At 45.7% G+C, this 72089-nt stretch overlaps 1 pseudogene; it reads right to left on the bottom strand.

Moving 5' to 3' along the window:
• Positions 1-40815: 40815 nt before the first annotated feature.
• On the bottom strand, positions 40816-56051 carry LOC148524955 (uncharacterized; annotated as a pseudogene).
• Between the last annotated feature and the right edge of the window lie 16038 nt (positions 56052-72089).

Genomic DNA, 72089 nt, shown 5'->3' with positions numbered 1-72089 from the left:
CTGTTATTTATTTAGCTTATTCCTGCACTTGCTCTGTACCATAAGATTAATAATAATAATAATGTGTTTGTTCTCACCCTTCCATCCTTGGTGCAAACCATCCAGTTATTACTATTTTACACAAAGCAGAATCCCTGGGATTTGTGTCACCAGTGATCTAAATCTAACCCTAAATATCCAGGTTTGTGCATATATCCGTTTTTGTACCTTGTCAGACCTCTAAAATATTTAACTTTGAGATTAATTTCATTCATTTTGCATGCCTTACTATTAATATACTTCTCATCACCGCTACACAGGCCAGAAAGCAGTGTATGATTGCTAATATAATTATTTTTTTTCATAAGCGGGTAACAGTGGAGCTAGTGCTAAAAAGAAATAATCTCGCTCTCTCTCGCTAATTCACAGAATTGTGTGCTCATTGGAATACACACATGCAGTCTATGCAACTGAGGTCTGAGCAGAAGATAGAGCTGCACAGATGGGATAAGAGTGGAGTGGATGAGGGAAGAGACAGAGCGGTGTGGATCGGCACATATAGGCGTGGAGGGGGGGGGGATTAGGCAGCACTGATGGGAAGGAGCCAAAGTAATGCGGATGGTGGGGGGGACAAAGTGATGCAGATGCATGGAAAACAGTGGTGCGGATGCAGGGGAGACAGAGTGGCAAGGTTTGGGAGAACAGAGCAACATGGAGGGAGATACACAATGGCATGGATGCGGAAAGAGCAGCGCAAATGGGTAAAGACAGATTGGTATGGATGAGGGAATACAGACTAGCACAATGGGGAAATACACATCAGTGCAGATTGGGAAAGACAGATTGGTGTGGATGGGGGGGGGGGGAAGGCAGATTGCCACTGTTGGGGGGGGCAGAGTGGTGCAGATGGAGGAATAAAGAGTGGCACAGATGAGGGGAAGACAAAGTGGGGTGACTACGGGGAAGGTGGTGGTGCAGACGGAAGGAAACAGAGTGGCACGGATGCAGAAAGACGGGGCGGCACGGATGCAGAAAGACAGATTGGTACGGATGAGGAAATAAAGAACTAGCACAGTTAGGAGACCACACAGCTGTAGGGATTGGGGAAGTTATAACAACATGGAAGCGAAGATAGAGTACATGTATAGACAGAGTATGATAGTTTTAGAAATTAGGGAGCTGAATGTGTATTCTGAATGAGATGGATGTATGGAGTAAGAAGGATGTTGGAACCCAGTGGGATTGTACTGGTGAACGAATGGGAAGATGGGCACTGAGTGGGATGTGTGCGCCACATAACTGCTCAGACCAAACTAGGCTAGTCAGAGCCAGTCCCATAGAGAATTCCTGAGGGGGGGCATGGTGTTAAGGGGCTACACCTCAAAAGCTATTGGAGATACCGAGCTGAAGTTTGGCACAGGCGGATAAATTTGTCACTTGGTGCTGCAGGGCAAAAACATAACAAATGAGGACATAGGAGTAATCTAAAGTTCCAACTGTCAGTTTTTTCTGACATTCTCAATTAGAAACCCCAAGCTAAATTCGCCCCCTACCCTGAGTTATGCCTTCCCAAAACTCCCCCATAGAGAACAGCAGAAAAGTGGTCCTAACTCAGAGAGGGGTATTCAATATGAAACATAAACTTCGCTGTCGAAGTTTACGTTTCATATCGGAGCTTTTACCGGGATAACGTATCGGGCGCGCGCCAGCTTATCCCTGTATTCAATATGAAACCTACGAAAACGGGAGCCTGCGAAGTGGGATTTGCGTTAAATTCTGAAATTTTCCTTAAAAAAATTGTAGGACCCCCCTAAAAACATGGGGGATCACTATGGGTACCCCCGTTTTAGCCTGCAAATGGAAGTCGGGGATTTAAATAGCCGCAGCAGGTATTTTTTTCCCGACATTGAAGAAGTGTTGCAGAAGAGTACTTAGTTTATTTTTTTCGTTTTTTTTAAGTGGTCCCATCAAATTTGGGGTACATGAAAATGGGTACTAGCATATTTTTATGTCCCTAAAGTAAGTTTTTAAAAATTCTGCATCTATGCACCTGCTGCTAATAGCCTATTCTAGAATACACCTGCCGCATACTTGCAGAATAGCCCTGAACCTATTTCCCTATTTTTAAACACTTTTTTCCCATTTTTTTTTTTCACCCCAATTTTTAAATTAATTTTTTGGGGTGTTCCTATTTTTATTTTTTTTACACAGTTCTTTTTAAAATGTCATTCCCAGGGGTGCAGGCTATTTTTTTTAAGCCGCACCCCTAAACCCCAATTCTGCACTTTTTTCGCCACCTATTCAGTGGTGAAAAGATATCCCCGTTTTTTTTCAAAGACTTTTCGAACCTGCGAAAAGTCTTTGAAATTGAATACAGTGTAAAACTAAAACCTGCGATAATGACGTCATAGGAGTTTTCGCTCCATATTGAATTCCCCTAAGAGTGTCAGAAAAAAGTGACAGTTGGAACTTTGGATTACTCCCGAATCCTCATTTTTTTATGTTTTTTGCCCTGAAATTTGGCATGCAGCACCAAGCGACAGTTCTACCCGCCATGGGAGAATTCAGGTTATTTAGATTCAGCCTTAATATAAGGGTACAACTGTGCCCTTATAATATATATAAAATAAAGGCTAATCTCTTTGGAACCACTGGATGGATTTTGATGGTTTTTTTTCACTATTCTATACAGGATTGGTCGAGGAAGCTTTAGGTATATGAACCATTCATTCGTGACAAAAGGGAGCCAAGCAGTGATGATTTTATCGAAGCAAGTGATAGAAAAAAATCTTGCACCAAGCTACTGTATAGGAGTTGGCCAGGGTGCTGAAACAGCAAGAGAGCATCTGAAACTGAGGCTTGGAATGAAGCAAGTCACAGAAAAAACTTGTGCTATGTGAGTGACTTAATGCTGGAGGACCCAGGGCTGTGTTCTGGTTTGCTCTCTGAGACAGTGAGAGCCAATCAGAGATAGCAATGTACCCTGTTGCTTAACAGAAGCCTAGAGAGGGGAGGGAGTCAGGGACTGAGCAGGGTTACGTCTGAGGCAGACAGAGAGTGAGAAACAGTCTCCAACAAACCCATGAAGTAGCCCTGATGCAGACACAGTAGCCAAGAAGGAGCAAGGGGAAGTATAGCTTTCAGGAATTTAAAAAATCCAAACACCATCTTAATAATTTCAATTTGATGGTGGCAAACATTGAACCACCTCTATCAAATGGTAAAAACACTACCATCAGAACAAAAACATTGATGGTTAATAACCATCGGATTCCGATGTCCATCCCTAGGCTGAACCTGCAGACGGACTCCAGCCACCACTCCCTCACCATGCTCCCTCTCCAGTGTGAAGTGAACACAATTAAAATATGGTTAATTAACAGCTGTAATGTAGCTCCCACTTAAAATGCTGGGAACACTTACTGTACATAGCTATACAAAACTAGTAAAGTACAGAACAAGGGAGCGCATATAGAATAAAACAAATTTTGTTTAAAATAACATGAAAAAATTACTATTAGATAATAAAACAATAAAAGAAATAGAAACAGTGGGCCTGATTCAGACCCGTTCGCGAGCGCTATGCGCTCGCAAGCGGGTTGATGGCGCATTCGCACGACTGAGTCGGATAGCGATGGGCAAACCGTCGCTCCAGGTCTCGTACCAAAGGGGGCGTGCTGTTGATGTTGAGTGACAGCACGCCCCCTTTGGTGGGCGGGCTGGGGGAGTGGCTGCCCAAACGGATGAGAACGCTTCCGTTTGGGGGCAGCCCCTCTGACATCACGAGTGATGTCAGTGGGCGAGATTTCGGCTCTGTGAGAGCCGAAATCTCTCTGGGGCTTGCGGCAACGAGACCCTACCACAAGGGTCTCGCCGCAAGCCCGATGGTGGGCGGGCCGGGGGAGTGACTGCCCAAACGGATGGGAACGCTTCCGTTTGGGGGCAGCCCTCTGACATCACGAGTGATGTCAGTGGGAGAGATTTCAGCTCTGTGAGAGCCGAAATCTCTCTGGGGCTTGCTGCAACGAGACCCTACCACAAGGGTCTCATCACAAGCCCGATGGTCACGATGGTCTTGACCATCGCGACCATCTTCCTTGCTGCTCGCTATAGCTGTGGGTGGTCACCCACAGCTTTGCGAACGGCCTGGAGGCCGCTCTAAAAAACAAGAAGGCTGGCCCTGATTCAGAGCGAGTGCTCTGTCAGAGCGTCCGGCTCTGAATCAGGGCCTGTGTCTATAGACAATAAATGCCACTGATTGGTCTCAAGTTTCCGGCATAGAATTGACACTTAGATAGTGAGATGTTCCAATTAGTATTATATTGTGGCAAACATGCCAAATAGTTCACGTACTCACTCTCCAAGGACTTAAGCTCACCACCAATGTTGATGCCCTGCAATGTTTATCACAAAATAGCTGCGGTGGGAGAATGGGCTCTGTGTACAGGGCCGGCTCTAGGGGTGGTCGACCAGTGCGGTCGCACAGGGGCGTCACCTGTAGAGGGGCGGCACCATTCCCCAGCATCCCGATTTCAGCGGGACAGTACTGTCCCACAGGTGGTCAAATCGGGAGGCTGGGGACCCCCCCCGCCGCAGCTGTGCGGCGGTGCCAGACCCCCAGAGAGTGAATGGATGCCGCGCTGACGGGAGAGGCTTGGGGAAGCCCAGCCAGTGACGGAGGGCTGGGCTTTACCCCCAGCCTAACGTTATTTGGAGGCGTGCCGTGCGGGCACGCCTCCAAATAATGTCACATAGGGGAGTGGCCTATGGTAATTAGGCCACGCCCCCAAATTCGGTTAGGGCGCCATCTCGAGGGCTGGCACAGGGTGCTCCAAATCCTGGAGCCGGCCCTGTCTTTGTATTACGCTCCCCGGATATTGACAAATTGTCCCAGCCTGTAGCAGCGGCCCTTGATTTATTTTTCATACTAACAGCTGTATATAGCTATTAAGCATTTAAATCATCTGCCATTACTGATTACTAATAATTGATAGGCTAATACCATTTGATAATGCCAGTTTAAATATCTGACCTGGTCAAGATGTACCACACCTTCTGATGAAACCGTTGAATATACATAACGGAGAAATGCATTAAGATCTGTTTTGGACATTAATACCGGCTGCTGGACATGTAACTTGTGATTGGTGAGATACCTTGGATGCTGAACTGTGCCTGTCTGCTCACAGCATGAGCTGAGTCTCCCTCCACATTACATTAGGCCGTGGATGTGTTTCTTCCAGGACCGCTGCTACAGGTGGGGACAATTTGTCAACATCCGGGGAGTGTAATACACAGAGCCCATTCTCCCACATTAGCTATTTTGTGATAAACATTGCTGGGCATCACCATTGGTGGTGAGATTAAGTCATTGGAGAGTGAGCACGTGAACTATTTGGCTAAGTGTCAATTCTATGCCGGAAACTTGAGACCAATCAGTGGCATTTATTGTCTATAGACAATGTTTCTGTTAATTTTTATAGTTTTATTAACTAATAGTGATTTTTTCATGTTATATTAAACAAAATGTGTTTTATTCTATATGCGCTCACTTGTTCTGTATTATACCTCACATGGAAGTCAGCGCAGTTTCTGACAGGGACTCCATGTAGAGGAAGCTCAACAGGAAGCCCAGGAAATACAGGGTACATTGTGCAAAGAGGACATTGCTCATCGCCATGTTTGGCAGCAAGGGAGGGGTGCGCATAGAAGCTGTGGAAATATGCACTGGTGCCCCAACCACAGGGTCATACTGCTGATAATGCTTATGGTAGCTGCAGTACAAATCTCTGATCCATGATCCTCCTGCCCTTCTCAGCACATCTCAGTGGCCGGGCCCCAGCTAGCTACAGGGTAACAGCAGTGGGGGTTGTGGTGACACTGGTGAGATGCAGGGGGCAGGAGTGAGAAGCAGGGGGTTGTGTGAGATGCAGAGGCCTGTGGTGTGATGCAGGGGATGTTGTAAGCAGCAGGGGCCTGTGGTGAGATATAGTATGCCGTGGTGAAATGCAGGGGGCAGTAGTGAGAAGCAGGAGGCTGTTGTGAAATGCAGGGGGCCGTAGTGAGAAGCAGGAGGCTGTTGTGAAATGCAGGGGGCAGTAGTGAGAAGCAGGAGGCTGTTTTGAAATGCAGGGGGCAGTAGTGAGAAGCAGGAGGCTGTTGTGAAATGCAAGGCGCTGTGGTAAGAAGCAGGAGGCTGTTGTCAGATGCAGTGGGCTGCTTGAGATGCAGGGGACTGTGGTGTAATGGCGTAGGCTGTGGCAAGATGAAATTGCTCCCATGTGAAGCCGGGGCAGGTCGCTAGCATATATATTAGTACTTGTAATAAATAAATAATAGAGAACTACTGCCCAGTGCGATATGATCTGTGGTCAGCACTATTTATGTGTATGATCCCTTACGTAAAGGTCCTCCGTTTCTCTTCATTATTATGATGTCATCATTGCCACCAATTTTGAGTACATTGGTTTCACTGCTCAATAATGATTGTCTTGGCTTAACAAAGGAGGCACCTCCTGCTAAACATTGTACTGATGATACTGTATTGCACTTTCTGCTTACAGTATATGTGTATTTCACAATCTAATCATGACTTCACTAAACCCATCAGTATTTTCAGGGAATAGTCAGGTGTGATGCTTTCCCTTTGAAGACGTATGGTACATCCATTTCCATATGTCAGTTCCTTTTTGAAAATTTTTTTTAATGCGGAAACAGCTTACTTCTTTTATTCATCTGTAAGATCTGCAGCGCCTCTATATAATACTGATGGTTACTAAATAAATCGGAAGCATACCTGACTATTCAATTATTCATCTTCCTGTGCTCTGTGACTAGACATAAATTCCGCTCTCACTCATGCCGAATTCTTGCACACTGCAGCCAGTACCAAGACGTATATGAGAAAGGAGATGGAGATTGAAACTGCTGCTAAATTTAATATTAAAAGGTAACGCAATCATTATGAATTATAGACTTGTTAATATACTCTTTATTTAAGGCATTTTTCATGCTACAATTCCAGTGGAGATGTCAGTGTCGCACAATATTGAATAAAATATAAAATAGTTGTAATGACAAAAGGAAAATTATATTATAGCAGGGAGACGGTACTGTTCCTTAGTCCTTGGGATAAAACTGGATAGAAATATATTAGGTTTTATTGTAAAATACTTCCTGTTAAAAACAATCAGTTGTAAGAGGTTAGGACAAGTTTTATAATATAATTTACAATGAGTGGATCGGAGATTTAGAGGGGTATTCAATATGGGAGCGAAAAGTCCGTGCTGGACTTTTCGCTCCACATCGGAGATTTTCCTGGGATAAAGTATCGGGCGCGCGCCCGCTTTATCCCCGTATTCAATATGAAACCTACGAAAACGGGAAGCTGCGAAGTGGGATCTGCGTAAAACAATGATTTTTTCCTGGAATAAATTGCAGGACCCCCCTAAAGTTGTAAAAACATGGGGGATCACTATGGGTACCCCCGTTTTAGCCTGTAAATGAAAGTCGGGGATTTAAATAGCCGCAGCAGGTGTTTTTTCCCGACATTGAAGAAGTGTTGCAGAAGAGCACTTAGGTTCTTTTTTTTAGTTTTTTGAAGTGGTCCCATCAAATTTGGGGTACGTGAAAATGGGTACTAGCATATTTTCATGTCCCTAAAGTAAGTTTTTAAAAATTGTGTAACTGTGCACCTGCCGCTAATAGCCTATTCTAGAATACACCTGCCGCATACTTGCAGAATAGTCCTGAACCTATTTCCCTATTTTTAAACACTTTTTTCAAATTGTTTTTTTTCCCCAATTTTTAAATTAATATTTTGGGGTTTCCCTATTTTTTTTTTCAACTTTTTTTGAAACAGTTGTTTTTAAAATGTCATTCCCAGGGGTGCAGGCAAATTTTTTAAACCTGCACCCCTAAACCCCAATTCTGCACTTTTCAGTGGCGAAAAGTTATCCCTGTTTTTTTCCAAAGACTTTTCGAACCTGCGAAAAGTCTTTGAAATTGAATACGGTGTAAAACCAAAACCTCCGAAAATTACGTAATTGGTGCGAAAACATTGCAAAAACTGAGTTTTCGCTCCATATTGAATACCCCTATTAATTACAAGATTTGCATAAATGGAAACATTTGAAATAAAAATGTTACCATCCACAAGCTTGTAGGCCATGCGTAGATAGGAATGATTCAGTCGGCACAATAATTGGAGCCTTATACTTGCTTGATATAACGTACTTTTTTGCACCTACAATTCCACTTATGCTTGAATTTTTACCCAGTTCAGTGGGATTGCATGCTCTCTGGATCACTGCAATTAGGGTTCGGTTAGCAGGAAAGTTGGTCACAGACAAAGTTTTGCATCTAGTAGCAAGCACAGCTTGGTTTACCAGCTAACTGCAGTCTCTTCAGATATGTGCATGTCTGTGCCAGCTCGCCAGGGCCGGATTAAGGTCTGTGGGGGCCCCTGGGCAACAAAGTTGTGGGGGCCTCTATCAATAAATATATACATGCTCACACTATATATATGTATATATATATATAATATATTTGAAATTTTGGTTCAATGTATTTGCATAAATAAATGTGTGTATAAATATATATACACATATATGTGTGTGTGTATATATATATATATATATATATATATATATATATACACACATCTCTACCCCTGTACAAAAAGTTTGTAGGTATATATAGTTATATACATATCTATCTATATATATAGATCTATATAGAAATATCTTAGATATATATATATATATCTATATAGATCTACAGTATATATATATATATATATAGATATAGATATATATCTACATAGATATATATAAATAAAATCGGGTGACACGACTACCTGCCTCTCTAGCTCTTTGTCACAGGGCAGGCAGGGCCGCAGGGAACAAACACAGTGAAAAATCGATGTCACTTGCAGCAGGCTGGAAGCGGCTGCCTAAACATCCGCTGAGGAACGCGAACGACAATGAGTGAAAGAGCGCCTTCTCACTCACGTCGTCGCAGCAGCATCACAGACTCACAGTCATTGTCTCGCGGGATGATGACATAATTTCGCGAGACCCCGGCTGTGGAGAAGTTCCTCGGTGGCGCTGTAAGAAACAGCTGAGCCGCCGAATATACAGTAGGGGATCTAGCTGCTTCCATAGGTAATGCAGTGAAGGGAATCAGCAGCGATTTGAATGTAAATGTAGTGGCGGAAGTGTGCCAGTGTGTGGGGGCCCTCTAAGTGTGGGGGCCCCGGGACGACCGCCCCTTTCGCCCTGCCTATAATCAGGCCCTGCAGCTCGCGTATGTGCAGTGAAACTGTAACCATGGGCGTAACTACCATAGCCGCAAGGGGTGCAGCTGCTATGGGGCCAGGGGCGTTTCTAGAGAGGTGGGGGCCCATGTGCAGTCTTAGACACGGGCCCCCTCCTCTCCGCCCGGTCGTTCGGCTGCACACTGAGAGGCACTAGAATGTGTCCAGAGTCTATAGCGCATGCACATGCACAGGTCACTGGGAAAATGGCCGCAGCGGCCATTTTCCCTGTACTGCGCATGCACAAACGATGGGAAAATGGCTGAGGCGGCTATTTTCCAGCCGGTTTTACAGGCGCAGACACCGAAGCTGACGTGGGACTCCGGAGAGGTAAGTTTTATGGGTGCGGGGGGTGCAGTGCGGACCCCCCTGGACTCAGGGGCCCGTGTGCCCCGCACACCCTGCACCCATTATAAATATGGTATGCAGTCAGGAAGCCGGCAGACCTAATCCCGACAGCCGGCTTCCCGACTGCTTAATCCCGGCGAGGGTTAAATGACCGGCGTCTACATCTAGACGCCTGTCATTTTACCAACGCCGGGAGACTGGCACCCGGCATCCCGATCGAAGTGATGCCGGGCGCCACTGCGGACAGCCACGAAGGGGGGAGGGTTAGGTTTTGGGCTCCTGGGGGGGACTTAGGGTTAGGCACCCCCCCGGGAGGTTAGGGTTAGGCTAGGGGAAGGGGGTGTTAGGGTTAGGCACCCCCGGGGGGACTTAGGGTTAGGCACCCTCTCGGGGGACTTAGGTTTAGGCGGCGGGGAAGGGGGGATTAGGTTTAGGCACTTGGAGGGGGGATTAGGGTTAGGCCCTGGGGGGGAAGGTTAGGGTTAAGTACCCTAAAGGAGGGTTAGGGTTAGGGTGGGGGAATAGGTTAGTGAATACTTACCTGGGGACGATTGGGATTTTCATCCTGTTCGGGCTACTGCTGTCGGGATTTGAACCGCCGGCCAGAGGTCCGGTGGTAAATCATACCGATTCCATAAATACACCCCTGTATGGGGCCCAGAGCTTAGGGGAGCCCTTCTTCCTTGTTAAAGTTACATGTGTTATATACATTTTTCACCAGTGGGTGGTACATAGGTGCCCTTACAAACTTTTGCTATGGGGCCTTCAAATACCTAGTTACACCCATGACTGTAACCACAGATTTAGGAGCCTATTTATCAAGCTTTCTTTAAATAAAATTATGTAGAAACTGCAGATCTCAGTCCCCATTATTATCAATGGGGAATACAAGCTAAGCCCTATGTACCCAACTCCGAAAAGCAGCTACCTCCAGGAGAAGTCTTTCACAAACTTCTACAAAATTCCAGGGATATAAGTCGCAGGGACATCGGTTACCGCAACTGCTGTCCCTGCAACTTTCCCTTATTACATAGCGGGGATATATTCATTACAAATTGAAATATCCACCACAAAACGGATATGTAATAATCGCAGTAATTCTGCTATTATTAGTACATAGGCCCCTTAAAGTTATACAAATATTTAAAAATGCATTTTTTTATGTGAAATTTGTTTTACTTTATTCAAAAATTAAAGCATTTTGTTTTGTATTTAGGTTTTATCCTGTTATCTCCATCCTGTTAGTTGTTATTGCCCACGATAACACTGGAAATACTACCAATAACCGCTGCCTATTTAACAAGTACAGTATCACCTGTTAATGCCATCTCAGGATAACCATTTCATGTATTGGACAAAGCATAAAAAACCCTGTCCCTGGTGAAAATTCTTGTTTTTCCTGGCAATAGAGCTTTTTGCTCTGTCAAAAATGAGCCCCTTAGATGTTTGTATCGTAAATTCTGACTTAATGAATGGATCATAATTCATTTGTATTACAATACAATAGACTGCTATTGCTAAAGCATAAGAATAGATACCTATCTTTTGGGCAATTATGATATTTAATAAATGTATCACCTTTTATTTTATTTCTAGTTATTACCACAGGAACCAGATGGCTATTTTAACACAGGAGCCACAAAAGCAGTATTACATCTCCATGCGAATTACAGCAGTTCTGCAGAACAAATTTTCATATGGTTTCTGCAGTAAAATGACCATCTGGCCCCATATATAATGACAATATCTCTTAGTTTAACTGCTGCATATGTCTAAATAGCTAAACTCAACAAAACACTGTTATTTTATCAATTCATGTAAACCATATATAATTTATAATTGTTTTATTATTATAGCGATAAGATATATATATAGTAATTTATCTTGTGTAAATGAACAAAAATTATATTCTCAATTTCTTTCTCCTGTCTCAGCATATACCCCAGTTTTAACATTGCTGAAAACAACAGGTATCTGTGTTATCGCTAGGTAGGCAATAGTGTTGTATATGGTCTAGGGGCCAAGACATGCTATTTGAATGAATAGGGCACAACATTTCTATTAAGGACCCATAAGACTGTTACAACCGGATGCAGTCAGGAAGCCGATGGTTGAAATGCCGACCGCTGGCTTCCTGACTGTCTAATCCCAGCAGGGGTCTACTGACAGGCGTTGAAATCCCACATAGATTGTTTCCCACAGCAGCCTGACTGGTCTGCCTTCTCATCAGCCCACACCTAAGCTCTATCCACAAGGCAGCAATTAGGCATCTTCCCACAATGCTTTTCTAGTCTGTGTGGGCGGATCTCCCCTGCCCCACACAGAATCTGCTGCTCACCAGTGCCACCTCTGGTGACACTGCCACATATCCCCCTCCCCAGCTTGAAACCCCTGGGTTCAGCGACATGGGATGAGGCATTCCAATGTCCCTCTTCAGTCTCCTCATGAGGGAAATAAACTGTTTCCACGGTATACAGACTCTTGCGATCTCTGGGGGTCTCATCCTCAAGATTCCAAAATGTGTTTTCCTGCAAACTTTTTTCCACACTTTATGGTAGCAATGGTACTTCTTGCTTTCTTTATGCAGTACTTGAGGGTCATACTTCATCTTTACTCTTGCCACTTAAACCTATTAAAGGCACATCTTTTGGCCAACTTCTACTTGTCACATCTTTAATCTTGAGCCTTAAAGCCCTGTATTGACTACTGGCATACTTCACTGATGGCCCTTTGAAAGAAGAGGAGCTATCAGTATCTTGAGTGTCATCAGCATCACAAATTCTGGACCTTGGCTTTATGTCAACAGACAACGTACAGGCACAGTCACCCTCAGATTCCGGACTCCCGTGTCCACATAAGATACTTGAATATTTACTCCATTGATCCACATAATTTATCTCACGGCTTTGATGGCTATCTGCTACTTCATTAAGGCATAGATCTCTTGGACTTTCTTGTGCTCCCGATTTTTGAGCCTTGAAAATCTGATGAACAACTTCAACTTGTTCCACCAGCACAGGTTGAAGTTCACTCTCCACAGAGGTCTTTATTTTCCAATTCACTTTAGCTGGACCTTTTGCTTCAAGCTTTGTAATTTGAGACCACTTCACTTCCTCACAGATAAATCCAGTAGTACTGCAAATTCCATCCTGCTTGCATGAAGGCATCGTTTTACATACATGAGTATTATTTTTCACAAGACTCTCACAATTAACTTTCTCCAAGGTTCTGCTATGCAGTGCAAAACAGTGTGATTGAGTCACATTCTCATCCCTCTGAACACCCGGCAACAAGAGAGTCTCATCCTTTGAAGCCATTACTATCTTCGTAGAATTTTGTACATTTATTTCAGACTCTGCCACATTTAATTCACTTTGCAACTCCAGTTCTTTGGTATTCCTCTACACTTGGAATCTTTGCAACTGGTTCTGTGTACTTAGCAGACAGTTCTCCAGGAATACATTTCTTTCTGTGAGACATTCTGAAACTGCTCTAGCTGCAGCTAAATTAGATTGGAGAGTTTGTACTTGCTCCTTACAGCTGACTTTAAGACGGACCATCTCCATCTCTTTTCCTTCACGGTCAGTTTCCCACTGAGCACGAGTCTGCAGCATCTGGAGATACTTCTCTTTCACTTCACAAAACTTTTTAGCCAGAGAACTTTTCTCCAGTTCACAATCTTTAAGCTTTACTTGAGTGGACACAATTAAAGAGTCTTTTCTGTTTAACCCCAGAGTCAGATCCGCCACTTCCACTTGCGTGCACTCTGCATCACTCTGATGTCTCTGGACACATTCTTTCAACTCTTCTACTTCCTGCTGAAGTACCACACACTTTTGCTGCACTTCAACAATATCTTGCTCCAAAACATCATTCTTTGCTAAGTGCACATAATTCTCATACTTTGTAACACAATGGAACATTTTAGCCTCCTCAAGGCGTTCAGACAGAACAGCTAATTTGAGGTCTGTCTCTTTAAGAACTTCAAGTCTTTTTTGTTCTTCTTGCACCAATGCTATTTTCAAAGATGACAATTCACTCTATAACGTCTTTTCAATTTGCGCATGCAAAAGCTTCTCTTTTGTAGACTTGTCCTCCAAGTTGCTTATCTGGTCGCAATAGCGCATAAGTGTTTCACGCCAAACTTCACACAGAGAGTCAACTTTTCCAATGCTGACATAGTCCTCTCCTAGTGAACCTTGCATCATACAGTGACCATACACACTGACAACTTTACATTCAGACTGTAAACTCCAGCCCGGGCTTTCCATCTCTCTAGACTGAGAATGAAACTTTGTAGCAAGAATTCTGCCTTTAGAAATTTCCTTTTTATTTCCCATGATTCTTGGCACAAAATACACAGGAACAACTTGTTTTTGTTTTCACTGTATCACACTTTGTCTTCAAAAGTATTTTCAACACAACAAAACATTTTTCTTCATGTAGCACTACAATTACCAGCATGTATCAAAACAGTCTCAATAGCTTTTCAATAGGAGCCTCTGCTCCTTCAGTACCACACCTTGACTTAATGAGCATGAGCAATTCACCAGGATAAACCACACAATTACTTTTACCCCTTCCAATGCTGTGGAAGTGCACATTTCTCTTCACAGACAATATACTTGCAGACAATGTTTTTGTTTAAACAACACTTCACAACAGACTTCACTTACCACCTTGACGAGCATTCCACCATGCAGGTGCAGTGAGCCTCCTTATGTCTATTTACTTGCTGTAATCCACTTTTTTCTGCAGATCTGTCTTGCGTAGACCTTTATGCGTAGAATCTTCTGCGTAGAATCTTTATGCCCGCATTCTCCACCATATGTGATATCTTGGGGGTAATTAGCTCGGTAGATTGGGGTCAGTGGTGCAGTGATTAGGTGCAGAGTCCACACATGGAATTCCAGTAAAATAAAGGAAATGGTGCATTACTTCAGCTTGGTAATCAGGAAACAAGAATAGAAAATAACAAACAACCTAACTCTCTCTTAGGGCACTAGCTCACTTCTTGAACCCTCTCTATCAAGGTGCAGCTAGTCTGCCAATAAAGTCTCTTCCTGCTTCTCTGCAGGTCTATTGCTGGCTCTAGCCTGGCTTGGCTTGCACAGCTATACAAACACCACCAGTCTTTGTGGCCTTCCTTGTATCCTCCAGGTATACAGTAGGCCATGGCTTCCTCAGCCTGCAGCCCAGCTGCTTCACACAGTCTGAGCGTTTGTGGTCCCCCCTTGCCTCTTGCAAGGTACAGACACAGGCCTCCTGGCCCCCAATGGCTTACTTAGCTTCACTGGGCTCTCTGGCTGCCACAATCCCACATAGATTGTTTCCCACAGCAGCCTGACTGGTCTGCCATCTCATCAGCCCACACCTGAGCTCTATCCACAAGGCAGCAATTAGGCATCTTCCCACAATGCTTTTCTAGTCTGTGTGGGCAGATCTCCCCTGCCCCACATAGAATCTGCTGCTCACCACTGCCATAATATATATATATATATATATATATATATATATATATATTATATAATATTCGCTGCTTTACTGCTTTTTAAAGTGGTTTACACACAAATTGGTGTCCCACCCTCTGGTGTAGCTCCACCCACCTCTGCCAAACCCCCCTGGTGGAGGCCCTGCCTATTTTCTCAGTCCCAGGCCCCACGATTTCTGATGGCAGCCCTGCTTGCCTACTCTCCCGGGAGTCAAGGGACACCAGATTTTTCAGGTAACCACCCGCACCCCCAGAAGTGTAGGCAGATCTCCCGCATCCCGCCTACTTACTAGTAAAGTGGGCAGGATGGGGAGATTTTCCTAGAAATTTGCGGGCCTGTAGGGAGGGGGCATGGCTAAGTGAAGAAAATCGCATAATTTTTAGCCCCACCCCCTCCTTGCTGTAAATGGATGGGGCCTAATGACAGCTATAGCCTGGCCCCGCCCCCCAAAGCTGAGAGGAGCAGGTCCTCTCCATCTGCTCCCGGAAAAGACTAATGAAAAGTCGGTAAGTATGACTTAAGCAGCTTTAATATGCATCATACAAAGTGTATTGTGTGTCATAATTCTAGCATATACAGGACCAGTGATCGCAGTAAGCCATTAAACATGGCAGTAGGGTCAACCAGACCCCCTCCTGCGTTTGCTTATACATAAGGGCCTTTAACTCTTGCATGCTGGGTCTCAAACACTAGAAAGATAATTCAGTAAAGGTATATTGATACAAGTTAGCACATATGTTTCAAACACGCAAATAGACCAAGCATGAAAATAAAACACATTGGTAGTACTGAGACTTTCCTGTATTCCAGCTGTGAATGTACAGCATGTGTTTTTTTCCCCAGCAGTTTAAAGCTGCCATTCTTTTACTCTTTTATACAGATGAACAGTTAGTAAGACATTTTATACACTGCATCATTTATCATTGCTGGCTTGTGTGTTGTTTGTAGAACTATTCTATACATTTTTTATTGTGTTTATTTGCACAATATATCTGAATTAGCTAAACTAGGTTACTTTCCTTTTTAAAGGCCAAGTAACGTGACAGCAGGCTTGTTCTGTATTGCCAACTGATCCATACATCAAGAAAGAAATCTAGAGGAATACAATGTGTTCTACATATTGTGATGTGGTTACACAGGCTGATTCAAATTTATGTTTCTTCTTCAGGGTCCATAGGGGTCCACAGGGAGACAATGGGGTGTAGGTGGTACTTGGAGGACCGGACACCAACAGCAAAGGTTTTTTCTGTCCCAGGATGCTCCGGTCCTTCCTCCTATACCCTGCCCACAGCCTGAAGGCAACTCAGTTTTCGTTGGTGCCCGGCAGGAGCTGGATCACCGTTAGAATAGTGGGGGTGCTTTCAAACAGCCCAAGCTTTATTTTTATGATTTTATTTTATTTTACTTTACTGTAATAGAGCAAGCAGCACTATACCGTCCTCTGGACGTCTGCGCTGCTGCTCCATCACCCCTCTGCAGTGCCGCAACTACAGCCACAGGTTAAGTACTCTCGGCGGGGCACCAGGGGGACCTAGCTAGCGTGGCTCCTCAGTCCCTAGACTGCAGCCAGGACTCAAGGGGACAGGTAAGGCGGGTTCCCCTCCCCCAGCTCAAAGCGCCATTCCACTGTGTTCTTGCCACCTCTGAGCTGCTCCTCCTGCACCCCCCGCCCTCCCAGAGACCTCCGGTGGCCATTCTCTACTGATCACAAGCCAGCCACAGGTCTTCGGGAATGCTCGGTCCAGTCTCCATATATACCTCACCTATGTGTCAGGTTATATAGCGCTATTTCCTACCAGCCACTGTGGTCTGTGTAGTTGATTTTAGTGCCCATTGCAGTTACATTTATGTTCATAGCAGTGAGATGTATTTTCTGCATTGTATGTGACTTATGCTAGCTCTGTTGTCTGGCTTTCTACTGTCAGTTTATACCTTTCCCTTTTTCTTTCACAATAACCATGGAATACTGGTGTATAGGGCAGAGGTTCCCAAACTTTTTTGAATCACAGCGCTCTAGAGTATCAGCATTGTTTTCACAGCAACCCTAAACCAAAAGTTTGCTATTGAGAAATTCAGAAAAAAATGTAAAGTAGTACAGTGAAGTAAGTTGTGCTAACTGTCATCCTTAGGTTCAGTTATGTGATGGGGACAGGTTTCAGCTTCTGCTTCTACACATATTTACATTACATTGACCATAAAAAAATTTGATTTGGTGCTGGACCACCAAGTTGATGCACCCCTGCAAGTGTCCTGAGGCACCCCAGGGTGCCACAGCGCACAGTTTGGGAACCACTGTATAGGGGGTTCAATGTACTTCACATCTACATCTATTTGTGAAGGCTGTCACATACTGTATACCTGTGTTGCGCGCTGCACTGTGCCATATCGTGCATATATCTGTGTTGCTTACTGCACTGTGCCATATTGTGTGCTATGCTATCCTTGCAGCTATGTCTAGCAAAGGTAAGAGTAACAAGCAGGCTACTGTTCCTACCCTGTTTGGTAGGTTTATCCCCAGAGGATTCACTTCAAGATGGTCCATGTGCATCTTGTTATACTGCACCTGGCCCGTCAGCCCCTGCAACCCCCCTCAGGAACCCCCCTGGGATTCCTTTTCCCAGATGTTGGTAAAGATTGCGGGCCACCTAGCGGTCCCTGTGGTTGCCCCCCCTATGGGATTGCCACATCAGGTACCCCTTGCAATGCATATGCCTTCTTTGTCCCCTCCCTGGGAAGACGTACTTTCTATCTCAGTGCAGAGTTTGGTGGCTACCTCTTCAGCTTTTCAACACATGTTGCAAAAGGAGAGGCCCTTACCCAGTAAAGCTACTAGGCGTGCTGTGCTATCTTCCCAGTCTACCCCGCTCATCTGGGGAGGCAGAAGACGTAGACCTCTCTCTCTCTGACTCTCCCTCGGGGGAGGAGGAGCTGCCATCTAAACTGAATATACCTGCACTAGTGAGAGCTGTTAAATCAATTCTTCAAATAGAAGATGCAGAGCCCACTCCTAAGACAAAATAACCACTGTTTAAATGACAAAAGGTAGTTTTGCCGAAGTTCCCTCACTGTGATCAACTTTCTGACCTAATGAGTGAAGCTTGGAATATGCCTAATAAAAAGTTTCAGCTGCCTAAACACTTGATTTCTTTTTATCCTATTCCAGCATCTGATTGCGCCAGATGGGAAGTTTCCCCAGCGGTAGATTCCCACGTGACACGCTTGGTTAAGAACTCTACCTTACCTATCCATACAGCAACCCCCTAAAGAAGACAATGGATAGAAGGATTGAAGCTTGCCTCAGTTCTGTTTATTCTCTTACTCTGTTTATTCTTTTTTCTTCTGTTTATTCTCTTAGGCGCTATTACTCGTCCTGCCATGGCTATGGCCTGGGTGGCAAAAGCCTTTGAGAGCTGGGCAGATGCCTGATTCAGCAATGAACACACGGATGCAGACGCACGCACCCGGCCGCTGCGAGAATATGCTAATGAATGCATATGCATGGCAATCCCTGCAGAATAAACATGTTAAGCACTACATAATACCACCCACTTCCCTTTACGTGCATCCTCTATACCTTGGAAGACAGCGGAAACATTGGTATTATCGAGGACCATCGGACCCATACGCACAATAGTGGTTGACCTGACCCTCCAGCAGACACAGCGAGACTTCCTGTGTGCAAAAAAACCTTAGGCTGCGTCCGCCGCCACAAGGGCTTAATTATGCACGCCCCTGAAATGTCGTCCAAGCGCACAGGCACGCCTGTGTTTGCCCGACCACTCCCCCATCACCACCCACAAACGGCACTTCCTGTCAATCAAATGTCCCTGGGGCTCCCTGCGTACGCAGACTCCATCGCACTGGCCGTTTCAAGCATGCGCACTGCGATGCATATGCATGCACAAAGGAAAACCATCGACTGATTGCATGCGTCTGCCTCCGTGCATTCCTTGCTGAATCAGGCCACATTTCCCTCTGATACTTCTCGGTTACAGCTGTCCTACATCTCGCACATTAAGGATGTAGCCTCCTATATAGGAGAAGCAGCTTTGGATACTGGTCTTCTAGCTTCCAGGGCATTGGCTACTTCGGTGGTGGCACGCCGTATCATTTGGCTTTGTTCATGAAAGGCCGACTCGGAATCTAAAAAGGCCTTGGAGTCTCTGCCTTACTCTGGACAAATTTTGTTTGGCCCAGAATTCGACAAGATTGTGACTACCTTGGCAGCTTCTAAAAAGGCTTGCTTGGCTTCTGCATCTTCTACAAAACCTCGGATGTCGTCCTTTCAGTCCTTTCATCCTCAGGGAAAAGCGAAGGGACAGTCTTTTTCACAACAGTCGGCATCAGCAAGGACCTCCAAGCCTAAACCTAAACAGGCCTGGGCGACTAGACATTCAACAACCAAATCTGAGGACAAGCCTTCCGCCTGACGAGGCGACCCCTTCCCCCCCCCCAGCAGTTATTTTGCTCAGGCCATTCAGTCCTTGCTGCACTCAGGGATAATAATTCCAGTCCCATCGTCACAGCGGCAGCTAGACCCTGCCTCAGGGTCTCGTTGCAAGGCCGATGGTCGCGATCATCACGATGGTCTCCTGTCTGCTCGCACAAGCTGTGGGTGGGCTCCCACAGCTTTGCGAGCGGCTGGCATCAAAAACAAAAACAAACTCCCACAGACCTAGCGAGCTGCCAGCAGCAGCGAGTGGGTCTGAATCAGGGCCTGAGTGCGCAGGTTACTCCACAGTCACAGAGTGTCAATTCACTCTGCAATACAGAACTTGGGATCCATGGTGTCCACCTTGGACATGGAGTTCACTCAGTTCCACTCCAGGCCCCTACACCTGATCCTCTCCAGGTGGAATGGGCTACCCCGTCTGATCACTTCCCAGACGATGGGCATCTCTCCGGAGGTTCACCTGTCCCTCTCCTGGTGGCTACAAACATCCCACTTAAATAAGTGCCACCCCTTTTGGATCCCGGAAAGGGTACTCCTCACCACGGATGCAAGCCTCCATAGGTGGGGCGCAGTGTCCGGCCAGCACTCCTTCTAAGGACGCTGGACACCAGCTGAGGCGATCTTACCAATCAATGTCCTAGAACTCCGAGGCATCTACAGAGCTCTGGCTCAGGATATTCCTCAGAACAGGCCAGTACAAGTACAGTCCGACAACGCCACAGCAGTGACCTACCTCAATCACCAGGGAGGCATTCAAAGTCGGTTAGCAATGGCAGATGTGTCAGTTCATCCCGGGGATTCTCAATTGGGAAACATATTTACTCAGCCGTCACAACGTACATGCAGGGGAATGGTCTCTACACTCAGAAGTCTTTCAGCTCCTGGAGGACAAATGGGGTCTACCATACGTGGACCTCATGGCCTCATGAGACACAACCACAGGCTTCCAGTGTACGGGTCCCTGAAGCAGCCTTCGTGGATGCATTGTCAGTGAAGTGGACCTTCCATTTGGCGTACCTCTTCCCTCCAGTCTCCCTTCTTCCTTGGCTTCTTCGGAAGTTCAAGAAAGAAGGGGGCACAGTCATGTTGGTAGCTCTGGCTTGGCCTAGACGCCATTGGTACTCCCATCTTCAAAGTCTCTCCATAGACGCTCCTCTCCAACTTCCTCAACAACCGGACTTGTTGTCTCAGGGTCCCTGTCTACATCGGGACCTGGACTGTCTGTCTTTGATGGCGTGGCTCTTGAGACATCCCTCTTAAGGTCTAAAGGGTTTTCTAGCTCTGTGGTCCACACCATGATCAGAGCGCATAAGCTGACCTCTGCCCGGATTTATTACCAGGTGTGGCATACATATTTCCAGTGGTGCACACCCAGAAACTATGACCCTCAGGTTTTTAGGGTTTCTAGAATCCTTGCCTTTCTTCAAGCTGGATTGGATCTCAGACTCCCCCTGGCCTCTCTGAAAGTGCTTGTCTCTGCTCTGTCCATCTGGATCCAGCGCAGAATTTCTCCACTGCCGGATGTTCACACCTTCCTGCAAGGTGTTCTCTGTATACAACCTCCCTTTGTCCCTCCTGTGGCTCCGTTGGATTTGTCAGTGGTTCTCCACGCACTGCAGGAACCTCCATTTGAACCCCTGGACTCAGTAGAATGACTCACTGCGAAAACTCTTTTTTTTTTCTGGCTATAGCGTCTACCCGAAGGGTATCGGATTTAGGGGAGATCTCCTATCACTCACAATTTCTGATCTTTCATCAGGACAGGGCTGTTCTTAGAACGCGCCCTAGCTTCTTTCCCAAAGTAGTCTCTCATTTCCACCTTAATGAGGAAATTGTAGTTCTGGCCTTCCAATCACCAGACCTCTCAGCAGGTGAGGCCTCCTTGGATGTGGACCATGCTCTGAAGATCTACGTAGACCGTACTGGTTCCATCAGGAAAATGGATTCCCTCTTTGTCCTATATAGATTCCACAAAAGGGATGGCCAGCTAACAGACAGACTCTGGCCAGATGGCTTCGCATGAATATCTCACAGGCTTACATGCAGGCTGGCCTTCCTGTGCCAGCTACAGTATCTGCTCATTCTACTAGCTCTGTGGGTCCCTCGTGCTGAACAACTATGCAAGGCAGCCACGTGGTCTCCTATCCACACTTTTATCAGGTTCTATGCCTTTGATACATTTGCCTCTCAGGATGCTTCCTTTGGACGCCGGGTTCTCCTCTTGGCTCAGGGGCATGCCCGCCCTTGAAGAACTGGTTTGGGATTTCCCCTTGTCTCCCTGTGGAGCCCTATGGACCCTGAAGAACAAAAGGAGAGTTATGGTAAAACTTACCTTTGTTAACTCTTTCTTCGAAGTCCATAGGGTCCACAGGGCACCCGCCCTGACGCACCTGGCTTCTATGGGTTTCTTCTCTTGGTCACTTGTTTTCTTCTCTGTGTGACAGTGTGATTCTTCAGTGTACCAGTCTTCCTTCTCTCCTATCCTGCTCCTGCCTTGGGCTTGTTAACAAAATTGAGTTGCCTTCAGGCTGTGGGTGGGGTATAGGGGGAAGGACTGGAGCATCCTGGGACAGAAAAAGCTTTGCTGTTGGTGTCCGGTCCTCCAAGTACCACCTACACCCCATTGTCTCGCTGTGGACCCTATGGACTTCGAAGAAAGAGAGTTAACAAAGGTAAGTTTTACCATAACTCTCCTTATTCACAAAAATATTACCCTTTAAATTAAGCAAGTATAGAAATCTAATCCATTATAATATTTATAACCTATTATGTGCTATTTTGCTACATATTGTACATGTACATACCTATAGCTGTCTAGGCAATGTATGTGATTGTCCTTGCTGAGTACAACTGCCAGAGCCTGCATTAACCCCCATGCACCATCAGCTGTCTAGGCAATGTATGTGATATTATTTGACATCCTGCAAACCACAACTCCTAATCTATAGTTGCATTAATGCAAAATTAGCTGTGTATTTAAAGTATGTGTTTAATTTTGTACAAGTTTGTAATTGGTATTGTTTAAATGTCTGTGAATTTTTTTTGATTTGCTAGCCATAGTCATGACCTGTGTTTAGATGGGGATCACTGAAGCATAGTTTATAGTGTCATATTGCCTGTTCACTTAAACTTAGTGCAATATATGTCCACTGATCAATCTGCATTTCAACCAGCTGACCAATTGGCTTAGATGTAAGCTAGTGTCTTAATCAGGCATACTACAGGTTGAGTCTCCCATATCCAAATATTCTGAAATACGGAATATTCCGAATTACGGAATAATTTTGGCATGACTGAGATAATAAAACCTTTGATTTTTGATGGTTCAATGTACACAAACTTTGTCTAAGGCACAAATTATTAAAAATATGGTATAAAATTACCTTCAGGCTGTGTGTATAGGGTGTAAATGAAACATAAATTTATTTCATGTATGTACACAAACTTTGCTTGAGCCACAAAATTATTGAAAATATTGTATAAAATGAGCTGCAGGTTATGTGTATAAGGTGCATATAACACATATATGCATTCTGTGTGTATATTGGGGTCCCATTCCCAAGATATTTCATTATGATATGCAATTATTCCAAAATACGGAATATTCCGTTATCCAAAATACCCCTGGTCCCAAGCATTTTGGATATGGGAGACTCAACCTGTATTTCTTAACATTCAGTCTTAGGGCAGCTTGCTGAGGTTAGCAGCTTGGTTAAAATCAAGTGTGCTTTCTGAACAGTTAAATAACAGTTGAAAAACATTGAACAACATTGAAGACCAGGTAATTACAAACCCATTACTTAGAAAATTTAATTTTTTCCAAATACAAAAAAGACAATGTATCAAAAACTTATTTTTATAATCTCACTTCATGGAATCATCTCTAAGGCTACTATATCCTTTACTCTTCCTGCAGCTCACCCTTCTGTACATAATGCTACCTCATTAATCTACTCACCACTTATGAACACACATGAGCTTTTAACTTATCTATTCTATACACACTGACAATAACATCCACAACCTGTCGCCATAAAAATCTTTCAGACAAATCCAACAATTATATTTATATCTTTCTCCTGCTGCTTCTATTAGCTGGTGACATATCACCAAATCCAGGCCCAACCCACATTCCACACCCACAACGAACTATAAATCCAGCTAACCTCATAAACATTGCATGCCTCCCTTCACCATCCAAGTTACTAAAATGTGCCTTATGGAATGCACGCTCTGTCTGCAATAAGCTAACATCCATCCACGACCTCTTTATTTCAACCAACCTCAACCTTCTGGCAATAACAGAAACATGGCTTACACAATCAGACACTGTCTCCCCTGCTGCACTTTCACATGGTAACCTACACTTCTCACACACCTCCAGGCCTGGTAATTGTAAAGGAGGTGGGGTAGGAATATTACTCTCCCAATCTTTCACATACACAATTCTCCCACAGGTACCTTCACTCACATTTACATCATTTGAAGTACATTCTATCAGGACTTTCACCCCTTTCTCTCTGCAAGTTGCTGTTATCTATCGCCCACCTGGGCCACCTCAACAATTTCTGGAACACTTTTCTGCCTGGCTCCCTCACTTTCTATCCTCAGACATCTCCACCATCATTATGGGTGATTTCAATATCCCCATTGATAGTCCATAATCTCCTCATGCCTCCAAACTACTCTCTTTAACATCCTCTCTTGGCCTCTCCCAATGGACTGACTCCTCTACTCATCAGGAGGGCCACTGTCTTGATCTTGTATTCACCAGACTATGCTCAGTTTCTGATTTCACTAATGTTCCTTTCCCTCTCTCAGATCACAACCTTATCACCTGCACACTCTCCTCCATTACATCAACATCATTGAAATCAACCAAACCTAAACCTAAAACCCGTATAAATATTAATGCCATTAACCTTCAACAACTATCTACCTCTCTACAACAACAACTTTCACCAATTTCTACATTCACTTCTCCTGAGACTGCTGCATCACACCTAAACCAGATTCTAGAAAAAGCCCTCGATGAAGTAGCTCCAGCTACCCATCACACACCACGTAGAGTTAGACCGTGGCATTCTAGCTTAACAAGGCATCTACAAAAACTCTCGCGTAAAGTTGAACGTCAGTGGCGAAAGTCTCATACTCTAAGTGACTTCCTCACATATAAGACTATCTACAACTCTTATCGTACTGCTCTGGACACTGCCAAACAAACATATTTCCAATCTCTAATCTCTTCTCAAGCTTCTAACCCCAAGCGACTTTTTAATACATTTAAGCTGCTTCTTACCCCTTCATCACCCAAACCACCTGCTACTATCTGTGCACAAGTTCTTGCTTCCTATTTTAGGGACAAGATTGATAAGATCCGAAATGAAATGGTAGGCTCTTCCTCAGCTAGTGACCTGCTCAATTCCCTACCTGAACCCTCTGGCACATTCTCTTAATTTGATCTCACAAACGAAGATGAAGTATCTACACTCTTCTCATCCTCCTACTCTATTACCTCTCCTCTAGATCATATACCCTCACAAATCAGTAAAGCTCTGTCTCCTGTGCTTATCCCTACCCTAACTAAAATCTGTAATCTCTCTCTCTCTACTGGCAACTTTCCATCAGTGTTCAAGCACGCAGTGATTACTCCCATTCTGAAAAAACAAAATTCTGACCCTAATAGTCTCTCAAATTACCGTCCTATCTCCCAGCTCCCATGCCTCTCCAAGCTACTTGAGAGACTTTCTTAACTCACACAACTTATTTGACCGACTTCAGTCCGGCTTTCGTTCCCAACACTCCACAGAGACAGCACTGACTAAGGTAGTAAATGATCTTGTCACTGCCAAGGCTAGAGGCCATTACTCACTCCTAATTCTTCTAGATCTCTCTGCTGCTTTTGACACTGTTGACCGCTCTCTTCTCATACAAACACTGCAATCCCTAGGTCTTAAGGACACAGCTCTTTCTTGGTTTTCTTCCTACCTATCTGATCGCTCTTTTACTGTTGGTTTTTCTGATTCTGCCTCCTCTTCGCTACCTCTATCAGTTGGAGTACCACAAGGCTCTGTCTTAGGTCCTTTACTATTCTCAATCTATACCACCTCTCTTGGCAAACTAATCCGCTCTTTTGGATTTCAGTACCATCTGTATGCGGATGATACTCAAATCTACCTATCCTCTCCAGATTTATCTCCATCTGTATTGGTCCGTGTCACTGAATGTCTTTCTGCCATTTCATCTTGGATGTCATCTCGCCACGTGAAACTTAATATTTCTAAAACAGAATTAATTATATTTCCACTGGCCAATAACCGTTACCAACCTGATCTCTCTATCACTGTTGATACCTCGACCATCCACCCCGCCCCACAAGCTCGCTGCCTTGGTGTCATCCTTGACTCTGGACTGTCCTTTGTTCCCCATATGCAATCTGTCTCAAAATCATGTTATATACATTTAAAAAACATATCCAAAATTCGACCATATCTCACACAAGACACTGCAAAAACTCTAATCCATGCACTTATTATTTCCCGCATTGACTATTGCAATAGCCTCCTTACTGGTCTTCCCAAAAACAGGCTATCACCATTACAATCCATTATGAATGCAGCTGCAAGGCTTATCTTCCTTGCGAAACGTTCTTCTTCTGCTGCCCCGCTCTATCAGTCCCTCCATTGGTTGCCGGTTTTCTACCATATTCAATACAAAATACTTTCACTTACACATAAGGCTATTAACCAAACCACACCAACATACATCTCTTCACTCATCTCAAAATATCTCCCAACCCGACCTCTCCGCTCAGCACAAGATCTGCGTCTCTCATCCCCATGCATTACTTGCTCTCATTCACAGTTACAGGACTTTCTTCGCGCTGCACCCACTCTATGGAATAACCTACCTCGCACAATAAGACTTTCCTCTAGTCTCCAATCCTTCAAGCGTTCCCTGAAAACTCACCTCTTCAGGCAAGCTTATCAGATTCCAGAACCTCCCACATAACCTTCATAGCTTCCATATCTAATTACATCCCCTCTTACAGTCCACACACAATCTCACACATCGTCTTTCTCTCACATCCTCATGACATTTGGTCGACATTCCTGTGTGACTGGATCATGCAGCCAACCAAGAAACTGTGCATTCTGGCTGGACCAAAATGCAATATATAGCACCTATCCTTGTGTATCAATGCCTATTTCCCTATAGATTGTAAGCTTGCGAGCAGGGCCTACCTATAGATCTGTCTGTTATTACCCAGTTTTGTTCTATTAATGCTTACAATTGTAAAGCGCAATGGAATATGCTGCGGTATATAAGAAACTGTTAATAAATAAATAAATAATAAATAAACTGTCCCATATTCTAGCTGTCAAAGGAGCTTGGTCTTTTAGTGATTTGGGCGTGACATCACCTAATATGAGGGTGTCTTGGGGGAATCAAGGAATAGTTTGGGTTGATCTGAGGTTGCAGGTTTGCAGAAGCGCTTTTGATGCCATTCTCCTCTTCTTAGGCTGCTGGATTTGTGTTGACAACACATGATATAGGGCCTGATTCACTACCGATCGTAACTGCGATTACGCACACAATTAGCAGATTGTTGCATTCTGCGCATGTGTATGCATCGCAGTGCATGTGCACGAAGACTCCACTGCGACCGCAGTGACTACGCAGACCCATCACAGATTGATTGACAGGAGTACCGTTTGGGGTTGGTGACGGAGTGTAGTCGGCGAAACTAAGGCGTTTGAACGCTGTTACAGGGGCGTGCATAAACTAGCCATTGCGATGCCATGAGCAGCTTGGACTTTCACTGCGTGTGATGAGGTTAGCAATTTCTGAGTAAGGTCTGACCTTGTGCAAGTGTGCATGAGGCTCCGATGGTACTCGATGTTACTGATGGATTCGCAGACTTGCTAAGTATTACGGATGTGTGTAAGGTAAGTTGGGCGCCCTTATGTTAGGTCGCAATAGCGATCCTTACTGAATCAGGTCCATAGTTCCGGAGACACTTTAGTGAAGGACACCACATAAAATAGGTCTTTTTGTCCTCTATATTATACAAACTTCCAACAACAGAATTACACATGTGCCAATAGTCATAACATATGTTATATCTATTGTTGTAGGCAGGCTAGTAAGTAGCAATCTCCATTTAGTTGCTGGATGGTTTACAGCATATCCTTGTTCTTTCCATCATATTTTTAAATAAGCCCCATACAGTATAGTGTTATACTAGATCAGATGGGTAATTTCTGAACATATGTGAGTTACACGTGCTGCATGGCTGCATTGAAATGATGAAGTAATTCAGAGGTTCCCAAATGCGGTCCTCAAGGCTCCCCAACAGTTCAGGTTTTAGAGATATCCATGGTTGAGCACAGGTGATATAATTAGTACCTCGGTCAATTTGATTTAACAGGTGTCGGTATCCTAACCCTGTCGGGATGCCGGTGTCGGGATTCTGACCGCCGGCATCCCGTGCCAAACTTTCTCCACTTTATCTCTCTCAAAAGTTTGATACATATCCCTCTATGCATCATGCAGCTGACTAATGGCAAGTTGATATTGTGCGTTCAGCAGATTAGAGGCAAAGGCATCATGGAGAGCTGCAGGTCTAGGGAAATAAAAATAGATATAGGCCCGTATTCAATTTGAGGCGAAAAGTCCGGATCTGCGATACTTTTTTGCCGATGACGTAATTTTCGCCTGTTTTACTTTTGCCCCGTATTCAATTTGAAAGACTTTCCGCCTAGGCGGAAAGTCAATGCAATGTGCTAGTCGAAAAAGTTTCGCCTGTGAATAGCAGGCGGAAAAAAGTGCAGAATTGGGGTTTTGGGGTGCAACGTTGCGGGAACCCCCCTGCAGCCTTCAGACAGTCCCCCAAAGGAAAACTGTGTAAAAAAAAAAATGAAAAAACACTTAAGGACACCCCAAAAAATTACTTTGAAACAGGGGGTGAAAAAAATAAAGTTGGGGTACAACTAGCGAACTTGACTCTGGGGGGGAGTCCCCAAGTATGCCCCATGTGTTTTTTTGATTGCTGGTGCTTGTAGCAGGTGGATTTTTCATGATTTTTTCAACTTCACTTTAGCAACTTTTCAATATGCTGACCCCCATTTTCAAGTACCCCAAATTTGCTGGGATTTGTTTGTTATTTTCTGGAAAAAATACTCCTAAATACTATTCTGCACCACATATAGAAAAACGCTATTTAGCAGCTATTGAGCCCATTTAAAAACACCAAATACTTTTAGCAAGCCAAATCGGGGGGTACCATAGGGAACCCCCATGTCAGAGCATCTTTTGGGGGGTGTCAGTCTGATTTCTCTAAATCTGGCAGTACTTTCCGCCTGTTCAAGTTTCGCCGGGTCCTGTTTTCGCCTACTTTCAAATTGAATACGGGGTAAAGCGGGCGATAATTTTCCGCCTACAAAACAGGCGAAGAAGGCAAAAAGTCCGGGACGCGAAAAAGTATCGGCTCAAATTGAATACAGCTCATAGTCTACTAAATAAAACTGAAAGTACCCTGCTAGAAAAGTTTAGCAATGCAGCAGCTTCACTCACAGATTGGACCACACTTCATCACAAACTCTACAACAAAAAGTACAATCTATGTTACTGTGTCTTGTACCAGCAAAACATTGTTTTTTATTCTGTTACCTGAGTGCTAATAGGCACCTTATAGATGAATCTTATCTTAACATGTTAAAGGAATTCAGGCCCTGATTCAGAGCCAGATGCTCTGACAGAGCGCTCGCTCTGAATCAGGGCCGGGCTATTTTCTTTTTTAGAACGGCCTCCTGGCCGCTCGCATAGCTGTGGGTGACCACCCACAGCTATAGCGAGCGGCCAGGAAGATGGCCGCGATGCTCAAGACCATCGCGACCATCGGGCTTGCGACGAGACCCTTGTGGTAGGATCTCGTTGCCGCAAGTCCCAGAGAGATTTCAGCTCTAACAGAGCTGAAAGCTCTCCCACTGACATCACTCGTGATGTCAGTGGGGCTGCCCACAAACGGAGGCGTTCACATGGGAACACCTCCGTTTGGGCAGCCACCCCCCCTGGGGCCAAAGGGGGCGTGCTGTCACTCAACATCGATAGCACGCCCCCTTAGGTACGAGACCCGGAGTGACGGATTGCCCATCGCTATCCGGGCCTCGCGCATGCGCACGACGGAGCCGGCTCCGTCGTGCGCATGCGCTCTGGGCCACCATCGACCCGGTTGCGAGCGCTCAGCGCTTGCGACCGGTCTGAATCAGGCCCTCAGTCCTGAGACCGTAAAACAGATGATAATCTTTGATAATACCATTATCTATCAGATAGAGAGTTATCAAACGCTGGCTTAAAGCTGTCATTGCCCAGAAAACAAAACATGGTAATAGGATATTTTTCTTTGTATTTCTTCATTGAGTGAGAAAGATCAGAATAATCTCCCTTATCTGAGTGGGGAACCACAACAGGGATGATCCAATCATCAGCGGTTTACTGTTAAATTTAACTGTCTTCGACATAGCACTCTGCCAGCGTTGTAATTTGGCCAATTCGCGGCACCGGCATTGTTAGTGTGTGCACATAAACCGGGCATGGCAATGTCAAATTGAGGGCATGTAGAAAGTCGCCGGGACATAGCCTCATGGCACGCCCTATCTCTCTGCTGCCAGGCTTTCAGGTGGCCCGGACTGGCCCATCTGGCCATCGGCACTTCTGGCATTTGATCACTGTTATGTAGTCCCGGTTGGGTATCACTCTCCTCCCAGCTTCCCTGTACCCTATGTTAGTGTTGCGGCATCATTGTCCACGACTTGAACAGTGCAGTTAGCGAGGCGAGTCATGACACATGTAACTAAGGAAGGCAGTGAGCGTTGCTGCAGTGATGATCGGATCTTGGTCCTTGTTTGCTGCCTGGGGCAGGTCCAGTTTGTGGGGTCTCCACTTCATCTAAGCGTGGGTTTCGGGTGGTACTAGATGGGCCCAGGTTTTGGTAAATACTGAGCCCCCGAGTGGAGAGCTCTCCAGGATGAGACTGCTCAGTCCAGAGGCCGGAAGTCAAGTCCCATACATTTCTGGCTGCACCTACAAATGCTGCATTATTTACCTGTTGCATACTAATTAACCACCTTTGTTACTCCACACCTGCTTTCTATCAGTTAACTTAACCAGGGATTGGTTTTTTATCTTCTGCATGGTCTAACCTCCAGAGCACAGCACTGGCACCTATTAACATCATAGGATTTGACAATAATTCTAGCAAATATTACAGTAATTTGGGGTATTTTAAAATGCATCTAATGTTATTTTTAAAGCTTCATACACACAACGATTTTGCTACCAACAATTTTCTGAACGATTTTCTGTCAGATTATCTGTCAGATTTTTTAAAGTGTAATAAACGATTTTTTGAACTAAAAATGATTTTTGTAACTTCCCTTAATGAAAATCGTTCAGTTGGTCAGTCAGAATGAACTACAAACTACAAATGGAAACGCGCATGAACGATAATCGTTCATCATTATAACTTAGAAACTGAACGATTTTTTCAACGATTGAACAATAACGACGTCGTTATAGTTAAATCATTCAAAAAATTGTTACGTGTGTATGCACCTCTAGTGTTTACATACAAGTTTGTTAGTTAATGTAAAAAAAAAATAACCCTGGCAACTCCCATCTGGAAGTTCAAAAACCCATTTTGGTCAAATTTTTCTATTTAACTCCCTCCAAGAGCCGTGCTACTTTCTAATCGAACAAATGGCAAATTTCTAATCGAACTGCATAAATATGCGAACTTGATTTTGACCCTCAACTCGCATGACCCAATTCCCAGTCCACTCCTAAATGAATTGTTTCCTAAGAGCCTGTGAGTGTGATGTCAGCAATTTGTATAATCTCCAGAGAGATTTTGAAAAGGAGATATTGATTTATAGGAGGACAGCTAGGAGAAATGATGCATGCTTAAAAGGTACTGTACATAACTTTTATTATTATTTATAGAAAAACTTTCTACTGTATGTGGGACTGATGCTTTATACAGTAAAACATTGTGCGGTTTATATTGCAATATTTTCCCATGTGTCTTCTGTCTGGAGTGTCTCAATGAGTAACTATATTATTGTACAAAAATATTGCTGATATATTGTTTTCACATAGTGCCCATAAAATACAGATACACATTTCATATTAGGTTTAATATACCCACACAAATATGTTTATAGTAAATAAAAAAGAGCCTTTAGCTGAGCGCCAGCAGAGATTTAATTAAACAGAAAGTCTCTGCCAGGCATACTGGAAAGGAACTCATGATAAATGTGTGTATATTCTCCATACAAAATAAAATATAGGAATGCAAACGCAGAGATTATTTATTTTGTTTTATTTCCACTGTATTTGATTAGCCATATTACTTTATAACATATTAAAAAAAAATCAATCTCCGTGTAATTGCAAAGGTATAAGCCGAAATGGCACACATTAAATCAAAGAGAGGGAAATGGACGACCTAGCTTCAACACTAGAACTATTCAAGTTATATGCTGAGAACACAAGCATAAAAGGAGACACTTTTATCACCTTATGTTCTGTGAAAAGAATGACATTGTACCTTATTTTGTGATCTATTACAGCTGTAATATCACACATTTCTATTATGTTGCTGCTGCTTGTCTTTCATGTCCTTTTATGCTTTACTTACATTTTTAAAAAGCAGCAGGATGAAAGTCGTACCGGTGACACAAGGTGCTAAAAATATCAGTGCATTAAAGACTTCTAGCGCACGCTGTGAAGGAATTGATGTAAGACTTCGATTGAACGTATTTTCGGGACAGACAGTCTCTTACTCAAAGGGATCTTGATGTTCTGGGCAAATTAAATTAAATTAATGCCCAATAAATCTCTTGAAGGTGTTGAAAGTCATTAAGAATCAGATACATATCAGAATTGCCTGGAGAATAATAACAATGTTAATGAATAAGGTATGCCAAATGTGCATATATACTTAAAGGTTTTTATTTTAGTTTATTTTGCCTACATCTTGCAAAATGTGCCCATGACCTACTCTATGTACATAACACCTTTGTTTTGTATTTGAGGAACAGTTCACAAATAATGCAGGGGACAAAGAATGCGGATGCACACTCTAAGAACAATGATAATCAAAATAATCCTGATAAACTCTACAATTAACATAGAGTATAAGTGAGGTTCTTAGTACGTTTGACCAAAAATGTTAGCCCAACCTCCACGTCAAGGTGAACCCCATAAAATGGGTCCCTAATACCAAGCAGGAGGAGTCTCAGCCTTCGAGTGTACAATATATACACATATACAGCATAGTGGAAAGGGGGAGAGGGTTTAGACTTCACACCCTAATTTTAAACTTAATATAATAGGTGCTACCATGCTAAGACTTGTAGTCCAATGCAGGGAACAAAGAATGCAGGTGCACACTCTAAATGCTGAGAACAATGATAGTCAAAATATTACTGATTATAATTGAGGTTCTTAGTACATGTTTGGCCAAAAATGTTTGCCCAAACATGTACTAAGAACCTCACTTATACTCCATGTCAATTGTAGAGTTTATCAGATTTACTGCTTAGTTCTTATGCCGCGTATCCACTACGCGGCATTACTGAGCAATTGCACGATTACGACATTGCAATCGCTGAGTAATCATCCGCAAATCGTGTAGTTAAAAGTAAAAAACGACCAGCGATGTGCGCGCCCGCTGGTCGTTTTTGACATCTATCATCGCCCAAACATGCTGGTCAACCTGACGATGTCATCAGGTTGACCATTCGGGGATGATTGATGCGCCTACACTGATCGACTGAACGTTAGGTATAGGCACAGCACCAGACTGTGAAATGACTGCACGATTAAAATGTCGTAATCGTGCTCTTGTTTTACAGTCTGTAAGTTGATACGGACCTTTAGAGTGTGCACCTACATTATTTGTCCCCTGCATTGTACTACCAGTCTCAGCATGGTAGCACCTCTTACTATTTTTAATATTAGGGTGTGCAGTCCAAGCGCCCTTTCCCTTTCCAGTTCACAAATAATGGCAACAAGTTGGTGAACTAACATGTATACACCGTATACTGCTTACTAGTATTCAGTATACGCAAGCACATAGACCCAAGTTCCAAATCAACTATGGGGGCAATGTATCATTTCTTTGGGCAATTGCTAAGCCATCAATACAAAACTGCAATAATATGGTAAGACCAACTAGGCTATAGACATGCACAGCAAACCTCTACCTACAACCTATTTATAAAAGCCCTTTTTATGTATGAGTATAGCATTGATCATTGTAGAGAAAATAGGGAAAACTCCTTCATCTCCTATCCTAAATACTGGAAACCAGTTCTCCATATAATGAAATACCTGGATTTCCAGCACTTTGGGAAGCTGGATACTGTATGTACAGTACAAACTAGAGAAGGGGTTGTAGCTTTTACTAATTTTCAAGTTGGGTGTAAACTAAGAAGACCATCATCACTTTGAAATTCTGTTTAATTATTCTCTCAGAGATGGAGAACTCCAATAACTAACTTTCTGGGGGCCTTGAACACTGCAAGAATGGGTATCAAAATTAAATACACTCTGTAGAATCCATAATTTCATAATCTGAGGCAAGGCAGTGCTGAGGAATGATATTACACCAAGCATATGTGTGGTACCCAGAGTACTGTAACTTTAACCAAGGTACTAACTACCTGCACCCAGGCTTGATGGAGGGACACGGCGGGGACTTGACCCAGGTAAGCTGGAGTGAGATTGTCCCACCTTTGCAATGCTACTGAGGAGGACAAATGTATGGCTGCCAGTGCCCGCTGTGTGGTTGCAGGGGTATTTTTGCATTTTTCAGGGGACATGGCCATGCCTCCCCTCACTCTCTGGGCCCTTGGCTGCTCTTGGCACCCCAGACTGCAACATTCATTATTGTTTGTTTATGATATTGTGTTGTATGCAGTGCCAGATTTTACCTACGAGCTGCAGCCACTCACCCCCCAGTAAAATCCGCCACCTGTAAAACACTGCCTAGCAGTGGTATTGACTTAAAATTGGAAGTGCTCACTGCTAATCACTCCCAAACAGGCAGTCCCTGGGGGGTGTTTTCTCCCCATTGCTCTGCCAGTCCGGACTGTCATAGCAGAGAGTATTTCCCATGGGTAGCCACTTCCCTGCTATTATGGCAGCTGATGCAGTCCATAGAAGCCAGCCCATTTGCTAATTTGTGCACATGTAAGGAGCCACCACTATGGATTAACACAGGCCCTGCTGTTACCTTATGGTGCACCTGGAATGAGTGCACTTGTTTCAATTTATCAGCATTCTCATTACTTTCCCCTTTCATACCACAGTAGAGAGGTAAGGATTTCTTCCCCGGAGAGGTAAGGATTTCTTCTCCAGAGACAGACCACAATCAAACCAGATTTTGTGTAAAATTATTTCAGTGTTTATTACTAAGGACACCACCATAAAGGCAAAGGTGTGGAATGTGGCTTAAATGATTATTTAGGTCAAAGTATTGTTGATTCAGTAGAAAGTACAAACAAAACAAAGATTTATCACTATCACAAATAATGGCACTTAACTGGAGTAGCAGAATTCTCAAGGCTATGATTCACTAAGCTACTACATAAATTAACTAGAATCTGAAATACTAATTTACTAGCATCTTATAGTCTAACACATTATGGGCCTGATTCAGACCCACTCGCGAGCGGCTGTCTGCTCGCAAGTGGGTCGATGTTATGGACTGAGCATGCGCACGACGGAGGGAGCTCCGTCGTGCGCATGCGCCAGACGCGACGAGCGAAGGAAAGTCCTTCGCTCGTTGTGTCTGATCAAAGGGGGCGTGCTGTCAATGTTGATTGACAGCACGCCCCCTTTGGTGGGCGTGCCGGGGGCGTGCCTCCCTGACGGGGGCGTTCCCACGGGAACGCCTCCCGTCAGAAGCCGGCCCACTGACATCACTAGTGATGTCAGTGGGAGTGATTTTGGCTCTGATAGAGCCAAAATCACTCCGGAGCTTGCGGTTGAAAACCTCAACCGCAGGCTCCGGCTCGCAAATTCGATGGTCGCGATGGTCTCGACCATCGCGACCATCACAATGCACGCTCGTATAGCCTGTGGGTGGTGACCCACAGCTATACGAGCGTCCAGGAGGACGCTCCATGAAAATGGAGGCCGGTCCTCATTCAGAGCGTGCGCTCTGCTCAGAGCGTACGGCTCTGAATGAGGGCCTATATTTCTAACAATTTACTACAACCTTGTCACACAGTGCTTCCAAAACTGGTAATGTACCTCAATCAACTGACTATGGCCAAATGTAATAGCTCATGATTTGCAAAATCATCACTAGATTTAAAGATTAGATTAATTAGTTTAAAAGCAGAATCATCTTGGGAATTCATCTACTCCTTGCTAGTAAATAACCAGAAGAATGTACAGAACCAGGATAGGAAGGAGGAGCAGTTATGATAAATGGTGAAGGACATTCCAAGGCTGCCAGCAGCTGACTGTCTTAGGAATTCTATAATGAATAGTTCATATTTTGTGTCTCCACGTACTACTATGTCTACTTACTACTATGTCTACTTATACCAACATGCAATTGTTATTCCCTTAATTTATGTATTACGTCTTCACCACACCTCTAATTTGGGCAGGACCATTTTTCCCCTTTATATTTAAATCAAGATCCCTTCAGTGTACAGTATTGTATAACACAGTGTGTTGTTACTTTTTAAACAATTTAATTATGATGAATTGTTCCAAATGAGTGTAGTAACAGTCAGGGGCATAACTTTATTCTAGTAATTCTGATTCAAGATAGAGGTCGCTCCTCCCCCACCTCATTGAAAGCATTTCCCGCCAACACCCCCTGGGACAGTACTAACTTTTCTACTTCTTCTCTTCCTCTCTTTGCATCTTTCTGTTGACGTTGCGTCCGTGATGTTAGGAGTGGGACGCATTTTGGGTGCCAGAAGTGGGGTGCATAATAGAGAAGCTGAGGCAATGAAGGGATGTTCTTCTAGGTGGCCAGTTGTCAAGTAACAGCATGCCCTATCAATCCTTGGAAGTTGGTGCCATGGCATTCTGGGACTTTTAGTTTAACAAGAGTTAGTGAACCAGTTAATGCATAACGCTGGTCACACACATAGTGAACCTGCTTACACAAGAGCCGACCACTGTCTAATTTGGCCACATGTCTGGGTGATCATATTGAACAAGATCTACCTGTTTATTTAGCATTTTGGCTGAGCATTCTTACCATCTATCTGTGCAGGGGGAAGAATGCCCCTCCTTGGTGTGCACATCCAGCGCATAGTAGATTTCAATTATTTTATGTTTGAGAAGGTGTGGCCATAACACCAGTATTTGGTCACCGCTCCCCATCACCGGTTCCCGCCATTGCTCTCTATGGCCCTGAATGCATGTATGTAATATATTATAAACAGATTATGTGTACTGGGCAAGATGGGAGTAGTAGTGAGGTGTATAAATGAGGTTGTTTCTGTTGTATAGGTTTTGGTAAGTTTATTTATTTATTGGCGGATATACAGGAGACAATGGAAGGCATTCACCTCCAAGCACGAGCCCTGAAGGGGGAACATTGACCTCCTCCATTGCCCAAGGTTTTGTTTTTGCATCCAAGCAGGAAGCCAGCCTAGGGACAGATCTCCAGCAAGGAAACAGCAACAATGTATGTAAAAGGGGCGGGGCAGAGTCTAAAGTGCATGTACCCTCCCTCCTTTTTTGGTTCTTGCCCCTCACACATGAGGGTCCTGCTTCCTCTGTTGTTGCTGTGGGAGCAAGAAATTGCAAGAATGGAAGATCCTGGTCAGCAATAGGAAGTGTTTGTGTGCTGGGGTGTTGGTAGTTAATTGTGGGTTGAATGTGTGTCTGGGTGCTGCTAAGGTATTAGTAGTGAGTGCAGGGGGAAGAGTGTGTGTGGGTGTTGTTGGAGTGTTGGCAGTGAATGCAGGGGGATGAGAGTGTGTGCCTGGGTACTGCTGGGGTGTTGGCAGTGAATGCAGGGGAGGAGAGTGTGTTGCTGCTACAGGGGTGTTGGCAGTGAATGCAGGGGAGATTGTATGTGTCTGGGAGCTGCTAGGGTGCTCGCAGTGAATGGAGGGAGGACAGTGTATGGGTGTTGGAAGTGAATTCTTGGGGTGGAGAATGTGAGTCTGGATGCTGCCAAAGTGTTAGTAATTAATGCAGAGCAGAGTGTTTATGTGTGCTGCAGGGGTGTTGGCAGTGAATTCGGAGGGAGGAGAGTATGTGTTTGAGTGCTACTGGAGTGTTGGCAGTGAATGCATGGGGAATAGTGTATCTGGGTGCTGCTAGGGTGTAGGCAGTAAATGCAGAGAGGAGGGGAGTGTGTGGGTGCTGTTGGTGGTTCTGCAGTGAATGCAGGGGGAGAGAGTGTGTGTGCTGCTGCGGTGTTAGTAGTGAATATGGTTTATGGGGAGTGTGTGTGAGTGCTGCAGGGATTGAGGTGTTGGTAGTGAATGCGAGTGGTGGGGGGTGGGAGGCACCAACAACTATCTTGGCTCCGGCCTCCTGGTATGAACTTATGTCCATTCGTTGCACATAAAATATATAGTTTTCAATGTGGGCACAAGTGGGATGTGTCTGTGACATGTGCCTGGCATAAATCAGATTCATATGTTGTTGTTGACGAGCGCATCTAGAGATCTGCGTATGGATGAAAAATATATTTTTGCATTCTACATTTTTAGGGCCTGATCCAGTACGGATTGCAATAGCGATTACGTACGCAGTCTCACTGCGAATATATGCTAATGCCGGCGATCGCTATGACATACGCAACCTAACATAAGGACGCCCACCTTACTGCACACATCCGTAATACTTAGCAAGACTGTGAAATCATCGGTAACATTGAGTACAATCGCAGCCTCACGCACACTTGCACAAGGACTGACCTTACTCAGGAATTGCTAACCTCATCGCAGTCCAGGTCGCAGTGGAGTGTTCGCGCACTGTGATGCATACGCATGTGCAGAACACAACAATCAGCCGATTGCGTACATAATCGCAGTTGCGATCGCTGCTGAATCAGGCCTTTAATTGCAATTTATGCTAGTTGTGAACCCTACTCTGCATCTCCCTTTGTATCTTTATAATATTTATATACCTTAAAAACCATAAACTTTAACCCATGGTTGCCGACTTTCTGGCTGCCCCTTCCGGGAGGGAGCAGCCGGATCAGCAGGGCTGGGGGGCGTGGCTGGCAGAAGGGTGCATGGCTGGACTGTCATTTGTGGGCGGGACGGAAGGCAGGCCACGCGTTTCCGTTATTTTGGCCCTGCCCTCGCTACACAATGCCGATATTACAGGCATTGTGAAGCAGGTGGCGAGGCCAAAATGACGCGATTCAGTGTGAATCACGTCATCGGCCCCCTCCGCTACGGGAGTTTCACAGTTCATTTTGGGGGGGGAGGTTTGGGGGGATCGGCGGCCGCCGGGAGGCTTACCTACCTTTCCGGGGGGCCAGGAGCAGTACCCGGTTTTCGGGAGGCTCCCGGCCGAATCTGGAGGGTAGGCAAGTATGTCCTAACCTTAACTAGCATATTATTGCTTTGCTTATATCTATAGATATATACGCCACCCACTTTCAAATATGGTTAAGCCTAAAAAGCATCTTTAAATTGCTACCTGCAGGATTTGACAGCTTTTAGCCAGTAGTTCTTTGAAAAGAGGAGTGTTAAGAGTTAATAAAAACATGCACCAGTAAGCAGGCAAGAAAAAGGAGCACCGGTCAGTTTTTTGGAGGGATATTTTTCTTAAATGGTATCTAATTCAGGAATAATTGTAAATATTGTTATATGGCTTATAATTTAAAGGTACATTAAAACCTATTTTAATAAATTCATCAAACAAGAGATTTTGGTACTATATTATTTTCCATTGAGGCATTTATTTGACATGAAACCTTGATATGTTAATTAAATGAACCAGGTTACAGAATTGTAGTTTTTAATTTAATGATTTCTCAATTGCCTAATCTCATTGATATTTTAAACATTAAAGATGACAGTTGGATTTTAAACAAGATTAAAACTGCAAGAGGGCTGGCAAGATTAATTAAGGTTTATGTAGAGAAAATTCTACTTTCACATTTATCAAAGCATAACATTTAGCACCATAGCACTGTGTTTAATTTCCAGTATTTTTTGTTCTCTCTCTCTCTCATTTGCTCTTTTGTTTTTGCTAGATTTCGTAGAGGCATATTTACTATTTATCGTGTTTCAGTCCCGATAATTATAATTTCTTATCGCCGTTATTTGCAGCAATAAGAAATTCACATTTGCCCGAATATACTAAAAATCACATGCAAGGACAGTAGCTCCAAAAAGGCCCGTCCCTGCGATGTGTAAAAAAGTGAAGTGATCGCGTAAGCGATAATTTCCCTTCTATATGGTGAGCCAGGGTTGTTCTATGCAGAAGCGGACATTGTCGAGGTGGGTTTGAGACGAACCCTCTCCAGGTAATTTTTGCAAAATAGTAGCCCATAAGGCTACTATATATTAAAGTGCAAAAAGTCATGGGATAGATGCCTACTATCGCGTAGAAGGGATGTAGGGAATATGCCAGCGGAAGGGATGCCAGCCGTCTATATACCGCCGCGGGAATCCTGCCGTCCAGCAAAATACCGGCGTCAGCTTCTCGACTGCTGGAATGAAGGAAGGTAAGCATACGCGTTAGCCTGGGGAAGGGGGGATTAGGTTTAGGGACCCCTGGGAGGAAATTAGGGTTAGGCACTCCCCATGGTAGGGTTAGGGTTAGGCTGCGGGGAGGAGGGCTTACAGTTAGGCACCACCGGGGGAGGTTAGGGTTAGGCACCCCCCAGGAGAGTTAAGTTTAGGGTACGAGAAGGGGTGTTTAGGCACCACCGGGGGGTGGTTAGGTTTAGGCATCCCCAAGGGAGGTTAGGGTTAGGCACCACTAATGGAGGGTTAGGGGGGGAGAGGGTTAGGTTACTTACCGCCGCTGTCAGGATTCTGCTCCTTCGGGCTTCCAGTGTCGTTATTTCATACCCAACCCTTTTAGAACCCCCCTAGCCTGGGGAAGAGTAGCAACTCAACAAGGCATTGATTCAACAAGTGGACAGAATACCTCTGGAGAGATGTTGATCCATGCCATCTAGATAGCTCCCTGAAATTTGTAGATGCAGGATCTTAAGTGTGAATGGACCTCTCCATCCCGTCCCTCAAATGTTCTATTGTGTTCATGTCGGGCGAAAGTGATGGCCACACAATTGGTCGGAACTCTCCAAAATGTTCCTTGGAGCAATTCTGGACAATTTGGGACCGATGACATGGTGCATTGTCCTGCTGGAATATTCCATCCTTGTGGGGGTGCATGAAGTCCATGAAGTGCTGCAAATGGCCATTAAGTAATTCAACGTAATGATTACTGGTTATTGATGTGTACAGGTGGACCAGTGGACTCAACCCATGCCACACCATTATGGAACCACCTCCAGCCTGCACGGTGCCTTGTAGACAACTGGGGTCCATGGTCTCATGGGGACTACACCTCACGTAAACCCTATCATCACCCTGAAAGAAGAGGAACTGTTACTGAACGGTCCACGCCACATGTTTCCAGTCCTCCAGGGCCCAATTAGTGACACCACAAGCCCAGGTGAGGCATTCTGTCCGGTGTTGTAGTGTTAAAAGGGGGACTCTGGTGGGTTTTCAGCTCCCATATCCCATGAAAGCTAAAGAACACTGCACTGACCTGCAGGATATAAGTCTGGTACCTCCTGTATGGAATGTTATATGTAATTTGAGCCAGTGTCGCTTGTCTGTTACCACAGACAATTCTGGCCACATACCGCTGGTCACGGCATGTGTAGCACCCATGGTCGGCCACCGTGTTGTCCACGGTGGGTGGTGATGCCTTCCATGAGCTATTCCTGGTACACACAGGACGCCATATATCGAGGAATGTTGAATGTCTGCACAAGTTTGCAAATGGAATGCTCCATTCGTCGGGCATCCACTATAATGTCACGTTTGAACTCTGATAATTATCATCCCCTTGCAATGAGCAGCCTAGCCGGGGTTCAAACTGACTCACTAGATGTCAGAAGACAGCTGATGCAGGTCTGGGTATTTCCAAGATGTCACAGTACAGTGACACCACCTACCATTACCTTTACATACTGCTATCCCATGATTATTGGTATTTCAGTATTTCTGGAGATAGTGTTATCCTATCGGGACCAAACACCGGACAACTTCACATTACAGTGCTTGGTAAATCTGACCGCTTCATAGCCCTCATAGGAACCTAACCTGACTGCTGTCGGAAATGGATAAATTGCAGTGACAAAAAGTCACAACTTGTGTCTGAGTACAATGTGGCCCACAGTGTAAATTGTCATCCTCCAGGATGGCTCTGGAAATCCGCATGTTCAACTGCAGCTTTACAACTTATTCAGGCCCCTTCCTGTTTTTGCATTCTGGGCCTGATTCAGAGCCGCTCGCAAAAAGCGAGCGCTCGCTCTGAATCAGGGCGTGTGCTTTTTTTTTGTTGCGGCCACTTGTCCGCTCGCATAGCTGTGGGTTACCACCCACAGCTTATGCGAGCGGCCATGATGATGGTCGCGATGGTCAAGACATTCGCGACCACCGTGCTTGCGACGAGACCCTTGCGGTAGGGTCTCATTGCCGCAAGCCCCAGTGGACTTCCTGCACAATTAGAGCAGGAAGTCCACCTACTGACATCACTAGTGATGTCAGTAGGGCCGCCCACAAATGGCAAATGTTCCTGCAGGAACGCCTCCATTTGCTCAGCCACCCCCCTTCCCCGCCTTCCAAACGGGGCAGCTGTCAATCAACATCGACAGCTGCCCCTTTTGGATGCGAGCGCCGGAGCGAGTGCTTTTTGCGCTCGCTCCGGGGCTCACGCACGTGCAGTGTGCACACAGCACGTGTGCACTGGGCCACCATCGACCCGCTTGCAAGCGCATAGCGCTTGCAAGCGGGTCTGAATCAGGCCCACTATTCTATAACTCAATTGTAGAACATTGTCAATATATTATTATATTGGTATTTAATAAGAACATTCTTAAACTTTATACTTCTTAGTTATAGACAGCCGGTATTTATCATCGAACATGAAATTACTGGATTCCTGGTGATTGCGTTTTAGGGGAATATTTATTTATTATCATGGGGATATGCAGTTTTAGAGAAGCCTCACTTGCTGGGGTGCCTCAGGTTGGTGGTCCAGCATCAAATCAAATTATTTATGGTCAATGTAATGTAAATATGTGGACAAACAAAAGCGCAAACCCGTCCACCACCGCATAACTGAGCCTAAGAATGACAGGTAATCACAATTAACTTCATTTAACTACTTCACTACATTTTTTTCTGAATTTCTCAATAACAAACATTCGGCTTAGGGGTGCCGTGAAAACAATGCTGATACACTGGGGTGCCGTGATTCAAAAAAGTTTGGCAACCTCTGCTCTAGACAATTGTTTGTATCAAAACAAATGTGTGAATCGATCCTCATAATAAAATGTTGCTTACATTAATATATAAAATGCTCTAAAATATAAATCTATACGACCCCCCCTCCCTTAATAGCACTTACCTGCAGTCATCGGTGCTCCAGTGATGGCTTCCATGCCTCTGATCAGCTGATGTCCCATACTGCACTGGGACCCGATCACCTGATGACCGGGCCGCAATGCAGCATGGGAGACCAGCTGACCGGAGGGGAGTCATCACCGGAGCCCCGACCACTGGTCCCTAATTTTTTTTTTCTTTTTTGCAGTGTATCAGCTTGCGGTCTGTTTAGACCACACAGCTGATCACTGAGACCGGCTCCGGGCTTTGCTCTGCCTTTTACAGCAGAGTAGGAGTCCGGTAACCGGGGGAGACCCTGGATAACGCCACCTCCAGGTGGCGTTATTATCACAGGCTTTCCCCGGTATTTTTTTACAATTTATTTTTAGCAACTTTGGTCGGATCACATTTCCCATTACAATTATGGGAAATGCGATCTGATTACTAAAAATAAGTGATACTTAGGGGTTGAAGTAGAATTTTACGAATTCTACTCCAATTGCCCTGTAATAAGTATAGGTGATACTAAAATAATGTGAAAAGGGTGTGAAAACACCCTTTTTCACTTTATTTTAGTAAAAATAATGTTAATAAATAGAGCCCTAAGTCACAATACACTGTAGTTACACACACAACTTCATAAATGCAATTTATAATGTCCACTTATTCAGTTATAAAAGTAGAACATTACTGTAATGGCCAGCAGGTGTCAGTATTATACTTTTGGACTGGTTAAGTACACATACACTATATCATGATGTAAAATATGAGTCTTGCTTAAGAACAGAACCCATAAGCACTTCCTTCTGGCGATTTGTAAGTTTATCAAGTGAAGGTCAATTAAATCCATTAAATCAATATTGATGTCTCCCTTGGATAGATCCAGGAGAAACAATATATTTAGCTGTACAATAGTAATCTAACAGCTCATTGTTTCCATAGCGGCATGCATTTATTCTCTCTTTTAATAAATGACTTCAGTCATATTGATTTTGTATACAGTATGATAATGGTTTTGGCAATAACTAGAATAGTTTTTTTTTTCTTTTCTCCAGATAAGAAGCCTATTAAATTTTCATGCAAGAACTGAATGGCCTTGATGAGTGGCAGTTGGAGGTTTCAGTTTTGGTAAGAATAGAGAAGGCTGCAGTGATTTGTGCATCTGTAATTGTTTTCTCTATATTTGCATATTATTTTCTCTTTTGCAAAGCAGCATCTGGAAGGCTGTTGTTCAGATTGTATAGCTTCATAAGGTCATCAAAGGAAAAGATACAAAAGAAATGGAAATGCAAGACAATCCTTAAATTGTTTTTGTTTTGTTTTTTTCAAACATAGAATTTCAAACTGTAAAAAATAACTCTGTGAATATGTGTCTAAAATGAATGTTCACCCTTATGATGCAATACATGTTGTTGTTGCTAATTCATTAAGCACGTCCTGAGACCAGATTTGAAACTTTTCTTTTTTGAAGCATGGAAAAGATCAGGGGGTAAATTTATGAAGCCAGTGGTTCCCAAACTTTTTTGAATCACAGCACCCTAGAGTATCAGCATTTTTTCACTGCACCCCTAGACTAAAAGTTTCATCAATGAGAAATTCTGCAAAAATTATTAAACTAAATTGTGTTTATCTGTCATCATTGACCATAAATAATTTGATTTGGTCCTGGTCCACCAACCCGTGGAACCCCTGCTAGTGACCGGCGGAATCCCTGGTTTGGGAACCACTGTATTAAGCAGTGGGTTTTTTTTGTTGTTGTTGCTGGTTTGAATCCACCACACATTGCCATACACTTCCAGTGATTTTGCCCTTTAAACAGCTAGATTTATTATGTATAGGTTTGATGGTTAGATTTTATGTGCACTACTTAACTAGACAATTTGCTTAGTAATACACAACTATAATTAGATTATTTGTTAAGCTGTTGCTGGACATCACTCGATGTAATTAACCATGTCCTTTAATATTTATGTTTTGTGTTTGTGTTACTTTCTTATGCAATTTTATTGTATCATTTATGTTTGTACATGTTTAATAAGGATACCTTAAACCCCCTAAAAATCAGTGTTTCCAAGTTCCTATTTAAATTGGAATGTAGACTGCTGCAGCTGTCTGATGAAGTGAACAGACGTTCATGAAACGCGTCACAATTGGCAATAATATACCTTGGAGGACTACAAGACAAATGGCTGCAAATTTTTCTTCGTACTCTCTGATAATGCAACTAAGTTGACTTTTATATGATAAAATTGGTAATACTTCATCACAGTATTATAGATATTATTATATATAATAAAAGCATATGACTATTCTGAATAACACTCTTGTTATCTGGGTCACTGATTTATGTGGAGCTGTGGAGATTCAACAGGATGGCTTGAAGGATGTTTTCTTATATGTCTTAAAAACCTTGTCAAGGTTGTTTTATTGTCATACCTGCTTTTTTCAGTGTATTACACTATTGTTCTACTTCTTTCCTTTTTCTACAGAGAATGACAGAAAAAGAGGTTATCACTGTTTCCTGGAATTTATGAAAATGTTTATATACCCAAATCAATTCTTTGTTATGTAGCCCATTTTTTTTGTCTATTTGCCAGTTCCTCATCACCTGTCATGGGGGATTTTCTTTAGCAATTTAAGAAACTGCGAAAAACTAAACTTTTCGCAGTTTGAGAGAAAAACATGCCATTTCAGAATGGTGTACCTGTCCATACGCTGTCCGTGCCTCCGCTTTCCAAAACAGAGGTGTGTCGCCGCTGTTGTGGGGGAGGAAAGAGGTCAGGATCTCCATCAGCTGATGGAGATTTTCTGCCCTTTTTCCCTCATCAGCGATGGCCGGCCTTCGTGACCCTCACTCAGCCGGCTGGAGGACATGCAGGTGTTCTGATGCTGCGTCCATTTACGCAGCTCGGAACATTAATGTATGCAGGAGACATGACAACTCCTGCTGCATTACCATAATTGCAAGGACGGAATTGGAAAGCTGCTTGTGTGCGGCTTTGCAATTCCGTCTACTTCTGAATCACTCCCTCTGTTTGGTACCCAGGTAAATAGAATGTTCTCTCTATTGGACAGTAGCCAGTAGAGTGCTTTGTATATGGTACAGTCAGAACCACCATTGGTAAAGGTCAGAGAGACCTATGTAAAGGACCTCTTTACTGAAGACCCCTACTCTACTGCTTGTTTGTTCCTCCTAGTTTGAGACACTGGAAGCTATTACAGTGGCGTTATTTACTTGTGTGACACCTGGTGTGGCCGGTGGGATTTGTAGTGCACTCCGAAGGCGCACCCAAGGGGGCATGGCCTTGCTCCCCGAAGCCATGCCCTCTTATGTGTGCCGATCTTGGGGGCATGACCGCATGTCACGCCCCCCTGTTCTCGGTACACAGTGGGCCTGGCTTACGCAGTGGCCCACAGCCTCTCTTGTGGCTGCTCGGTGACACCATCCGATGGGGGGACACCAAAATAGCAGAGCAGTTCTGCTATTTTGATGTCACCACCTTGGATGGTGTCACCCTGTGTGTCCCCCCCCTAGTGACGCCAGTGAGCTATTAACATCTAGCAAACAGCTCCTGGCACTCTGATTCCAAGTTTTTTGTTTTTTTTAGTGCAAACAGATGCCGATAGGGGGAATATGGCACTGTGCAATGTGAAAACAGAGTGAAAATAGACTGACAAATGTTTATTGCTGGGTTATCATTAAGGTAACACAAGAAAGGTAATCGTATATTACAGTTTAGTCTTATTCATTTATCTGTCCATTTTCACTGTGTTTTCACATTGTACAGTGCCAAATTATTCCATATTTCCCCTTTGCACACTGAGGACTCTGGGCCTGATTCAGAGCTGGACGCTCTTCGAGAGCGCTCACTCTGAATCAGGGCGTCCCTGTTTGTTTTTAAAGACGGCCTTCTGGCCGCTTGCTAAGCTGTGGGTGACCACCCACAGCTTTAACGAGTGGCCAGGTGATGGTCGCGATGGTCACGACCATTGCGACCACCGGAGCTTGCGATTCCCGCAAGCCCCAGTGAGCTTTTGGCTCTAATAGAGCCAGAAGCTCACCCACTGACATCACTCGTGATGTCAGTGGGGTCGCCCCAAACGGCAGGCATTCCTTCAGGAACGCCTCCGTTTGGCCAGCCACCCCCCTGGCCGCTTCCAAAATGGGGCAAGCTGTCAATCACAATCGACAGCTGCCCCGCTTTGGTGCGAGACCCCTAGCGACGGAGCGCCCGTCGCTGGCCGGGTCTCGCGCATGTGCACGCTGGAGCCGGCTCCGGTGTGCGCATTTGCAGTGGGGGACCATCGACCCGCTTGCAAGCGCTGTGCGCTCGTGAGCGGGTCTGAATCAGGCCCTCTATTCATTATGTTAATTATTGGGGTCCAAACAGACCCTCGATAATTAACATACTAACTCGACACGAAGCACTTCATCATTGTTCCGGCGCAAAGAAAGCTGATTCGAATATCATCTCCCCGAAGTGCTTCACTGCTCCTACAGGTCTCGCATGCGCACAAATGCCCCGGTGTCTGGCAGAAGGAGCCAAACATGGGAGGAGGGAACTGAAAGGATCTCTATTCGCTCCTTTCCATAGGGAAGGAGCGGGTTGCGGGAGTACTTACCATCTGAAGATGACGAATGCTCCCGCAGTCAAGCTCAGAAAATATTGTATTTTCGGTACTTGGTGAATTCTGTCCCCATACCAGTGTATGGGGACAGCGGGTCATCCCAGGAGAGAAAGGTAAGCAGGAGATATCTGTATATCTCCTGAATTAACTTTTTGATGAATGGTCCAAAAACTTAATTTCTACAAAAGCAGAAATTAAGTGATGATTAATAGACCCGTTAGGAGTACATTTTCAGTTGCAAACACAGCAGTACTCAATACACAACAGTATGTCAGACGTACAGATATGTAAAATTACGCCCAGCTATGTAGTTTAGAGATACGGCTTGACAGTGCTGTAGTAATTTTCAAAAATCACATTACCCTATTCATACACAGTATAATGTAATGAAGTCTCATATACAGAACATTACTATTAATAAAGGCAAAATTTGCATTTTCCATATAAAATGTAATTAAATGCAAACACCTTTACCTAGGGCTTGCCATCAACCATCGATGGTTAGCAACCATTGATAGTTTGCCACCAGTGGATAATGATTTTGCCATCAATGTCGGCAGAGAGCATGGTTCTCCATCTATGGCAGAGAGCATGGCGATATTTTTTTTTCCTCCTGGCGCAGAGGGCCATTGGCGTATCTTAAATGGGTGCAGGATGTGTGGTACAGACAAGCTCATGAGTCTAGAAGGGCAATTTTCGTGGTGGCCATTTTCCTGGAAATTTGCATAGAGGGTAATCGCTGTGAAAATGGCCACAGCGCCATTTCCCTGGAGACATGTGCATGCGCAATAGAGTCTATGCTCCTAGTGCTCAGAGTGTACTGCGCTGCTGGCTAGAGAGTTGGGGGCCCAGGCAGAGACTGTATACAGGCCTCCTCCTCTCTTAATACACCCCTGCAGAGGGCATAGTGCATAGCTCCACCCTACTTTGCCAATTGGCCCGCTGCCTGCCGTGTCCCGTCTCCCACTTACAATCTGCTGCCTGGTGGGGATGGCCACTACTTGTGTAAACCAATGATGGTGTATCATCAATGGTTCCCTGCTATCGATGTATACCAGTAATTGCACCATCAATGGAGACCATTCATGGTAAACCAGAAGATGTCCATCCCTCCCTTTCACCTCTGTTGTTTTGCACTTTATAAATCTAAAAGTAGTCAAAATGTAAATGATAAATAAGAAATTTTAATAAATGGCCCATATTTTACCTAATATAGACATGAAAGAATGAAGTAAAATCTGGATCATTGGTGAGACATTCTGGCTTTTCATTGTATAACTCTTGGACTATAATGCTAGCGTGTTATGTTGGTACATTTGGGGTGAGGGGCTCACTCCTAATGAAACTGTTATCTGAAATGTGTTCAGTAAGAGATTGTAAAAAATCATGACAATGCCAATGAGCTAAACAGTGCAGAATAGGTGTGAGTAATGGGGGCCCATTAAAAGGTGATTAACCTAATAAATAACGAGCAAGAGAAAAGGATTCTGCCCATAGCAAAGATGAAGTTGCTGAGATAACGGTAACCATGGAATGCAAATGACATACTGTATGATGAGACAATAGGACAATCTTAGTGCAGATAAGCAAGTGAACAATTGCACTGTGATGTAGCATTCGATAATGGCGTTCAATAAGTGATTTTGTAATAGCATGGGGTAAGAGAATCAGTAACAGCTCTGATGATAATGAAAGAACCAACAATGGCACAAATCAGTAAAAACAGTGATAATCAATTAGGGCTCTTCACAATGAGCAACACCATGTTACATTTCTGACCACTTCTGTTTGGTGATGGGCTTAACCACTTAACTGGCTCATATTTTTTTCAAAAACTGCTTAGAAATTGTAGTTTTAATTTTTTTTTTAATCTTAATTGAATTAGGGCAAGAATATCTATTTAAAACATATCCAACATGATTTTATAAAAAAAAACATAATAATATAATATTGATTTTTTAAAATATCGACTGTCAATATATCGGAATGGAACCATCGCGACATTGCAACTTTACATTTCACCGGAGGCTGCTCCTCTATACAGCTGCCGGATATGGGGTCCTGCCGTGATGCTCATCAGCAGATATATACTGCGGGAGGGTGCAGGTATGCAGACTGACTGGGAGGTCCCTCTGCCATTGACGGCTGCTGGAAAATGATCTTTCCCTACCACATGTACACACAAACACAGGGCCGGCTCCAGGGGTCAGAGCACCCTGTGTCTGCTCTTAACAGGGCGCCCTTACATCGCGTGCGACCAAAACTGGGGGCGTGGCCTAATTACCATAGGCCACGCCCCATATATGACATTATTAGGAGGCGTGCCCGCATGGCATGCCTCCAAATAACGTCAGGCTGGGGGGAGCCTCACTAGCTGGGCTTCCCCTAGCCCCGCTCCCGTTACTGAATGGATGCCATGCGCATGCGCACAGTATCCATTCAGACTCCGGGGTCCGGCACCGCCGCACAGCTGCGGCGGTGTGGGTCCCCAACCTCCCGATTTGACCACCCGCGGGCCACTTCGGCCCACGGGTGGAACATCAGGACAGTACTGTCCTGCTGAAATTGGGATGTTGGGGAGGAGTGCGCCCTCTATGGGTGGCGCCCCTGTGCGACCGCACTGGTCAAACATCCCTAGAGCCGGCCCTACACAAACATATACACTAAGAGCCTGATTCAGACCCGGACGCTAAGAAGCGCTCGCTCGTAACTGCCGATGGTTCGCATTGTGTTCATGCGTATGCATAGCAGTGCGCGTGCACGAGCCAGTTACTGCGTTCGGGAATCGTGCGCTTGTAGCACAAAGACTGAGCGCTACATGGAGTGACAGACAGTGCTGTTTGTGGGTGGTAACAGGGGAAGGTGCTTGTGAACGGGTGGAGTGGTGGTGCGAACTCAGGCGTGTCTGGGCGACAAAACGGCATTTAAAGGACGTGCATAATTAGCATGGAGGCGTCATTATACATGTCACCTGGTTGAATTTCAGTCAGCACTGATCGCAATGCTTGCGGCAGGGTAGGGTCTACCACAAGTGCTGTGTGCAGCTCTGATGCTTCTCGATGTTACCGATTAATCATACACTTACTGGAGATGACTTGTGTTAAGAAAGGAAAGTGGGCGACTTTATACAACTGCGTTCGCTCACTGCTGTTGCTCTCTAAGACATAGAGAGCGTCCTTACGCCATGCAGTGCGATCGTGGAATTTGCATACCCGGCCCCTTTTGGCCATGAGCGATCGCGGCTTAGCATCCGAGTCTGAATCAGGCCCTAAGGTTATTTATTTTTCTTATGGATTCCCATTAACCTACCAGTATGTGTTTGGAGTGTAGGAGGAAGCCAGAGCAGCTGGTGGAAACCCACAGAAACACAAGGAGAACATACAAACTCCACACAGTTAGGGCCTTAATGGGAATCGAACCCAAGACCTCAGTGCCATAAGGCAGTAATTTTAATCATTACACTAACACGTGTTAGCACCTTGTTTCTAACCCTGAATGTATTAAGCAAGATGAAGTGTACTATATTACTGAGGGAAGGTCATGGAAAAGAGTTGATGGCTTTCCAAGACCTTTCCACACCATAATATTAATATGTCAAAAGACTTCTGGCTAATTCCATTTACATGGTAGCCTGTTGAATCAATTCCCCACCCACAGGGTTTGTAGAGCATTTTTGACTTTTAAAAAGGCTCCTCCTGGGGAGTCCTGGAGTGGTCAGCCATGTCCATGGTATGGGGAAGGAGGAGTGTGTGGCTTAATTGAGGCATTTGAGTGCGGCGTCCATTCAGTGCAAGGAGACAGCTGGGGTCAGCCCACCTGCTGTTGGAGTGCTGGGCTCACCCACAGCATGACGTAAAACGGGAAGCGTGCCATACAGACATGCCCAAATGATGTCATCTAGGGGCGTGGTCTATGGAAATTAGGCCACACTCCTCTTTGGACGCTCACAAGTTCACTGCGCGTGGGGGGGTTAAAGGCGCCAACTGATACCAGCACAGGGCGCTGCTCCACCTGTAGCCGGCCCTGGGTCTAATTACCCAGAAGTCTATTCTATTTTTTAGTGGCTTATTTCCATGTGCTAAAAAAACTAAATTTTCAGTAGTTTTGCTTCAAACAGCAAAGTATTAGAACATTTCTAGTAACAAATTCATGTTTGGAACTTGTGTAGAATGTGAAAGTGATTTGATTACTAGCAGACTGTATGTCTTCATAACAATAAATTAGCGCTTCCATCTATTGGGAAATGTGCTGGCATGTGTAGTCTATTTCCGCTTTTTATTCCATAACTGAACAATATTTTATTGTATGTGTCATTGTGCTCCTAAATAATTCTAGTTAAAACTACTTGCTTATTCTTTACTTTTGAATTTAATTTCAAAAGACTTGCAGTACAAATCAATCTGAACCAAAGTAATAATTCTCCTATATTCTGGTAAAGACTAGAATATTAACAAGGCTGGGACTTTAGAAATCCTTCTTTAATTTGCATCTATTGCGCACTGTGGATAACCGAGCGCTTTACTCGCTTCATGCAGTGTTGCACATCAGGTAGCAAAGCTTCTATGGTCAGCTTTGCCATAGTGAATAAAATAAAAGTGGGTTTTATATTCTGTAACTGATTAAACTTGAATTGTATGGGAAAGTGTTACATTAACATTCTGCCAAATCATTTTTTAATGCAGTTTTCAGATTGCAAGTGACAGGTAGTAAATGTGAATGGTAATACTGTATGTATTCCCGGTTGACATGTGCATGAATTAGGGGCATATTTATCAAAAACTATTTGCGGAATATTCCCCGAAAATACACATTTTCCATGGCTGCCTGCAAGCACTAAGGAGCCCCTGAATGTACTGTACAGGGGGACCGCAATAGATGGGGGACCGCAATAGATATTGTAGCTGCTCCTAGATTTCAGAAGATACCGGACCCCCGGCCCTAACAGTTATACTGCAGAGAGGATTGGCCCTTGAGGGAAAGCTATTGGTTCTATATAACTGACAGCTTATGACTGAAGCAGTAAGTGCTGGTTTTATTTACAGACCTCTCCTGTGGATCAGCTTAGCAGACTCAGCACCCTAGAGGATCCGGACAGCGGTCCAACCTGCAGGCTGGCCCCTGGCTGTCCGGTAGGCACAGCACTTTCCTCACGGCTGGCTTACCTCAGGCACCCCTCTCCCAGAAGTCTCCGCGGGTCCCTTATATATCAGCAGTCGCGTGTGGGGACCTCTTCCTGCAACCGCACGCGCTGCCCTCTCCACTGGCCCCCTGGAGGGAGAAGGTTTCACCTCTGCTGCGGCAGCAATATCCCGCTCCTGGCCCCTGGCTGTCAGTCATCAGCTCCAGGGGAACTCTCTGGGCGGCTCCCTCCTGTACAGCTTCCTGCCGGTAGCGTCCTCAGCTCTCTGGCTGTCTGTATCTCGGCTGACACCTTCCGGCTGCAATGTGTCCACACAGCGGGCACCGGTAAGTCCCGCTCTCCGGTAGGCACAGCACTTTCCTCACGGCTGGCTTACCTCAGGCACCCCTCTCCCAGAAGTCTCCGCGGGTCCCTTATATATCAGCAGTCGCGTGTGGGGACCTCTTCCTGCAACCGCACGCGCTACCCTCTCCACTGACCCCCTGGAGGGAGAAGGTTTCACCTCTGCTGCGGCAGCAATATCCCGCTCCTGGCCGTGTGCCCACTGGATCCCTGTGTCCAGAGTGGGTAGCGGGTTCCACTGTTTCTCCATGGGGCGGACAATGTTTATATATGACCGACATGCTTTTACATTAAAGTTGTGTACATATATGAATTTACATTATATTAAAAGACAGTGCATTCTATATGCCCATTACCATGTACTCCTATGACCTGGATAATACACTTTCAGGGGTATTACACTATGCTGTTGGTGATTTCTAACAGGACCCTCAGAGTACTGAGGAGGATACATTACATAAGGTTGCGGAGTATGTAACCTAGACACCAGACCGTTAAGGAAGGACATCTGTGCCTCTCTGTTTTCACCCATAATTCGTTCGTGTAGACCAACAAGCTGACTGACAAATTAATTTTGTAACTCTCTTTCATTGTCAAAGAAGCGCTGGAGTCGGGCAGCCTCCTGTGCCTGGAATCAGCATCGGAATCTCGCAGCTGATTGACCAGGATTCTTGTCATTGTGCGTGTTGCTAGCTCCATCTTGGAAGTTTTTTTCTTCCGTTCAGGCACCTCAAAGACTAGAAATAGAAGTAAAGAATAAATACATTTACAAATCAAATCAAAGCAGTGATATCAGCATATACAGTATGTGCTTGCGGCCTTCTCTCTCCTGCACACCAGCTTCACACTGCAACAGATACATTGAGTTTGGATTTCAGCATAGCAAAATCAGCATAATGATACTATAATGACAGGTCAATCCAGGCCAATGTTGACATTAGCAATAATGTCTAAAGAAGTGGGTGTATAGTAACTAAAAAAAACTTACTGTTCCTACGCAATGTTGGGGTCTCAGTCTGTGCAGGAGTTGGTGTCCCACTCGGTGTCCCTGCACTGCTTCCACTCACCTCAACCACACCCTCAAGTGTACTGGTGTCTGGGACCCCCATGCAGGGCTGCAACTAGGGGGGCTAGAGGTGCACGTGCACCTGGTGGGGATTGCGGAGGGGTGAAAAAGCTGACTCGGCCATCCGAAAATGGCCGCCGCCAAAGAGGAGACTAATGCTAGAGGTCCTTACTGGACCTCTAGTGTCTGTCTCTTCCTTGGCGGTGGCCATTTTTGGATGGCCGTTTTCAGCAGATTCCATGCGGACTAGCCGTCCGCATGGACTCTGCTGAAAACGGCCATCCAAAAATGGCCGCCGCCAAGGAAGAGACAGATGCTAGAGGTCCTACTGGACCTCTAGTGTCTGTTAGCAGAGCGCAATACACACAGCGTTCCCGGAAGTGCCGGGAACGCTGGCGCTGCAGGGAGAAGATGCTGAGAGCTGCATCTTCTCCCTTCAAATCCCCTGGCAACGAGCATAAACCCCCCTGGAAACGAGCATAAACCCCATGGCAATGAGCATGAAACCCCTGGCAACGAGCATGGAACCCCTGGTAACAAGCATAAATCCCCTGACAACAAGCATGAAACCCGCTGGCAACGAGCATAAACCCCATGGCAACGAGCATGTAACTCCTGGCAATGAGCATGGAACCCCTGGTAACAAGCAGAAATCCCCTGACAACAAGCATAACCCCCTGGCAACGAGCATGTAACCACTGGCAACGAGCATAAACCCCATGGCAATGAGCATGTAACCCCTGGAAACGAGCATGAAACCCCTGGCAACGAGCATGGAACCCCTGGTAACAAGCATAAATCACCTGACAACGAGCATGAAACCCCCTGGCAAAGAGCATGTAACTCCTGCCAACGAGCATAAACCCCCATGGCAACGAGCATGAAACCCCATGGCAACGAGCATGTAACCACTGGCAATGAGCATAAACCCCCTGGCAATGAGCAGGTAATTTTAAAGTAATTAGAAGCATTACTGTGGGGCATAAAATGGTGTCGGGCAAATATGTAAGTGGCACTTTGGTAATAGGCATTACAGTGTGTGGTATAATGTGTAATGGGCATTATGGTGTATGGAATAATGCAAGTCACTATACCAGAGACATCTGAGTAGTGCACTGCCTTATTGAGGAGCAAGGACAAACTCCAGGTACAGGAAGGGAGGGGGCGCAAAATTGCTGCCTTGCACCGGGTGACAGATATCCTAGTTTCGGCCCTGCCCCATGGCAGCCATCGTATCTGTGTCACTTATCTCTGTGATGTCATCAAAGAGCATTGGTGATGTCATTGGGCAGGATTGGCTGTTCTCCGGGGTAACACTTCGTGAAGATGCACAACTGGACGATGATATGGCAATAGGATTAAACAGTGCAGAATTGCCAAAGACTTCATTACACTGATCGTAGTAAACCCATTCCATTCTGGCAGCACCACTTTTCCACCTGTTATTTTCGTGAACTTTGTTGTAGTATTTGCGTAGAGCTTTCAGTTTTTTCACTACCTGCTGCTGGGTCCGCACAATGCCCCTTGAGGTGAGGACCTTAGCTATGTTTGTGTACACTATCGCGTCTTTCACTGTGCCACTGATCTGATTTCCTCCTCTCCTCTGACTGCCAGCAGCTCGCGGATCTCCTCTTCTTTCCAATGCGCCATGCCTCTCTCTCTCTGTTTTTCAGCAGCACAATTATGACAATCATACCAGTGCCGCGCTATCTCAGCCAATAGTCGCTGCTTACTATTTCAGGAGTTGAAAAACCCGGGTCAGAGCCTTTCAGACAGGCGCCAACCCGTATAAGACCCGGGAAAAACCCAGGTAAATACCTTGGTCGAAGTACCGGGAATTTGATCCCGTGTTTACCCTTTCAGACAGAAAAAAACCCTGGGTCGACCCGGCTGGAGCCGGGAAATTACTTTTCTTTTCTCTGTCTGAAAGGGGTATTACATGTCAATTTGCAATTTACCTAAACTCCTAAAGGCAAATTGACATGCAAATCTACACTTTTCAAACATGCCAAAAATAAATAAATATATAAATAAATAAATAATGATAGCCCTCACAGTTAAGTGAAGCGTACAGCAGGGAAAATATATTTACATCCCATTAACAAAATTGTAAATTTGCCTCAAAAACAGTGAAATTTGTGAAATATCCTATTCATTGCTATTTAATTTTGTAACCACTTAACTGACACGGTTGCATCCCATGTGACAGCTCCGTCCCCCAATTGATAAAGTGTACATCATTAACAGTCCATTCCGACACGTAATTATGTTAAGGGTTACTAAATACAGTTAGTACCAGAAAATTGCATATATGTGCTTATTTGTTTATATCTTGTTTTTTTCTGGGGTCTCTCGAGTACCACATAAAAAAATGCAATAGTGCCCCTCTATTTAGATGTGAAAACCTATGGTGAAAAAGAAAAATTGTGAAGTGTTTTTAAATAAATACATATATATATATACTGAAGTGCTAAAAGTCATGGGATAGATGCCTAGTATTGTGTAGGACCCCCTCTAGCACAGCGAAGTGCAGCAACTTGAGATGGCATTGGTTCCACAAGTGGATGGAAGACCTCTGGAGAGATGTTGACCCATGCCACCTGGATAGCTCGCACAACTCCCTGATATTTGTAGGTGTAGGATCTTGGGTCCGAATGTTTGATTGGGTTCTTGTTGGGAGAACGTGGTGGCCACACCATTCATCGGAAATCTCCAGATTGCTCCTCCAACCAATTCTGGACAACTTGGGGAGGATAACACGGTGCATTAACCTGAATATACCATCATTGTAGGGGTACATGAAGTCCATGAAGGGCTGTAAATGGTCATCAAGCAATGCAACGTAGCGGTTACTGGTCAATGACATGTTCAGGTGAACCAGCTGACCCATGCCACGTGAATCCACCCCACACTATTATGGAACCACCACCAGCCTGCATGGGGCCTTGTTGACAACTGGGGTCCACGGCCTCATGGGGCCTGTGCCACACCCGAACCCTGCCATCAGCCCGAAACAACTGGAAATGTGACTCATCAGACCACGCCACATGTTGATAGTCCTCCAGCGTCCAATTAGCGACGTCACAAGCCCAGGTGAGGTCCTGCGTCCAGTGTTGTGGTGCTAACAGGGGCACTCTGGTGGGTCTTCTGCTCCCATATCCCTTGAAAGCTACAAAATACTGCATTGACCTCCTGGATATGCGTTTGGTACCTCCTGTATTGAATGTGGATGTGATTTGAGCCAGTGTTGTCTGTTACCACGGACAATTCAGGCCGAACGCTGCTGGTCATGGTCTTTAAGCACACATGATCGGCCACTGTGCTGTCCACAGTGGGTGGTAATGTATTCCATGAGGTATTGCTGATGTACATGTGAATGTTGAATGTCCGCACATCTTTGGAAATGGAATGTCCCATCTGTCGGGCACCCACTATCATGTCCCATTCGTACGCCAATAATTCACGTCACCTTGCCATGAACAGCCTAGCTGGTGTTAAAACTGACTCGCAAGATGTCAGATTACAAATGATGCAGGTCTGGTCATTTCCAAGATGTCACAGTACGGTGACACATTACATACATTACATTAAATATATATATATATATATATATATTTATAGGCCTGTCATATCATCCCTTTCATTCATGTCACATGAATTGCACAGGTTCTGTGGCTGATTAAGACCATAAAACCAGGTCAACTGGAGACAAAGCCAGCCAGCCACGGAACCTGTGTCATTTGTATGTTTACCAAATTAAAGGGAAAATATGGAAAGGGTATCTCTCTCTCTCTCTCTCTCAACATATATTGAAGATGGAGGGCATCCATGTATTCAGGACAGGCTTGCCGACTTTCTGGCTGCCCCTTCCAGGAGGGAGCAGCCAGATCGGCATTACAGGGGGGCGTGGCTATTGCGAGGAGGCGGGGCCGGCCAGGTGATGTACGTTTGTGGGCGTAGTGGGGCCGGGGCCACGCGATCGCGTCATTTTGGCCCCGCCCCTGCTGCACAATGCCGATATTACAGGCTTTGTGAAGCAGGGGGCAGAGCCAAAATGACGCGATTCGGCGTGAATCGCGACACGGCCCCCCTTGCTGCAGGAGTTTCTAAGGTAAGTGCGGAGGGGTTAAGAGGGGTGGGTGGCAGCTGGGAGGATTGCCTGCCTTCCCGGGAGGTCGGGAGCTGCACCCGATTTTGTGGAGGCTCCCGACCAAATCGGGAGGGTAGGCAGGTATGATTCAGGACAAACCTTAAACCCTTCTGCTATTAGACAGTATCGCTTTCAGCTGCATTGGTTACGGGAGGGCTAACTAGTTTTTATGACAGGCCAAAAGGAGAGTTTCTGGGGGGTTAGGGGTGGGGTTTAAGCACTTCAGTCTTGCTTCTTCCTGTATCTGCCTCTTTTCAGATTTTGCCTCTGCTGAACAGGTCTGTACAGTGGGTCTGATTCAGAGCCGGACGCTCTGACCAGAGCGCTCGCTCTGAATCAGGGCCCTCCTACCTAAAAATGGAGCGGCCTCCTGGCCGCTCGCATAGCTGTGGGTGACCAAAAAGATGGTCGCGATGGTCAAGACCATCGCGACCATCGGGCTTGCGACGAGACCCTGCGGTAGGGTCTCAGTGACCGCAAGCCCTGGAGTGATTTTGGCTCTATCAGAGCCAAAATCACTCCCACTGACATCACTAGTGATGTCAGTGGGGCCGGACCCAGACGGTAGGCGTTCCCACGGGAACGCCTCCGTCTGGCAGCCACGCCCCCGGCACGCCTCTTCTTTTTCAGACACACCTGATATGGTCGATTCGGAGGAGGTGTCGGGTGGGCGGTCGTCAGTGTCGCACAGTGGTTCCTCCTCTATATCCTCAGGTGAGCTGTTACCCTATATAACTTCCACCCCTCTGAAGCTTCCTCTCCTGACAGTAGTGGGTCCCTTTCTCCCAGGCGCAAGCATAGTAGATCATCCCGTAAGGACAGATCTTCGCTACATTCCCGTCTAAAGCATTCCTGTAATCGGCATTCTTCCAGCAAGGAATCATCTATCAGCCCAGGTGACATGGTCCGCTGTGCTAATACGGCGGTGCTTAGAGGGTTGAAACCACAGATAAGGGAACGCATTCGTAAAGGGAAGTACGTAGATGTTTTTGCCCTTACCACTAAAGCTCATAAATCCCTGGCGGCGGCAAAAAAAAGGCGCTGTTGGGGAAGACATGCACTGCTCTTAAATGGGCTGGCTGCAAGGTTTTCACATGTTTGCGGCTTATTACTTGAATTCCCGTCCGGCAGAAGCCATGAATGTGGTGCGCTATCTGCATTTTATTCATTGCCTTTTCCGTTCTTTGAGGGGTCCCGTTTGGCACCGGTACGATGAGGAGTTTCATCGCAAGCAAAATGCCATCGGATTATGGCCTTCGGGTGTAGAGATGTGGAGGTTTGGTTGGAGGTCAGCCAGCAGTCTCCTGCTCTGGGTGATGGTTTGACCATGCGCCGTGTCCCTGTCCCGCTTGCCAGTGCTCCCAGGTAACCTGGACCTAGCCCAAGCAGAGGCCGATGCTATGCCTTTAATAACAGCTCCTGCACGACGGGGACTTGGTGTCGTTTTCGACACCTCTGTCTCCGATGTGGTGGGTTACACCCAGTCTGAGATTATGCCAAAGTCCCGACTTTCTCACAGGACCCTAAGCCCGCAGCTGCTGGAAGTGGCACTAAGTAAGGCACTTCCCCAGTGCGTGTTTCTGTCATTGCTCGAAATTGTATCCCGTGCAAAATGATGCCGACTTTTTGAAGCACGGTTTTTCTGGGGGGTTTTTGATCCCAGTTTCAGGTGCAGTGGTGGGAGGTGGTTCAAGTAATTAGTGCTCAGCTCTAGATATGCTGGACATTGTGAAGGACAAAGGTGATGCAGGAGGCTTCACCTTTTCCTGACTTGATTCTCACGCTGGTAGAAGTTGTGCCTAAAATGGCGCCTGGGAAGTATCGGTTAATTCAGCATCTGTCTTACCCGGAGGGGTCATCAGTGAACGATGCCATACCATCTGATCTCTCGGAGGTTTGTTATCAGTCATTTGATGATGCCGTGGAGATGGCGCGGTCGTTTGGTCCTGGGGCTCTTCTGGCTAAGATAGATGTCGAGTCCGCCTTTAGGTTATTGCCCTTGCACCCAGATTCCTTCCAGTTCATGTGTTTACGGCTTCAGGACGGATTCTATATTGATCGTTGTTTGCCCATGGGGTGTTCGGTTTCATGCGCCTTTTTTGAGCGATTCAGTTCGTTCTTACATTGGTGCGTGGAAGTGGGCACGGGCGAGTTGGGTATTGCACATTACTTGGATGACTTCCTTTGTGTCGGTCCTGCGCGTTCCACCCACTGTGAGAAACTGTTGTTTTCGTTGCGTGCCCTATTTACGGAATTCGGTGTTCCCATCTCCTCAGATAAGACGGAGGGTCCGTGTACCTGTCTTTCTTATCTGGGCATCAAAATTGACACTGTGGAGCAGAGTTGTTGCCTGCGTAGAATGTGGCTAAGCTACGCGACACTATCATATTGGCATTAGCTAATGGTAAAGTTACTTTACGCCAGGCTCAGGACCTGATTCAGAGGCGCTCGCTAGATGCGTACACTCGCACCCAGCGTATGCAAATTCGGCTAAGTGACGGCATGGCAGGCGATCGCACGGCAAGGCATAAGCACGCCCACCATGTCCTAGTCTGCGATCGCTTTGTGTATGTAGACGACCACCAGCCTGTCTTAAGACGCACACTTGCGCACATCATCTCCACGAAGTATATGCAACCATCTGTACATCGGGTACCATCGGAAGCGACCGCAGCGCTTGAGGTTGACTATACCCTACCACAAGCACTTCAGTGTGAAATACAACCAGGTGACGTGTACTATGACGCTGCCTGTTAATTATGCACGCCTCTGAAACGGCATTAAGACGCTGAGGCACGCCTGTGTTCGGATCTCCACTCCCTCGTTTATAGTGGCCTGGCCCTGTCACCACCCACAAATGGCTTGTCCTGTCACTCACTCTGCTGGGCAGTCTATGCGCAGCGAGCGAACGCTTCCCGATCTCTCGCACTGGTTCGCGCACATGCACTGCGATGCATACGCATGCGCAGAATGTGAAAATCGTCCAGCTATGAGCAAACGCTTCTTAGCGACCGGGTCTGAATCAGGTCCTCAGTCTCTTCTGGGCTTTTTCAATTTCGCATGCCGCATTATTTCTATGGGCAGAGTTTTCTGTAGAAAGCTTCAGCACGCGACAGTGGGTGCTCGCCGGCCACATCACTTTATTAGGTTGTCTGTCGAGATTCGGCGTGATCTCGAGGTCTGGGATTAATTTTTGGTCCAATTTAATGGTTGGCTTTTTTGGCCTGGTGGTGAACCGTCAGCAATCCTAGTCATTGCCGGTTCGGCATCTCTTGGCACAATTGGTGCTCAGGTGCCTCAAATTTAACATTTGTTTTGTTGCTCGTCATGTCCCAGGGGTTCAGAATTCCATTGCAGATGCCCTGTCCCGTTTTCAATGGGCCCGGTTCCGGTGCCTCGCCCCCACTGCTGCTCTGGGTGGTGATTCATGCCCCTATCGCTGTTGGTAGGTTATCTTCCTGGATTGGAGGGTTTAACTGTCCGCTCTATTGCTCTGGGAACTCTTAGATCCTACCGGGCTATGTGGACTCAGTGGGAGATGTTTTTGTCTTGCAAGTGTGCGCAAGGTAAAGCCCTGCATGAGGTTTTACTTTCTTTTGTTGGCACCTTTACTCCTCCGGTAGCTCGCGTGCAGTGTTTGCACAGCGATTTGTGGACATTTCTTTCTTATTGCGCTTGAGAGGCCAGCTTCACTTTACAAAAAGTTTCTTGGTAAGCCAGTCTCTGAAGGGGTGGGCTCGCATAGCTCCTGTTCCTGATGATAGTAGGTGTCCCATCATGCATGCTCTGCTACTAGGCTTGGTTGTGGCCCTTCCCTCAGTTTGCTCCTCCTCCTATGAATCGTGCCTGTTCCAACTCGCCTTTGTGATGGCGTTTCACAGGGCCTTTCGCATCAGCGAGCTGGTCGCTCGTTCCAAAATGGCCCTTTCTCCATTATTGTGATCATATATTTGTATTTTAGTATTCTGTTCATACCTTTCATTTCTTAATTTGCAGGATGCCAGTTGGACTAGTGCTCGGTTTGGTTTATAGGGCAGTCTTAAAATTTTTGGGATGCCAGATTTAACTTGGTCCTTTCGTCCTCCTTGTTTGTAGTAGTACCCTTGGTTTTGGTTGGGTTTGTTTGTTAGGTCAGCGTGGCATGCTTTGGCAATCCTACCTACCAAGGCTCCGTCTGTTGGCTGAGGAATTTGGTCCACCGGCAGTTTTGGTGATTCACCTTGGTGGGAACGATTTAGGAACTCGGTTGTCTCTTAACTTGAAGTTCTCGATTGTGCGGGATTTGGAGTTGGTGGCACAAAGGTGGCCTTGGTGTGTCTTGGTTTGGTCCTCCATCATTCCACGGCATGGTGGATAGGGCTAGACGCAAGGTAAATTCCTTTGTGACTTGAAGGATGGCAGCTATGGGGGGTTCGATAGTTTTTCACCCCTGCATACGTTTTGTGGATGTGCACCTGTATAGGTCAGATGGGGTCCATCTCCGACATGGACATGCGCCTTTTTCTTGAGAGTGTTTTCAGCCTGTTAGACAGTTTAGTTTTGAGTTAGGCGGTTGGTGGCGGGCTTGGCTCCTGGTTATGCCTCGCCTGACAGGAAAGAGCTGCAGCCGGGGGGGTCAGTGAGTGATTATTACGCAACTCCCCTTCAAAATACCTTTGAGCAGGTGGGCCCTACTGGGGCAGCAGCTTTGGTTCGCTAACCAGGCTGCGAAGGTATAAGGGAGTAACAGTTGGCCTATGTGCTTGCTGAATAGGCAATTGGCTCTGCAAGTTTTATTTACATCTGTTGATAGTTACTGACCTCTGGCTGCTGTTTCTTTCGGTTGCTACCAAACTTGAAATAAAAGTATTTATTGTTATTTAATAAAAAGGCCGACCAGTTTCAAATGCCACTCACTGTCTCCGTGTCGTTATTCTTAGTATTAAGTGTTAATTTCTTATCAGTGCGATCACTACCCCCCCCCGCACATCATGCAGGCAGAGAGAGACTGCTGCTGCTTAGTGGTAGAAGCCTCCCTGGACCCTACATTACGATTTGGCCAATTTTGCCAAATCGTAACGTCATATCGTACATATCATGCAGTGTGTATGCACGATATGTGCGCTCCCGTGGTCGCATGTGATGTTGTCAGGTTTGGTGTGCTGCACATCAAACCTGACAATATCACTTACTATTCCATGCATGTCAATGACGTACAGAACGAGGTATCATTCCGTCATTCATTACATCACTCTAATGTGTACCCCCTCTCAGCATCCCTGGGTGCAGCTTGCCTGGGGGGGGCAAATGGGTGACTGCCCCCCAGGCTGCTCCCATTAAAAGCTGTATGGGCAGGGCCGCAACTAGGGGGGGGCTGGAGGTGCACGTGCACCGGGTGCACCGCTGCACCCACCGCCAATGTCCTCCAGCCTGGCGCAGCAGGGAAGCTCAAAGCCGGATGCCCGCTGAGATTTTATTACCAGCGGGCACCCGGCTCCTTCCCTGCAGCGCCGCGGTAGCTAGAGGCTGGAGTTCTCTCCGGAACTCCAGCTTCCGGCTCTCCCCACAGGCACTATGGGAGAGACATCATGACGTCTCCCGGCGGCAGAGGCAGGAGCGGAGTTTAAGGTAAGTATTGTTTTTTAATTGTGTGTGTAAGCGGCACTACAGGGGCATTACTATGGGGGCATTAGCATAAGGGCACTACTACAGGGGCATTACCATATGGGCACTACTACAGGGGCATTACTATATGGGCATTACTACACGGCATTACCATATGGGCACTACTACAGGGGCATTACTTTATCGACACTACTACAGGGGCATTACTATATGGGCACTACTACAGGGGCATTACCATGGGGACATTACCATATGGGCATTACCATATGGGCACTAATACAGGGGCATTATTATGGGGGCATTACTATATGGGCACTACGCGCATTACTATATGGGCACTACTACAGGGACATTACCTCAGGAGGCATTACTATAGGTGCACTGCTGCAGGGGGTATTACTATGGGGGAATTACCAGGTGGGGCGCTAAATTACTGTCTTGTCCCGAGTGACAAAAATCCTAATTTCGGCTCTGGTATGGGCCTCTGATTAAGCAGGAGATGAGTCAGAACTTCATGCGGTTTCCCTGAAGAGGAGAGGGTGGGTGCAGTTTGAGCAGGGGGTGGGGCTAAACAGGACTGGGCTGTGCTAGTGCTGCAGTCATCAGAGGGAGAGGAGGAGCTGCTGCAGATCCTAGGCAAGACAGAAAGGGACTTAACTATACTCTTTCTGCTGTTTGGAAGGTAAGAGGGAGTGGAGGCTACAGGGGAAACGTGTGTGCTGTGTGTGTGTGACTTACATGTGAGCCTCTGTGTGTGAATGCTGCAGTTTTATTAGGCATTACAAACAAAATAAACAGAAATAAACACCTTGCCATCTGGCACTAGCTATACAGAAGTGATCCTAGCTCACTAATAAACAACGTATAAGAAGGTTTTTCCAGGTTTAGTTTACCTGCTTTCATAAACCTGATTCTCTCACAGAGACACGAAAGGCTGTCCTTTCCCCAGGCAGTGTCTCCCTGTAATGATCAGCCTCACAGCACTAAAAACAGCCACACAGCTGAAAACCCTAATTATCCTCCTGTGAAGCTAATAACCCAAAAAGCTCCTAACACAAATACCTTTCTGAGGTCTCAAAAGACATAGGTTAGGAATCTAGGTCAAATATACCTGCCTTCTACTATGATGCCAGTGACATTGTCACATATTCCCCTTCCAGTGGCGGGCTAGGCCGGGGGGCAGATTGCCATGTGCCCCCCCGGGCCTCAGCGCCATTCGGGCCATGGGCAGTCTGTGTCTCTGTGACACAGCTGCACTGCGCATGTAGCGCTGACCGGACGGAGTTCGGTCAGCGCTACACAGTGACTGACAAGCACACAGCCGCCGACTCTGGCAGCTGTGTGTTTGCTTTGAGTGGCAGCCAATGAGAGTCTGTTAGACTCTCACGAACTGCCGCTACGCCCACTGCAGGAACCGCTCCATCTTCTGGCCCCTGCAGTGGGTAAAGGGAGAGATGTCATGACGTCATATGACGTCTCTCCCATAATGCAGAGCGGCCCGGCCCTGGAGGCGAGAGGACAGACGGAGGAACGGATGGCGGCGGCGGGAGCGGGGATTCAGGTGTTTTTTTTTTATTTATTTATTAGGTGTGAGTGTGTGTGTGTACTGTGGGAGGGGGGGCACTACTACTGGGGGCTCTACAAGGGGGATTACTACTGGGCACACAACAAGGGGGGGATTACTACTGGGGGCACTACAAGGAAGGGGGGGACTACTATACTACTGGAGGCACTACAGTAGTATAGTACAGTAGTACTGGGGGCACTGCATAGTGGGTTCCACTACTGGGGGCACTATATAAGGGGCTTACTTCTGGGGGCACAAGGGGCACTGCACAGGGGGGACCACTACTGTGGGCACTATATAAGAAGCTTACTACTGGGGGCACAAGGGGCACTGCACAGGGGGGACCACTACTGGGGGCACTGTATAAGGGGCACTGTATAGGAGGATCACTACTGGTGGCCTGTATAAGGGGGTCCTCTCCTGGGGTACAGAGGGCACTGCATATGGGCACCACTACAGGGGGCTGCCCCATATCTTTATTTTTACTTTACATTAACTCCATATGGACCCGCCTCCTCCCTCAAACACTTGGGGGGGGGGCCTAAGCATGCTCGTGCTTCGGGCACCCTGGCTACACGCTACTCCTCTGCCAGGGCCACCTGCATGCATTTGCTCCCCAGGCTAAAAGTTGCCAGCCAGCCCCTGCCCCCTCCCCTATTTTGACCCAGGGGGCGGAACACTTGCAGCCCCCAAACAAAAGATGCAGGACTACGCATCAGCATTAGCCAGTTGGGACTCAGGTCTGATTCAGAGCTGAACGCTCTGACCAGAGCACTCGCTCTGAATCAGGGCCCTCCTACCTTTTTTTGGAGCGTCCTCATGGACGCTCGCATAGCTGTGGGTTACCACCCACAGCTATAGCGAGCGTCTATGATGATGGTCGCGATGGTCTTGACCATCGCAACCGTTGGTCTTGCGATGGAGACCCTGCGGTAGGGTCTCGCTGCCGCAAGCCCTGGAGTGATTTTGGCTCTATCAGAGCCAAAATCACTCCCACTGACATCACTAGTGATGTCAGTGGGGCCGGCTTGAGACGGTAGGCGTTCCCATGGGAACGCCTCCGTCTGGCAGGCACGCCCCCGCCACGCCCACCAAAGGGGGCGTGCTGTCAATCAACATCGACAGCACACCCCCTTTGGTGCGAGACCCGGAGCGATGGTGAGTACGTCGCTCGCCAGGTCTCGCGCATGCGCACGACGGAGCTCCCTCCATCGTGCGCATGCGTAGTGGGGAACATTGACCCGCTTGCGAGCATCCTGCCGCTCGCGAGCGGGTCTGAGTGACCTCCTCAGGTCTATGTTCCACAGTAAATGTAAATTCCTGCAAAGCTAAAAACCATCTTGTTACCCTGGCATTTTGGCCTCGCTTTACTGACATCCATTTTAATGGGACATGATCTGTTACGAGCTTAAACCGTCTGCCCAAGAGGTAATACCTCAAAGTGTCCAATGCCCACTTAATGGCCAATGCCTCTTTTTCAACAACAGCATACCTTTTTTCATGGTCATTGAGTTTTCTGCTCAAATAAACAATGGGGTGCTCTTACCCATCCCTACTTTGGGACAACACTGCTCCTACGCCTACCTCTGAGGCATCCCTCTGAACCACAAACTCTTGAGAAAAGTCTGGTGTTATCAGCACCGGTTGTGAACACAAAGCCACTTTCAATGCCAGAAACGCTTCTTCAGACTCAGGGCCCCATTTCACCAAGTTAGACTATTTCCCTTTTATAAGGTCTGTTAGTGGCACTGCTGTGGTGGCAAAATTTGGGATAAACCGTCTGTAGTACACAGTGATCCATAAAAATTCTCTAACTTGTTTTGTTTACGGGACGGGGACAGTTTTGTATGGCTTTGATTTTGTTTGACTGGGGCTTAATCAAGCCTCTCCCTATGGTGTACCCCAAGTATAGAACCTCTTCCATTGCAAGGCAACATTTCTTAGGGTTGGCTGTTAGGCCGGCCTTCCTAATTGAGTCCAGTACCGCCTGACTAACTGAGATTCCCAGTCTGGACTGTGGATTACCACATCGTCCAGATAGGCCGCTGCATACCATCTATGGGGTTTCAAAATTCTATCCATTGTATTTTGAAAGGTTGCTAGGGCCCCATGCAACCCAAAAGGCAACATCCTATACTGTAATAGCCCTTCTGGAACAGAAAAAGCTGTTTTTTCTTTTGCCCTATCAGTTAATGGTATTTGCCAATAACCCTTTGTCAGGTCCAGTGTGGTGAGATATCTGGCTGTCCCTAGCCTCTCTATCAACTCATCCACACGTGGCATGGGATACGCATCAAATTTGGAAACTGCATTTAACTTACGAAAATCGTTACAGAAGCGTAGGCTACCATCAGGCATCAGAATCAGAACTATGGGACTGCACCACTCACTATTTGACTCCTCGATGACACCAATTTCTAGCATATTCTTAACCTCTTTAGAGACAGCATCACGCTGTGCTTCAGGAATTCCATATGACTTTAGATTGACCTTAACCCCTGGTTCTGTAATGATATCATGCTGTATTATGGCCGTGCGGCCAGGCAGTGCTGAAAACAAATCTCTGTTCCTAATAAACAACTCCTTAGCCTCATTCTTTTGAGCGGCTGACAGGGTTTTGAACACTTTTACTTCTGGAACCAAAGGGACTGACGCTACTGGTGGCCTTGGTTCAGATAACAGAGCTAACCTATCTTTCCAGGGTTTGATAAAGTTAACATAGTAAATTTGTTCAGGTTTCCTCTTGCTTGGTTGGTATACTTTATAGTTAACCTCACCCACTTTCTCCCTGATTTCATATGGACCATGCCATTTAGCCAAAAACTTGCTTTCCACTGTGAGTATCAAAACAAGCACTCTGTCCCCAGAGGAAAATGTACGTACCAGGGCATTCTGGTTATACACTCTCTATTGGGCTTGTTGGGCCAGCTCCATATGTTCTTTGACAATAGGCACCACGGCCACAATCCTATCTTGCATCTGAGAGACATGTCCATTACACTTTTATAGGGTGTGGGTTGTCCTTCCCATGTCTCCTTAGCTACATCTAGCAACCCTCTGGGATGTCTTCCATACAGCAGATCAAAAGGAAAGAATCCTGTGGAAGACTGTGGTACTTCTCTAATAGACATCATCAAATATGACAACAAATATTCCCAGTTTTTCCCATCCTTGTCAACAACCTTTTTTAGCACACTTTTTAAAGTTTTGTTGAATCTCTCGACCAATCCATCCGTTTGAGGATGGTAAACGGAGGTTCTCAAGTGAGTAACTTTAAACAATTTGCACAACTCCTTCATAATTCTAGACATAAAGGGGGTACTTTGATCAGTTAAAATTTCTTTTGGTATTCCCACCCTGCTGAAAACATGCACCAGCTCTCTATCTATACTCTTGGTTGACATATTACGTAAAGGGATTGCCTCAGGATATCGAGTAGCATAATCCACTATTACGAGGATATACTGATGTCCACAGAGTAGACTTTAACAAGGGTCCAACCAAATCCATGGCTATCCGTTCAAATGGGATCTCTATAACAGGCATTGACAATAGAGGACTCTTGAAATGGGGTCTAGGTGCATGATACTGGCACTCAGGGCAGGAAGAACAGAATTCAGACCCATCATTATACACCCAAGGCCAAAAGAACTGCTGCAATACAGTTCTTCTATTTCTCTGGGGAACAACAAGCTGTTTTACCACATCCTCACCCCTTTTTGTCACTTGATACAAGAGCTCATTGTTAAGGGCCATGTGTGGAAACGTAAGCCTGCTATCTGGGTCTAACGGGTTCCCATTAACAACTTTCACATTTTCTCTGGCTCTTATCAAGGTGGAGTCCTTTAACTGTTCAGATGCAAACAAATCCTTTTTCACTTCAAGGGGAGGTATGCTTTCCACTCTGCCTCCTCTGGAGGAATTCTCTCACTTTGTTTCTCATCATCTACCCCTTCTCCAGCCATATTAGCTGGGGAAGTGGTAGCTGGGCAAGGGTCTGAGGACTCTGTTGTCACACCTAAGGCCAGCATATCACCAGACTGGTCTACTGGCCCTACACTGTTCGGCTCTGCATCCACACGGGACTTCCACAATTTCCCAAAATTGGGAAAGTCTCTCCTTATTATTACATCATGTACTAAGGAAGGGACCATTCCCACATTAACCACAGCGGAGCCACAAGAGGTCTCAACATTCACTTCAGCAGTATTATAATAACGGGTGTCACCATGTATGCAAGTTACACCAACAGTGGTTTGCTGGCCATTTATAGCATTTACCAACCCATCTTTCACAAGGGTGATTACACTTCCTGAGTCCAACAATGCCTTTACCCAGTTACCTCCCATAACAACCTCACACATTTGTTTTTCGGACTCACTTGAAGGTGTAACAGTACAGGCTAACCTGGCAAAGAAAGGCATTCTGCAACGTTCAAAGACAGCATCACACTGCACAGGTTCTTGAACAACTGGACAATTAGCAACAACATGTCCTGGCATACCACACGTAAAACATTTAATCACATAACTGTCAAGTCTTTTAGGCATGTGAGACCTTTCTGGCTCCACTGACCCATCTTTAAACCGAGCACTCACAGTCTCTTCAGTTTTAAGTTCTCTTAACCGCCCAGGACCCTTTTCCCATGGAACAGTCTTACCGGGTTTCACCGAAGTGCGCTGTTGTAGATCTAGGGGTAGCTGAGGTATAGCCAGCAGTTTCTCTCCCGCTAGATACCTTTCCACCATCTCCACTAGCTGGTCAGCTGTCTTAGGATCCCTGTGGGTCACACACTTGCGTAAAACCATGGGCAGGGACCTTAAATAACGGTCCATGACAACTTTTTCAACCATCTGAGGTCCAGCTAGTGTCTCTGGTTGTAACCATTTTGTGGTCAGGTAAATTAGGTCGTGGATTTGTGAGCGGGGAGGTTTGTCCATGTAGTACACCCAGCAATGCAAACGTTGCGCTCGGACCGACAAGTTAACTCCCAGGTGAGTCAGAATTTCTGCTTTTAGCTTTTTTCATAGTTCAAAGCATCCGCCGTGCTTAAGTCAAAGTATGCTTTTTGAGGCTCACGGGAGAGAAAGGGGTCCAGCAATCCAGCCCACTGATCCTTAGGCCAACTCTCCCGCTCGGCCGTCTTCTCAAAGACAGTCAAGTACGCCTCCACATCATCAGTCTCTGTCAATTTTTGGAGGAAATGGCTTTCTCTTATGGAACCGTTTTGAACATTTGGGGAAGCATTTCCAGGCCATGCTGCAAGATGCTGCACCACCTCTTGTAGGACCTCACGGTCCTCGTGCTGTTGCCGCCGGGTTTCCTCAATCTCTAGGCGATGTTGCCACCACGCCTCCTCAACTTCCAGTTGATGTTGCTGCCGTATCTCCTCAATCTTTAGTTGCTGTACCCTAGAGGCTTCTAGCTGTACTGCTGTCGCTTGTAGCAAGGCCTTGTCAATATCCTCCATTTTGTTGGGGTTTTCCAGCAACTTTGTAGCCTCTTTCACCCAGGACATGTATCAGTACTGATTTCCAGCAAAAAAGGAATGTCTGGCCCTTTAACTGAAACAGATTCTACAACTCTGCAGGCAAAGCACCACCTGGACTTGCTTCTATGTGTGAGGCACCATAGCTCCCAGCATGTCGCACTGTCCAAAAGCCTCTGCAGAGTATCACACCTGCAGTTTAACTCTGTGCCACATTTAATTTCAGTCCAGACAGACACAGACCTGCTTTCTGCAGAACTCTCAAAGCTGCTGCTGTCTTCACTTATGCGCAGACCATTGTTGCCCGCATTCTCCACCACATGTAGCAAGGTTGAGGAACTGGTACCATCTTTTGGGGTAAATGGCACTGCGCAGCAGCTGAGAAATCAAACAAAGTGCCTGATTCAGACCCGCTTGCTAGCAAGAGGCCGCTCGTTGTAGACGATGTTCGCTAATGTGCGCATGCGTGTAGTTCACAGTATGCGTGCACAAAGTAGTATGAGTGACCGGAATGTGCTCGCTCGCCCTGCGAAGACAACCCAGTGGAATGAGTGACACGAGAGGCCATTTCTGGGTGGTAACAGGGGCAGACCAGTAGTAACGGGGGAGTGGAGTTGCGGACGCAGGCGTGCCAGAGTGTTTCAATGCCGTTTCTGAGGCATGCATAATTAACAGGCAGCGTCATAGTACACATCACCTGGTTGAATAATACACTGAAGTGATCGCAGTGCTTGCGGTAGGGTACAGTCAACCGCAAACGCTTCGGTCAGAACCGATGTAATCCGATGTTCCGACGGTTGTATATACTTCCTAGAGATGACATACGCAAGTGGCGGCTATAGACAGGCTGGTGGGCGTCTGTAAGCACAAAGTGATCGC

Source organism: Taudactylus pleione, unplaced genomic scaffold (genome assembly GCF_031769625.1).
Source record: "Taudactylus pleione unplaced genomic scaffold, aTauple2 ptg000114l, whole genome shotgun sequence".
NCBI lineage: Eukaryota > Metazoa > Chordata > Amphibia > Anura > Myobatrachidae > Taudactylus > Taudactylus pleione.
The sequence above is the reverse complement of the archived record's forward strand: the minus strand, read 5'-3'. Positions and strand labels throughout refer to the sequence as shown.